General features: G+C 45.9%; 2 protein-coding genes across 3 annotated transcripts; one reads left to right on the plus strand and one right to left on the minus strand.

Annotated features, from left to right (window-relative positions):
• The first annotated feature begins 4,245 nt into the window (after positions 1-4,245).
• Trim45 (tripartite motif containing 45) lies at positions 4,246-13,147 on the plus strand. Its single transcript, XM_052730890.1, has 6 exons — positions 4,246-5,081; positions 6,695-7,428; positions 9,038-9,167; positions 9,743-9,857; positions 11,769-11,895; positions 12,875-13,147. Exons 1-6 carry the CDS (start codon positions 4,594-4,596, stop codon positions 13,021-13,023), a joined length of 1,743 nt encoding a protein of 580 aa, XP_052586850.1. The 5' UTR covers positions 4,246-4,593; the 3' UTR covers positions 13,024-13,147.
• Positions 13,148-19,695: 6,548 nt separating this feature from the next.
• Ttf2 (transcription termination factor 2) lies at positions 19,696-52,537 on the minus strand. 2 transcript variants are annotated; one of them, XM_052730889.1, is made up of 23 exons: positions 52,467-52,537; positions 52,279-52,381; positions 50,119-50,205; positions 47,020-47,086; positions 44,622-45,506; positions 43,771-43,885; positions 43,327-43,509; positions 41,460-41,587; positions 40,272-40,353; positions 38,226-38,345; positions 36,893-37,043; positions 34,671-34,776; positions 32,637-32,818; positions 31,822-31,975; positions 31,470-31,561; positions 30,507-30,589; positions 29,828-29,961; positions 29,093-29,263; positions 26,354-26,412; positions 25,152-25,302; positions 24,060-24,142; positions 23,181-23,255; positions 19,696-21,002 (listed from the first exon to the last, which is right to left on the minus strand). In XM_052730889.1, the coding sequence occupies exons 1-23, from the start codon at positions 52,492-52,494 to the stop codon at positions 20,858-20,860; spliced, it is 3,384 nt and encodes a 1,127-aa protein (XP_052586849.1). In that variant the 5' UTR covers positions 52,495-52,537; the 3' UTR covers positions 19,696-20,857. The 2 variants fall into 2 exon arrangements, 1 of the variants encoding a protein (XP_052586849.1); XR_008216428.1 differs by lacking the exons at positions 19,696-21,002; positions 23,181-23,255; positions 24,060-24,142 and having other exon boundaries at positions 25,249-25,302; positions 29,828-29,953.
• Between the last annotated feature and the right edge of the window lie 18,661 nt (positions 52,538-71,198).

Below are 71,198 nucleotides of genomic sequence, written 5' to 3' on the forward strand. Positions count from 1 at the left end.
TGCTTGAACCCACCAGCTATGAGCCTCTCGGTAAGCAGACGCCTCCTGGTCTGATTACTCTCCTTCCATCCACGAGTCCACATCATTCCTTCACCACCAAGTCTCTGAATTCAGAAGTCTCGTGAAGGGGTTAGGGGGACCAATAAAAGAACCCCCAGCCCACATGAAACAAGTAGACTGATGCTTTTTCTACACACCACCTGAAGTACCACTCCATAACAATCAAGGGAGAATGAGGAGGTTTTGGGGCGGCGGGGTGGGGGTGCAGGTGAGGGCTAAGAACTCAAGTAACATTTAAGAGATAAGCAGAAGAAACTGCACCGTGGGTTAAGAGAGGATGGCCAGGGAGCAAGGGAAGGGGAGGGGAAAGTCTCAGATAGTTGTGTTTTAATCGACAACAAAGTCAGTTAAATAAGAACTGAAAAGTAGCACACATTGGCATGCTGCCGGGGGCCTTTTGCAAATGCCGGACTGCAGGGTATTGGGGGTAAAATGAAGGAAAAGAATTCAAGAAGCAAGCGTAGACTATTTTTATGTGACTTTTCTCATGGTGGCAAGCACATGGGAAGGAAGCATTTGCTTTGGCTCAGATTGAGATACAGTTCATCGTGGTGGGGTAAAATGGCAGCCTAGTGGCTCTTAAGCACTGGTAGGGATATGTGTCTGCTTGCTCACATCTGGGCAAATCAAGAAGCAGAGAGCGTGGTGGAAGGAGGCCGGCTACAAACCTCACAGTGCCCTGCCCCACCATGGTGGGCCATTTCCTCCAGTGAAGATCTACCAACTAAAAGGTGCCAAACCTCCCCAAACTACACTACCAACTAGTACAGAAAGGAACCTATAGGAGACACTTCGTCCAAGCCACACTATTCTTCCCCAGACTCAGTGAGGAGGAAGAGAAAAGGGAAGCTGAGGAGCACAGACTGAAGGAGAAACTGAAGCTTGAGTGTGAGCCCATAGAAAGAGCTCCAGGAAGGAGGGGATGAAGGGAAGTGGATGGGGCTGGACTTCAGACTAGATGTCTCAGGAGAAATCAGGAGGTAAAGGATAGTGACTGATAGAGACAGATGTGATGGCGAAAGTAAGTCCGCCTGAACCTATGTTTTCCTTTCTATGTGTTCACTCAGTAGCTGTTGGATAAACCAAGCAGTGTCGATCAGACCCAGCATTCCTGATCTCCTGATAGGTCATCTTCCCTCCCTGGCCTTCCTGATCTCCTGATAGGTCATCTTTCCTCCCTGGCTTTCTAACTTCGGTACAATCAACATGGCTTAACATGGTTTTACAACTAACCTGGAAGATCAAATTAGCTATTTTAAAAAAGGAAGTCAAGAATGATTCAGAAACTAATGTGGTGCTGGAAGTGAGAGTGATACAGTCTTGTACCATCTTAAAAATCCTATGCAGTAAGGTGTTGGCAATGGGAATGGAAAGAAACTGATGCCTGCCTGGATCTGGAAAATGAGAAAGGAGGCCAAGAGGACTATACGATTTCAGGCTGGGAGAGCGAGCTTCCCCTCAGGAGAATGAAATGGGAAGATTCAGAGCACAGAATTTAATGACAAGAGAAGCCCAGAGACATTTAAGGTGGGGCTTACGTGATGGGAACATATTTTGCAGCGGAGTTATAATAGACACTTATGATAAAAACTTGGGGAAGAGGTCAGTCAGTACTGAAATTAAAGGTCTAGGACTCAACTCTTTCAGAGGAACTACAGATGGGAAAGATCCAGAACAAAATGGAGGAGTGGGGCTAACAAAGGAGGGTACGGAAGCAGTCCAACTACACAGCATGGCAAACACTGAAATGATTGAGTACTGCTAGAAGTCCGCCAATATTGTCACTCAGGATCTCCACATGAAAGAGGAAGAATAAATTGTTGGCGGTGAGAAATGCAGCGGTGAGAGCCACCAGTTAATTAGGCTGAGGGGAACTGGATCAAGGTAGGATTAATTTCCCCTCAGGACTCAATCACAGTCCTCGGAAGAAAGACCATGTAAAGGACTGATTGAAAAGTGTCAGTGAAATAAGGAGAGGCAGAAGAAGTTGGGATAAAAACAGCAATCAGTGTCATGAGAAAGGAGGAGATGCATAGACTTTTAAGTAGAAAGTGAGGACGTTCTCCAAGTAGTCCCATTTTCTCCCTCCATGGAAGGCAGGTAGGTGCTCCGTGTGTGAGAGATTTGGTTTGTAAGAAGCTGAGAATGGGAAGGGTAAAGCTGACTGCAGCAGAGTCTCAGACATGACATCACAAGACTGTTTCTGTCCCAGATGTTCGCTCAGGCCGACTGTTAGACCTCTTCCCGGCTGCTCTCTCCTAAGCTGTTAGATCAAATGAGATGATGCATTAAATTATAAAGCAGTTCTCCACGGAGACAGGTTAGAACACCCACTAAGGGGAATGTGATACGGTGTGAATAAGAGATGAAACACAGTATAGCTAAGCACCAAGGAGGGCAGAGTTCAGAGCAGGAATATACAGCAAAGCCAAGGCCAGTGGTTTTGTAATTTGCTTCAGCATACTGGAGTGAAGCCAGGGGATTCGGCCAGGGTAGTGCAGAGGACCAAAGGCTGGCAAGTCTAGGTAAGGACCACTTTCATTCCTAAGACCTTTGTAGGCATCTTACTTTGGGAAGTCACAAGACTTGTATATAAAGGCGGCTTTTGAGTAATTCACAGATATTTTACTTATTGTAAAGTTAGAACCAGATCTCAAGACCCTCACAATAAAGACTAAACCAGACCATTGTGTGTGTGTGTGTGTGTTCACACACATGTGCTAGAGACAGAATCCAGAGCCTCATACATAGTAAGCAAACACTCTATCAGTGAGCTACATCTCCAACCCAACATATTTAGAAATAGCCAGATGATTCTTTTTTTAATTTCGTATTTCCATAGTTTGGGGCCTTTTCTACCTAGAGTCCATACTTCATAAAAGCGTAGGCTCCAACTGTATGAATACAGTATGACATCTCTAACAAAGAGGTCCCTGAAACAGCTGTCCATGGATCGAAATCAAATAAGGGAGGTTCTAAACAAAAGAAAACAGTGAGACAGGCAGAGGCTGAAGCTACTGAAGAATGAGAACAGTAGTAGCTAAGGAGCCATGTTGTTACCATTTTTGGAATTCAGAGATCAAGGTCTCAGACCCCGCGTGTAGGAAGCAGCTTCCATATGAATGAATCTGAAATTCCTGGCAAAATTCTTCAAGGAGACAAAGAAATAATACTGCTTAGGGTACCAGATGTGCCCATCTTCCTAATTAGTTTTCGGGCCTACAGAGGACTTGTCCCGCACTGACATCCTCCACTGTCCCATTGTGACAGTCAGGAGCCCTCCTTGATTGTAAAAACAGCTGCCAAACTTGCTCTGCTTGTCGTCGTCCCAAACTCCTTCCGTTACTGTAGAATTCTGGTTGGGAAGTATCTAACTCTTAGGTCATATTCCCTCCCGCCTTCCCGGAAACTCAGCTGAGCTCCAAGGGGCAGCCTTTCTAAACTTTTTGGTTAGGTTCCTGGAACCAGAGCCGGAGGTAAACCTTTGCCCTGGAAAATGCCAGAAGCTAGCCAGCTGCGGGGGTTCTGGTACCCGGCACGCTAGACCTGAGGGATTCCAGAACAGAAAAATGCTCAGAAAACCGAGAAAGAGACCTGGCAAGGTAACCCCTGCTTCCCAGAGGCCTCTGAAGCTAAGGGGAAGCCGCCTACAAGTTCCAGCATGCCTCGGGCTACACCTCGGCCGACTGACAGTACCACGCACCAATGGGAGGACCCTATGTGAGTTTGGGGCGGATCCCCCCCTGCGGCACTCAGCGAGGCTTTTTCAAAGGTCCTGAGGCCTCGCTGGTGGCCAGAGCTCATCTTCGTGAAATAGTGACGCCGACGACACTACGCCGCTAAGCTCCCAGACTCCTCTTCCCTCCTTGGTCCCGGTCGTCCCGCCGCGCGAGTGGCCAGGCGAGGATGTGGAACGTGCTGGGCTTATTGGATGGCAGTGGTGTCACTCTGGAGGGCGGCGAGGCCCACCCCTCCCGGACGGTGATTGGACTCTTCGGAGCCTACCTGGGCTGGGATTGGTGCGAGGCGGGGCGACGGCTCTAGGGCCTTCTGGGCAGCCTAGGGAGGCGGCCGCCCCTGGCGCCGCACCCTGGGAGAGCCGGAGGGCCCACTACCTCATCGCCCGGGGAGAGGGCGCGCTTGTCGCGTGGGGCGGGGGTGGGGTGGGACCAGTGGGGCGGGAGGGGGGTAGCCGTGAAGGACACGAAATGCAGGGGTCAGGGTGGTGGTGGCAGGACTAGCTGGGGACTAGATCTAGAAGCTCTTGCGAAGAGGACGACTTGGGTGATAGAGGAGGGCGTGGACGTGTCTGGTATGGGATGCAGTGGAAAGGAAGGGCCCAGCCACAAATCCAGAGCAGATCTGTGGATGGTTCCTCAGAGGCACCCTCTTTCCTGTTGCCCTTTTATTTGGCAACACGAGAGCCCTCGTGGTCTCTGTTCAAATCCTGGGAACTCTGTCTTAGGGTGAATTTAACCTGCATTCTAAGACTACGCAGGGCCTTTTTTGATACTGGGTACAGAAGCGGGGAAGATGTCAGAAAACAGGAAGCTGTTTCTGGGTTTCGTGCACAAACTCCCCGATGCGAGCGCATCTGGGAACTCAGGCAAGACTCACTGCCCTTCCTGTCTAGGGCTTTTCAAAGCCCCCAGGCTCTTGCCTTGCTTGCACACGGTGTGCACGACGTGTCTGGAAAAGCTGGAGCCGTTCTCAGTAGTGGACATTCGTGGGGGTGACTCAGACACAAGCTCTGAGGGGTCACTATTCCAGGAACCCAAGTCATGCAGCTTGCAGCCACAGATTGGCATCCTCTGTCCGGTATGTGATGCTCAGGTGGACCTGCCCTTGGGTGGAGTGAAGGCTTTAACGATAGACCACCTGGCCATGAATGATGTGATGCTGGAGAGTCTGCGTGGGGAAGGTCAGGGCCTGGTGTGTGACCTGTGCAGCGACAGAGAAGTAGTGAAGAGGTGTCAGACCTGCAAAGCCAATCTCTGCCACTTCTGCTGCCAGGCTCATAGGTAAAGAGGGAATACCCCACCTGTTGTGGCTTAAGAGTGGAGTGCAAAGATATTAAGACACGGGGTTGGGGATTTAGCTCAGTGGTAGAGCGCTTGCAAGCGCAAGGCCCTGGGTTCGGTCCTCAGCTCTGGAAAAAAAAAAAAAAGATATTAAGACAGAAATCCCTTGCTGGGCAGGTTGGAAGGAAGGCATTCTCAGACACACCAAACGGCAAAGAACAACACACCATGCCATCACAAGCTCTAGAATGGAAGTTAATGCAGCCGGCCTGATACCTCCAGTAATAAAAGCGTGACAGGTTTTAGTTGACAGAGCACGTTGGGGTTCCTTCCATCACCAATCGCTATTGAATATGCACCAGGTGCTGGAGAGACCGGGTTTCTGTGCTAGCATAGACCCTGCCCTTGACCTCATCTGATCATTGTAACTTCTACAGAAAGACGAGTGCTTATCTCACCCCTATTTATTAAAATGGAAACTCAGCAATGTTTTGTGATTTGCCAAGTTCCCGTAGCTGGTAAGCGTGTAACTGATCTGTGTCCTCAGTTCAGACCTGCCTCTTCTGTGCTCTTTTTACTAAATGCATGCCGCCTTCTCGGCATGGGTATCGAGTGGCTATGCCGTACCTCATACCTCTGTACCTGGAGAGCAGGCTGGTAGATTCTAACTGGGTTATTTTGTCTTTTACCACACTCAGTGAAGTTCGTTATCATTTAGCCTTTGTCCTCTTTTCCCCTCCATCCCACTCTAGTGCACCAGAATAGAAAACGAAACACCAAGACTAGGCAAGGTTTTCAGATTAACCTAGAGCAGTTTTGTTTTCTGGCCTTACCAACAGAACAGTTGTCTTTGCTCCCTATTTTTAACCTGCGTGATCATCCCTCTGACTGTCGTGTTGCCAGCTCAACAGCTGACCCATTTTCTCCGCAGCCACACTTGGACCAGAATAGGCACATACACTTCAAGTTGGTGGGGATGTTACCAGGGAATGCCACAAGCAGTCACTGCATTTTCCTAGGGATTTCCCTGAGTCCCCTAGGAGGCTATAGAAAAGAGGAATTAAAGAGAGCTTTGATTTTAGTGCCCATTGATTTCACTTTCTACTAATGCTCACGACTCTTGAGGGAAATTCTGGCCTGCCAACGTGCATGATGTAGGCATTGGTCAAAGAAATTACTCTACTAAACTGTTACTTAAACGTGAGACAAGAGATTGTGAGAGCCAGCCAGCTGCTTTCATGGCTTCATAGATCCATCTGGCACGGTTGTATCCCTTGGTATTCATCTTCCACCATGCACTTGGAAGTGGGCTGTGACTCCTGTTTAAAGTCACCAGATTATCTCTTGAGCGAGAGTTTCTCGGAATGTAGTCTTAGCATTGCACCTTCTGAAGAAGTGTTCCAAGCCAAATCCAAGTATATATGTATTGTGTTCTACACAACAGCACTCAGATAGGCCTGGGTCTCACTATGTGGAAAAACAATCAAGCAGAGGATCCTATAGTTTGATATTAGAAGTTCTGAGGGGCGTGACTCAAATCCATTGAACTCCTAAAACCTCTTCACCAAACTGTCTCCCTCTAAGTTATTCCCTCACTTCCTGCTTCTTTCCAGGCGGCAGAAGAAGACGATGTATCATACCATGGTGGACCTGAAGGACCTGAAAGGCTACAGCCGGGTTGGAAAGCCCATCCTGTGTCCTGCCCACCCTGCAGAGGAGCTGAGGCTGTTCTGTGAACTGTGTGACCGGCCAGTGTGTCGGGACTGCGTAGTTGGGGAGCACCGAGAGCACCCCTACGACTTCACCAGCAACGTCATCCACAAGCATGGAGATTCTGTGCGGGAGCTCCTTAGAGGCACCCAGCCCCACGTGGAGGCCCTGGAGGAAGCCCTGGCTCAGATCAAAAGCATGAACAGTGGCCTCCAGGAGCGCGTGGAGGCAGTGGCCGCTGATGTCCGAACATTCTCTGAGGGCTACATCAAAGCGATCGAGGAACATCGGGACAAGCTGCTGAAGCAGCTGGATGACATACGGGTCCAGAAGGAGAACTCTTTGCAACTGCAGAAGGCACAGCTGGAACAGCTGCTGGCAGATATGCGGACTGGAGTGGAGTTCACCGAGCACCTGCTGACCAGTGGCTCAGACTTGGAAATCCTCATCACCAAGGGAGTGGTGGTCGAGCGGCTCAGGAAGCTGAACAAAGTGGAATACAGCGCCCGCCTGGGAGTGAATGATAAGATCAGCTTCTCTCCTCAGGAGAAGGCAGGCCAGTGCCGAGGCTATGAAGTGTACGGGGCCATTAACACCAAAGAAGTTGATCCAGCTAAATGTGTCCTTCAGGGAGAAGGTAGGGACTCATTTCCCACTGGCACTCAGAGGACAGGGCATGGGGATATGATATGTAGAAGCCTGTGAACTGTGTGGCTTGTTGTCTGGGGGCGTGGAGCTCAATCTGCAGAGTGCTTGCCTAGCTTGCACAAAGCCTGGGTTTGATTGCCAGCACCACGTACAACTGAGCATGACTACACATGCCTGTAATCCCAGCACTTGGCAGGTGGAGGCAGGGGGGTCAGAAGTTTGAGGACTGCTTTGGATGCATAGCAAGTTTGAGGCCTACCTGGGCTATAGGAGACCGTGTGTCAAAGGAATAAAGCCATGAGGCTTGTTCAGCTAGGCGTACTCCACGTCCGACCACCGACCAAGGGGAGAAGCGTCCTGACTTGAAAGGCAGCGACTCTTTGCCTTGCTCTTCCTTCTCGCTCGGTCTGGGCAGGCCACAGTTGATACTGGGGTGAAGCTTGAGCCTGTTCCGTTTCAGAAAAGCAGAAGCTCCCGAGAACCTTAAGGACCATGCTTTGGGGTGACAGAGCCTGGCCACACCCACAGGAGATAACAGCCCTGACCAGTCAAGGCACAGTCTGCCTGTGCAGAGATGCGCATGGCAGCTCCTGGTGCTTGGGCGCTATGTTGAGGGTTACAGAACAACAAGGAAGACAGAATCACAGCTTCCTTTCTTCCTTACCGTTCTGGGCCACACAAACTTCGTATCGTTGGTATTTCAAAGGATTTGGTAGATTGAGGTCTGTTTGTTTGTTTGTTTGAGACAGGGTCTCACTGGATAGCTCTGACTGACCTGGAACTAAGTGGAACAGGCTGGTCTCAAACTCACAGAAATCCACCTGCCTCCGAGTGCTGGATTTAAAGGGGTGCGTCACCAGGCCCAGCTAGAAATGGTTTCTTTATACCAGTGTTCTGTTCCTAAGGGAAGCATGTTATTTAGACATATTTCACAGATCAATCCTGATGGGAAATTTGTATTCAAGAGTTGCCTTTACTTTAGCACAGAATTTCTAACTCTCCGGAGGTCACAGATCACTCTGAGAATGATCTTTCCCAGAAGTACCCACTAAGTAGGACATACAATTTCAGGAGTTTCCTAGACCCTCCATAGGCCTCTCCGCAATGCCTGGTAGTTCACAACCCAGGGCTGAGAAACCTGGTTTCCTCTGCATGCTGGCCTCCAGGCTGCAGCCCGTGGGTAGTCCCCCAGCACCTTGGCAATAGCTTCTGAGTTGCAGAAGCTCTCACAACAGAGACATAGCACACTGGACTGCAGTATCCTCTTCCTGTTCTAGTAGGATCCAGGGCTTGCAGAAGGTGGTTTTGAGGATATCCGTCTACAGGTCCGAAGGCTTTCTTTGGACACCTAGATTAATCCTAAATATTTGCAGTTTCCTTACAGCTGAAATTAAGATGCAGAATCCCATGTGACCCAAATCATCTGCTGCTGAACCACTTACCCAGGCCTCCAGGATGGGTACCCGAGCAGTATGGCCTAGAAGACGAGAGGGAACAGGGTGGTTCAAATAACTAGGAAGCACAAGCTTTGTTTGGTCTGACTGGGGGTCATGGCATCTCCGTTTGCCTGTGGGGTGAGCACTCTTTGTCTTTTGCAGATCTCCACAGGGCTCGAGAGAAACAGACAGCTTCTTTCACCCTGCTTTGTAAGGATGCCTCGGGAGAGAGCATGGGCAGGGGAGGAGACAACGTCCAGGTCGCCGTTGTCCCCAAAGATAAGAAAGACAGGTGTGTGTTAAATGTATCATGTGTAGTAGGCAGTGAGGGAAAAACCAGGGCCTTCAAGTTACTGGAGATATAACTGGACTCCTTCATCGTATGGTTCCATAATGCCAGGAGAAAATGATTCCACACAATTAATGGAATGTGTCCCGAGTAGGTTTTATGGCTCAGCTTTAGTTTTCTCTCTCTATAGAGTCGCCCGCTGCCCCCGGATTGTCCTCATTTCAAACTTTGGAATGGGCAGACTTTTTTTTTTTTTGATGTGTAACAGAATTGCACCCTTTCTTAAACCTAGTCTCTTTTCCTATTAAATTGCTTCAGGATTGTGTTTATATTTTTCCTTCTGCAATTGGCCTAAGGAGAAGGGGCCACAGGGCAGGGAGTCCAACAGAGACCTGCAAAAATGAGCACAGGAACGTTCTCCTGGTTCTCAGGATGTTGGACTAAAGTAGAACTGATGGTATTTACCTTCAGTTTGAGGGACATTTATAATTCATATTAAACATAACTCAGGCCTCAAATGGGGGCAGCTGGAGCAGGCTTGTGAGAGGGAACGGCCTTCTGACCCTCCTTTCTTTCAGCCCAGTCAGAACGGTGGTCAAGGACAACAAGGATGGATCATACCATGTTTCCTACACCCCCAAAGAGCCTGGAGTCTACACTGTGTGGGTCTGCATCAGAGAGCAGCACGTGCAGGTGAGGGAGGCCCTATGCTTGCTGTCAGCTCAGAATCTCTCACAGGATCAGCTGCTTAAGAGAGGAAATAGACTGTCCTTTGCTCTTCATCGTGGACACAGCCCAGATTCTGTGACTCTTGTTCTTACTAGAGGGGTGCTCACGGTCCTGACCCCGCTGCCTCTCTCCCCGACTGGCAGTTACATTGCCTTTTATTCCTCTCCTGGCTAGTTTGTTGGGATTCTTAATCCAGGGAAGATGTCTTGACCACAGGGGAGTCCCTTAGCAGAGAAGTGCACACAGTTTTCAACCTTTCCACACCATGAGTGGGCCACAGTCGGCCAGGCTACGTCTCTTCTTGTTGTCAGTCATTTATCTGCCTAACCATCAGCGCATACATATGTGTACCTGTACCAGGTTCCAGTCCCCACAAGTAAGTATAACCATCAGCGCATACATATGTGTACCTGTACCAGGTTCCAATCTCCCACAAGTAAGTATAACGCTTCCTGGTTTAGGAAGTTTTAAAGTCTCTGCTGACATTGGAGCAACCATTCCCTCAGGCAGAAGGCAATGTTGATGGCCATAAGCTCCATTGTGGTCATATTAATCATGTGGCCTGTGCATTAGGAAGACTCATTCAGTGCCACTACTGATCTCTTCACAGTATGTCAGGAATGGTTGGATGTTTCTGTATAGTTAGTTTACTTCCATTTTCTTCAAAGCCTACGCAGACAGACCAGTCTTGACCCAATAGCCAGGAGCTCTGTAACCAAAATTGGAATTTGACCCTCTTACTTTAACTTCAGGTTGTTTTGTTCCATTTTCTTGTTGTATGAGATACGGGACAGAGTGTTGTTAACATCTGTAAGCTGGCCTACAAGTCACTATGTAGCTAGGCTGGCCTTGAACTCTTGATCCTTTTGCCCTGACCTCCTAAGTACAGGAATTACAGGATGTGCCAATCATATTTGCTGCCAGGTTCTTTTTTAGAAAAATCGTGTTTGCCAGCTTTCCATTACTGTGACAAAATACCAGAGCTATACACTTAAAGAAAGGAAGGTTGATTTTGGCTCTTAATTTTAGAGGTTCAGTCTCTGGATCTTCCCTTCAAAAGAGGGAGATTTTAACATTGGGAAGTCTGGGGTACCAGGTTCCACTTTGTCCTTATCTGATGTGGCTCCTACCTGGGGACAGGAAAAGTACAATACTTAATAAACATTTGTGTTAAACCCAGGAGAAAGTAAAATACAAGTTATCCTTGAAGGAAAAGTGGATAGGGTGACTGCCTTGAGACTCATTGGCCACACATACAGAACTTTCTCTCTCCCATGTATCTTTGGTCACCACTAAGAGGACGAGCAGATTTGTGGTGTCCAGGGTCAGAGGTGGGAGGAAAGGTGCCAGCTCTGTGAGAAGACACGTGACTGAGAAGCTGCACGTGTCCTAGCTTGTGTGGCAGCCCAGTAACTTCCCACGGCATGCCTCAAGAACTGACATAGAGACTCCTAAAGACAGCGGTCAGTCACACGAAAGCCAGTCGAGATGACTGTGGAGTGGCTTACACTCCCTCTTCATTCAAGGCTGGAGGGAGGCAGAGTCCATAAAGGGCTTGAGCCAAACCCCAGCTAATTCAGATGTCACTGAAAATGAAGCTGATCCTGTGGAACTGTCTTCAGTGCCCAGAGGCATGGTAGCTCCGAACAGTCAGTGCCCTGGCGAATGTGGTGACTCTGGTACGTGGCAGAAGGGCAACACACATCCCAGTCCAGTTTCACTGCGCTTCCATTCGCCCCATCTGGCCGAGAAGTCCCTAGCCAGAGATATTTCTGTCCCGCATCCTTGTCCCTCCTGTGACTTAGCGCCTGTTTATCACGCACTGATGCTCAGCACACCCCGTTGATACCTTTGCTCTTGGCCTGAACCCTTCAGGGCTCACCGTTCACAGTGACCGTGAGGAGAAAGCATCGCCCACATCCAGGTGTGTTTCACTGCTGCACCTTCTGCTCCAGCGGAGGCCAGAAAACTGCCCGCTGTGCTTGCGGAGGTACCATGCCAGGTAAGGACGGTCGGGGTCCTCAGGCCTGCTAGTCCGTGCAGCAGCAAGGGTCCTTCCCTCCTCTGTCTCACAGCTACTGGGTCAGGGTATTTGGACTGAGGCTGTACTTCTAGAATTCTAGCCTCATGTTTAGAGGCAGGACAGGGAGCTTACACAGTAAGCTTGAATTGAAAGGACAGGCTTCAAGGTTCTGAGTTCTTTCTTGATACAGTTCCCTGGTCCACCGGCCTCATGCTTCTCTGTGGGATTCTCAAATTCAGTCTGCACCCATTTTAGCAGTCTGAGCACTGTGAAATGCAGACCCACCCAAAATCACGAAGGAATCTCAAATGGGCAGACCAGGGGAGTGGATGATTGAGCAACGTCTGACTCTCTGGGAAGGCAGGATCTCCAGGCAAGAGATCCAAGTGTTTTTTTAAAGTTATTCTATCTTGGAGCTGGGGAGATGCAGTCATGTGGGTGTTGGCTACTCTTCCAGAAGACCCAAGTTCAATTCCTGTACCCACATGGGGGCTCACAACTGTTTATTACCCCAATTCAAGGAATTTGATGTTTTCTTCTGGCCTCTGGGTACCAGGCACAAAACACTCATATACATAAAATAATAATAAAAAGTTTCCATCATGTCTTTAATGGTGGCCCACAAAATGGGCTTCTGTACCCTTCTGTGCAACCAGTCCAGGATCTTTCTCTTTTCCCACTAATCTGCCCTCCTTTTTCATGTCACTCATCACATGTAGGTAAGATCCAAATCAGTTCCTTTAAGTTCAGATGCAAACTAGATCACCTTCAGGGTGTAGGTTAGACAGTCTTGAGAGCCTGGCCTGGCCATGACTGCCTCGGTAGTTCTGGTTACAGTGAGTCAAACAGGTAGTTCCTTCGGAGAAAGTTTCACTGCTTAAGTCTGAATGTTCCAGGTTTAATTCGTGGAGCAAGAGCTGGGCTCGCCTTTCAATTGTCCCCCCCTTTGTATATGCAGGTGGGTACCTTGGCTGTGGCCATGGACACAAAGGACACCCAGGTCGTCCGCACTGGTCCTGCTGTGGGAAGTTTATCGAGAAGTCTGAGTGCACGTACACCGGTGGGCAGAGCGCACCAAGGAGTCTTCTTAGGACCGTGGCCCTCTGATGGCTTCCTGGGTACAAGTTGAGCCAGGTAAACCTGAAGCTGGCATGACTTAAGGTGTGCAGAGGACCCGAGAGCTTTAGTTCCAAAGAGACTGACAGAATTAAAGACAAAGTGCTTTCTCTAACATCAGAGTTCAAGTGCTCTTTTGTGTATGTGAGCTGCTCGCCTACACCATGGCTGAGTGTGGGCCACCCCTACACCACTCAAGGCGGGCTGATGATCTCCTCCACAGGAGGCTCTTTTCTGTTCCATACAGGCATCAAGGTGTCTATGCCAGGGAACATTATGGAACAGGGAAGATGTTATCTCCTTTCTATTGTTTTACAACCTCTTCAGTTTATCCCTGAGCTAGAATTTAAGTGCTTCTCAGAGAATGAGAACCCTTTGTCTCATTCACATTTTGTTAGTATGCTTGCAGTAGTTTTTCCAGTGCATGGTTTATGACAGTTCTAAAGGGATTTTGTTGTTTAGCTGAGAGCCTGGGTGATGATTCATCTGTAGGGCATACAAGTAGACAGCTAATAAGGAGGAATGGCGTGGAAAGATCTCACCCGTCTGTTGCAGTTCTTACACCGGATGATGGAGAGGCCTCCGTCCTCCCAGCTCTGACTTAGCAGAGGCTTTCCGATGCGTCTCTGTACCCGGCAAGAGCAGAGAGCATTGACTCTGCAGGTACCCCCTAGGGGCTACAGGATTCTGGGAAGAGTTGGCACTGCCTCTGCCAGCCTGCCAAGATCTTCCCCAGATACACTCCGTGTGTTCTGGGATCCTTGGTTTCTTATACAGCAGTAAACTCAGCATATATTGAATACAGTTACTGAAACTTACATTATATGATTTCTTAGGAAGTGGTGACTCATCACAGTGGTGACCTGGGTAAAGCAAAGGAAGCGACACACTTAATTGACGGCTGTCAGGTCGCCACAGAATACCTTTCCTTCTTGGAGTTGCTACATTGTAGCTATAGACAAAAGATACTAAGTATCTTCCTTTTTTGGAAACACTCCCCTTTAGCCCTTTTCTGTAAGCAAAATCTGATGTTCCCAGAAGACACGGCTGCCCATTCCCCCTCAGGTTGTTTGTTGATTGTTCTTTATTCTTTATGTCTCTGGGCCTAGAGTCAGGTGTCCCGAGCTTATTACCATTGCTGCTTTGAGATCACTGGGTCTCAGCCAGCAGTGGTTTTGCCCCACACCTACCTCCCCGAGGAATGTCGGCAGAATCTTGGGGGTACAGGGCCTAGTAGCATCTAGTGGGGTTACAGGCCAGACTGTTCACAGTGCTTAGGACAGTTTCCGCAGCAAATGGAACAGGTTATGCCTCCCTGAAGTGTCATCTTCGTGTTTGGTGAGGCATCACTCCTGCATTCTGCTCCACTGTTCCTTCCCAGTCTCCTCTGCTCACCCTTGCATTTTCCTGTTCTCCGGACACCCAGGAGAGCTAAAGAGCAGTTCTTCCACTTCTTCCTGTTCCCAAGGTCTCATTCTGTCACTTAAACACCATTTATACACAGTGACTCCCAAGTGCCCTCCAGGTCTACTCTATAGATAATCGTATCCAGTGGCTTACATCCCATCTTCCCTGTGTGCACCTCCAATTTCAATGACTCCCAGTGTCCAGTTCTCACTTCCTCCTGCCTGCCATCACCAACTGCTTCCCTGTGGTCCTCTCCTGCACTTGAAAAGCACAGCTGTCCTTAGGTGGGGGAGCCTTGGAAACACGCTGCGTGTCACACACCATATCCAAACCACAGGGAACTCCATCAGCCTTACCTTTACTCAACTGACTACCGCTGCTGCATCCACTGCTACTGTCCTGGTCTGAGATGCCAAGACTTCCCACCTCAAAGTTTTGTCATTGTCTTCTAACCGGCCTGCTTGTGCCTTTCCCCCTACACTATAGCCCCCAGTAGAGAGAGAGCCTCTCAAAATGTCACATCATTCTGTACCCTCCCACCTCACTCAGAACAAGTCAGCATACATGCTTCACATTACCATGTATGACCAGCATGGTCTGATCCATGTTCTCTTCCTAACCCCACCTGCTGTCCTGTCCAGCCACGGTGGCCCCGCCAGTTCCTCAGTCAAAACAGTCTTCTCTTGGAGCCATTATAGTCACTGCCCTTCTCAAAGATGATTCGTGATTCACTCTGGTGTCTTCAAGTTTCTGCTCTAGTATCAACTACCACCCTATTAGTGAGCCCCCTAACTACCCTGTATAAGATAGCAGCATCCTACCCAGGAGAAGGCATCGCTCTGCATGGCTTCATCATCATCTGCCATATACAGTATCTTCTATCTGCTGGAGACTTCGAGCTCCCCGAGGGCCGGGACTTGACATTTAGTAACTGTTATCCCCATGCAGGGCAGATTTTGGCTTACGGTGGAAACAGTATGCTGAATGAATAAAAATCAAGATCTGTGGAATTTTCCACTTGGCTCTACTCAGTATGTTTTCATGACTTCACCAAACACCACTTGGGAAAATGTCTTAACCTTCTATCAAACTTGCTGGATAAGTTATGTGCACCCAAGGGACCAGCCCTGAATCTTCCAATTACCTCAAACATCTCGGGAGTCTTCTGCCATCAAGTCTCTGGAATTACATCATCTTTCCCAGGTGCCTATGAGTCAGTGCAGCAGGTAGTGCCAAAGCTCTCAAGTCTCCTGAGAGGCTACAACTGGACAACCTTCTGTAGGTGAAGCTGTATCAAATGTTCTGTGGGGCATCTAGGGCCTGGCTTACACCCAGGTCTTTAAGCAGTATTTCTTATAGTAACAATGTTAAAAATATCAGAAGCCTCCGGGGTGGCTCTTCCTTGGCTTGTACAATAACAGGGTTAGCTCAATGTACTCCAACTGCTCTGGCAGCTGAGCTGACAGATCCACGGGAAGTCAGAGCGGTCTGAAAAACCCCAAACTCCATGGCAAGGAAAAAGGAATTGGAGGCTCTAGGGACTGTCCTAGGATACAATGTGTTTCAGAACTTGAGCGATGCATACTGAAACATCAAGATGCAGCTCTATGATGTGATGCGGCTGGTGTTACAGCCCAGTAAAACACTGTCTGTCCTCTGGGATATTGTAACAGGGTAAACATTTTGGCTGTCTTGGAAAATAAACATCCACATACCTGCCAGCCCACCCATCCTCTAACCTCCCTGCAGTCATTGTTCAGCATTACTCCAGAGGATGTGTACCTGTGTCAGGATGGCTGGATGAAGAGAATGCCAATTAGAAGCAGAACAGAGGAAGAGGCGTCCCACTGTGTGTCAGCTCCTACATATTAAGAAGGCATTCCTTCATTACTTCCTCAAAGCTCTCACAGGTCAATTTCTGAGATGATCAGCTACGGGGCCTCTACCACAGCTCTTAATGCTCATCTCCCCTGCTGGATGCTAAGAAGGGAAGCTTATGTTTGGCTTTGCTTCACCTTACCAATGGAGTACTCAGCAGAGCCTTGCACAAGTAGGTGCTTGATATATATTTCAATTCACGTATAAGTAATTGAGCAACAGAAATATTCTCCATCTGTCTTAGTTAGGGTTTCTATTGATACGAAGAGACACTATGACCACGGCAGCTCTTATAAAGAAAACTTTTAATTGGGGTAGTTTGCTCAGGTTCGGAGGTTCAGTCCAATATCATCATGGTGGGACATGGTGGCGTGCAGGCAGATGTGGTGCTGGAGAAGCAGCTCAGAGCCCTATATCTTGCAAGCAACAGAAAGTGATCTCCGAGTTACACTGAGCGAAGCTTAAGCAAAGGAGACTTCAAGGCCTGCCCCCACAATGACACACTTCCTTCAACAAGGCCACCTCTCCCAATAGTGTCACTCACAATGAGCTTATAGGGGCCAATTACGTTCAAACCACCACAGCATCCTTTCTTCCTTACACATCTCCACCTATACTCAGATTTAGCTGTGGAAGGAACCCAGGTAGAGAGGACTCAAGACAGTAAGCACATCCCATGGCTGTTCCCTGCGCCCTCCTTATGGCAGGCTTTCTGCATTTCCTTTCCATCCCTCAAGCTGTGGACTCCTATAGTACATCGTTCCTAATTAGCCCTAACTTCGTTTTTACTGATGAAACACTTTAACGTAGGTGACATGTCTAAGAACTCAGGTGTCTATTATCTCTCTGTGCTTGCAGATAGGCTTTCTTCTCCTCCTCCTGTAGTTTTCTAGGGCTTGGAGCTGTGTGCTGCTTCGTTTGCCCACCTGATAGAAACCAGGGTCATCTGGGAAAATACTTCCATCAGGCCGGCCTGTGGGGCGTTTCCTTGATTAATACTAGATGCAGGTGGTGCCATCTGAGTTGGTGGTCCTGGGTTGTATAAGAAAGCAGGCTCAGCAAGCCATAGAGAGCAAGCCAGGAAGCAGCATTCCTCCATGGCCTCTGTCCTGCCCTTCCTCAGAGACAGTGCCCTGGGAGTTGTAAACTGAAATAAACCCCTGCCCCCAACTTGGTTTGGGCCATGTTTTACCAAAGAATAGAAACCTCACTAAGACAAGCTGTCTAATAGTATTATAGCATCCCATTCCATAAACTCAGCTCTCCAGGAAGTAAACATCAAGAATCCAGAGAATAGGAGGCCATACAGTACTGGTGGTCCCATGATTATCCTCCTGGTGTAGGAGAATCTGGCTTCCCCTGGAGTCCAGCAAAGAGCCATTTCACCGAGCATGAGATACCCACACAGAAATAACATTGTGCCAAGGGGCCACAATAAAGCATTAGAGGAGGACAAGGTGGTACATGTCTGTACTCCTAGCATATGGCCAACTCAGATGAAGCGGGCAGGCAAATGTGGAAAGAAACCTGGCAGAGGAGGCCCCTGCACAGGCTTGCTGACATTGGCAGAAGTCAGCACAGCACCTCAATTAGGTCACTACACTGTGATGTGCTGCCCACTGACTGGGTGCAACTCAATCTTACCAAGGCCACTCACAGCATTAACGAGGACTTAAGAACACATTTGGAGAACTCCATCCTATCAGGTAGTTCCACAATTTCTACACCCACAGACATGACTAGCATCTCATTTTGGTAGGAACACTTACCTACCTCAGACACAATTAGGAAGCTTTGCTGGCTTGCCATCAGAACAGGAAAAATGAAGGGAAGTCTTTAAGATCCCAGAAGTCTACCCTAGAGGCATTTGTCAATGGGCCTTCAATATAGCTTAGACTCTGTAGTCTCCAAATAAAGACTTCAATTTGAAGGTTAGGACTCTTTCTCAACAGTACTTGAAGTGGACATTCACAGTGTTCACTTCACAGGCGGACATCCCTGATCTGTCTGGCAAAAGGAGTTAACCCATGTGTTCGCAGGGCAGTGTGTGATACATGCCAATTCACACACCACACAGACAAAAGGCTGCGATGCCCAAGGGACCTGGAACTATGGCAAACAGTCAGCTCATGGCTGTCAAACTTGGACATGCTTGCTCAGGTGTCTCTATCGTTACTTTGATCATGTAACTTCAAAAGCTAATGTTACTGCCTTCATTTTATCAGGAATCTTATTGTAGCCGTTAAGTTCTGAAGCCAAGGTCCACCTTACAAATGAGGAGACCAAAACATACGTTTTAAAAACTCCTATTAACTAGCTATGCCTCCAGCTAAGGGGAGACCAGAATTAGAGCTCAGTGGAAGTTCCAGAGTTGATTTCTTCCCACCAGCACACATTATCTTTACTTGCTTTTACAAGGAGTCTTTCCTGAAACAGATCGCAGCGTCTCCTGCCACACTGACTGATGAATATTGGGTCCGTGCCTTTATCCAAGAAACAGTTCTTTCTAGGAAAGTGTTTTGGAAACTACTGTAACTAATTTCCTGACAAGTAAGTCTCACGTTGTATACCAGTCAGCACACTAACAACCCCGAATCGCAGTGACTTAAAGGATTTCTCCATCATGACACAGTCCAACGTAGGCGAGGTGGGTGAAGGAGACACCAGAGGAAGACCTAGTCCCCAGTCACTCCAAGACCAAGTGATCTATGGCCCAAATGAAGTTCAGAACCCCTGCTCTTTCTGCCTAGCATGACGATTCTTCTACAAATAGGGACCACTGAAACAAGGTTTTCTGTACATGACAGCTGCCACACACACAAACTCACAGTAGCTGTGACTTATGCATAAGATCAAGCCAGACAAATCTCAGCATGGATGGAGGAGGGCCTAATAAATTCCCAACCCATAGCTTAAGAGCTATGGGCAACTGAGGGCTGCTGGCAGGGACAGTGTCAGTTTGCTTCAGGGATGCAGGCTCTGTTGACTGCCAATGCTCCAGTGCATGGCCCTGTGTGCATCCTGTCAGCATGGAGTAGACTCAGTGGGTTTAAAAAGAGTACATGATGTTGGGAGGGAAAAGTGGGAGTGGAGGATACAGTATGAAATTCTCAAACAATGTTTTTTTAAAGGAAAAAGGAGAACCCTTGATCTAGTGGTATTTACCCTTCCTACGCCCACAACATCTTCCCTTCAGTTCCTATTTCCAGCAAGAAGAAACATTTGGAAAGTTGCACAGGATAGCCCATTTCCTTACATCACTTCTCTCCATGCTCTCCCAACTACAACTCAGTAATGTGGACCTTACCTGTAGCAAGTAATCTCTAGATGCTCCAAGGGAAGAAGATGGGGTTTGGAGACATAGCATTTCCTCCGTGACACTTTCGAACACATTTATTAGATTATATTAATGATATGACAATGTGGTGCAATGGTATAAACTAAATGACACAACAGTATTAAATGCTACCAGTAACTAAAATCGACATCAACATTAAATAATACAAATACTGCATGATAGAAATACTGATAGCAGATACAGTGATGAAACTGAGTGACACAGTCACACTCATGCTGATAAACTCCTAAACGAAACAATGACACACAGGCTAAGTGACAGAGGCTAGATGATACCACGATCAACACTCAGCAAATCCATGTCCATATGCAAAGCATCTTGACCCCAAGCCCGAGACACTGCCGACTCATCCAGCCACACAGGGATGGCTGTTTGCAGATCTTCCCTCTTCTCGGCTCACAAGGAGCAGCCTGCCAGCAAGGAGACAGGACAGAGCCTACATAGGGAAGGTAAGTCAGACCATCTCCCATCAGCCAAGGTAGCAACACAGGGCTTTGGGGCTGTTTGACAGACAGGCTGTTACCATGTAATTATTAAGGTTGCCAAAGAACTCGATATGTTACCCAGGCTAACCTCAGACTCAAGATCCTCTTGCCTTTGCCCCTAAAGTGCTGGGATTATAGGCATTTGTCACCATGCCTGTTGGGCTTTACCAAAGCATTTGTACAATTCTTCAAGACTTACTTCCCAGACCATCTAACACCAAAGATTTAATTGGATTAGTTTGGTTTTTCTAAGACTTGATCTTACTCTGTAGCCCAGCCTGGACTGAAATTTACCCTGTAGCATAAGCTGGCCTCTAACTCACAATCCTGTCTCGGCCTCTCTAGTGCTGGGATTATAATCATGGACTGTGACTGGCTTCCAAAGCACTTCTGTGCTGAGTAAGAGTCTCTTACTCAGGCTGGCCTGGAACTCTCCACCCTCTTCCTTCACAAGTGCTGGGATTACAGGCGTGCACCATCACGCCAGGCTCCAATCTGAAGTCACCAGCTGGTTTCTATGGTGCACATTAAACAAGTGGGCTATAAACAAGATGGATTAGCCAGTCTGTTAACATGGTGACCCACTCTCAATTCCTGGCGTAGGACTTTGTCTCCGTGAGTAAGATGAAATCGAAAGCTCTAGGATCACGGAACACACCACTCGAGCCCCTAGTACACACCAGCATGGCAGAGGAAGCTAGATGCCAAAGAGGACCTTGAGGTCAGCCAGTGTGAGCTTGGTGACAGATCCTCCAGATCCAGAAAGGACCTGTTTGGCCAAATCTTTCTTTTTTTCTTGGAGCTGTAAGATCTTCTCTTCCACTGTCCCCTCACAGACGAACCTAAGAGCAAATGACAGCAAACGTCAGAGCCCAAGCGGCTTACTGAAGCACGCGTTCAAACTTCTCTCCACCTCAGTTTTGAAGGAGATGTTTCCCTGGTATTAGATGAGAGCAGAGAATCCACACAACTCCCACTACACATGTCCGTTTAAAGTGATGCGCCGCAGACTCACTTTCTTCCTGAAGTGAGGGAAATTGCAGATGACATTTCTACCTAGAATAAATGTAGAGGCCCAGCTTTTACTCAAACTCTATTTTGACAAGGTCAGAAGGGCCTCAAAGGTCAAGTGTCTGTGTGTGTAGGTGAAGAATGTCTAATTTCTTAGCTAATGCATACCATAACCAAGCTTTTCAATTGAAGTCACTACTCACTCAAGTACCCACTAAGTATGTATGTATTTATATATGCATATACCATGTCCTATGGGAGGTGACAAAGAGTATAGTTTCTTCTCTGTAGGAGAAAACCAAGATACGAACATCCAATAATAATAATAAAAATTACAGTAAGACAGTGGGAGTGTATCCAGGGTACAAAAGGCAATCTGTGTAAGGCAGTCAAAGGGAGGCTCCATTAGAGTCAACTCTTGATGTGTGGTGTGCAGGATGACCAGGTGTTTGCTCGATGAGATGGTGGAGCAGGCACAGCATCCCAGGGAATTAGAACCCATGTAAACTGTGGCTGAGCTCTAGAACATGGTTGAATTAAAGATCATGCTGTCTAATCAAGTCCACTGGTAGCAAAAGTTCAGGAGCTGTGGGCCAGGTCCTCAGTGGTTATCCCCACCACACCAAGACCCTGACAGTAAATCTACAGGAAGTGAGCCCTTGAAGGCATGCCCTGTCCCATCAGACCATCAGTTGGAAAGAGCCCTCTGCTGGCAATGTGGAGCACAGGAATCAGCAGAGCTGTGTAGGGAGCTGGCAGTGGGGATGGAAGGAAAGGGTGGTTAACAGTCTAGAAAATACAACTGAAGGCCTGGGCATGGGACTAGGGAGAGGAAGGAGGCTGGTTTCTGGCTGTACGGCTAGAGAAACGGGCACTATCCACACAGATAATGCACGTGGATATACTGAGGCAGTAGGAAGCCAACATTTCAGATGGACATTTTTATCCCGGAGGCTGTAGTTATACTCGGCACATTCAGGTGCTCAGCAGCATTCATTTTGGTATCTGAATGCACACGCAGATGAATGAAGATGAATGAGCACTTGCATACTTAGGTTTACATGTTTAGCAGGGATCTGGGTACCCGGGTTGGAAGTTTAGGAGACAGTGGAACTAAAAATACAGATTGTACTTACTGGAGTGATATAATTAATGGAGGAAAATAAAGAATGAGCAGAGAAGAGAGCTAAAGTCAAGAAAACTAATTACACTGCATGTGGCAAATTTTGGAGCTCCCCAGTGACCCTCAACAAGAACAGCTTATATGAAATGAGGGAAGGCACTTTGCAAGACTGAGGAAGAAATGGAGGGAAGCTGTACTGACTGTGTCTTCTAAATTCTTCACTAGACCCTGTCAGCAAAGGAAGCAAAAACAGGGCCATAGGAAGAGTGGACTGTAGCAGTGAGGCACGTTCCGGTGGTCCCAAGGCCATGCAGGCCCCAAAGGAGCATTCTGCAAAGTAACCGGCTGTGCCCTTCAAAGGCAATGTCAAAATCAGAGGAGGAAGCACTGTGCCAGATTAGAGGATCCAAAGTCAGGACAACCAAATGCCACTCGGATACGAGATCTGCTGCTGCTGTGAAGGACAGCATCGGGAGAGATGAACCCGAGAGTGGATTGATCAGGCTATATTATACTGAAGTTAACATTATAACACTGATCCCTTCACACACACACACACAGGAACTTTCTGGTAATTCTTTTGCAACTTTTCTGTCTGACTGAGACTATGCCATACTAATAGTTAAAAAAGACAAGGGCAGGGAGCAAGCCCTTCACAGCTGCCTCCTTGATGAGCTGTGGCTTATCACCATACATGCTTGCGTTTTAACCATGACCAACAAGATTACCTCAGATTGCTTCTTCCCTTTCTGATCAGTGTCTCTGAGGTATGCCTGCAGAACATCATTAGCAAAGTAGTCACCAAACACTTCCTATCCTATAAAAATCTTCCCAGAGATGGTTTTCACAAAGTAAACACTGAGAAGGGCCTGGTTCCTCTGCTTACCTGTGTACGACGACATCCTTCTCCTGTCCTACTCTGTAGATCCGATCACAAGCTTGGTCTTCAAGTGAGGGATTCCTGTTAGAGAGGTGTAACTCAGAAACACCAACATCCTACACAGGGCTGACAAACCACCGCCTACAGCCAAGTCCAGACCACAGTCCATTTTTGTATGCTTCTCTGACTAAAAATAGTCATTACATTTTCAAAGGGGGTTAAGGAAACAACATAAAACAAAGAATATGCAACAGAGCTGGGCAGTCGTGGTGCACACCTTTAATCCCAGCACTCAGGAGGCAGAGGCAGTTGAATCTCTGTGAGTTCGAGGCCAGCCTGGTCTACAGAGTGAGTTCCAGGACAGCCAAGGCTACAAAGAGAAACCTTATCTTGAAAAACAAAACAACAACAACAAGAAGAATATGCAACAGAAAACTACGTGCCCTGCAAAGCCTAAAAGACCAGCTATCTTTCCACTCTCTATTGAGAGACTGGGAACAGGCTCCTATTAGCTATTAGCACTATCACAGTCAGTCCCTGTAAGAAACCTGTCTCTGCCCACCGAGTGCTGGGACTAAAGGCGTGCGTCACCACACCCAGCTTCTTTTTTTTTTTTTTTTCCTGTGCTCCTCATTTTTATGGGGAAAAAGATGTTAGATTTTTTTAAGAGGTTAGTGAACAATAAATTCATGAACTACTTGACGTAGTCGTGAAATGTTCAATCAGCAGTGCCGGAATGTCAGCCGGCCTTACAGTCCCCTTAGACGGGCTGTACAGACTGTCTCCACGACTCCCTGAAAGACACAACTAAGAGGTGAGACCTGCTGCCCTCTACCCACTGCTCTTCCTACCATGCTGCAGCAACTCAAGGAAAACCCTGGTTACCAGTGCATGTCCAAAAGGAAAAGGTGGTTCCCTCCAGTCAGATTGAGTCCGACACCGCCAGCCAAGAGGGAGATTAGCATAACCTGCAGAAGGAAACAGTCTATTAACTTCCGCACAGCTGGTCTTATAATCACCTGCCGAAGGCTGGGTCTTCAGCGCCCCAAAGGCCAGGTGGCAATGATGGTCCCCATCACGGTTCTAGATCAGAGATGGTGGAACTTGGTGAGGTCGGTTCTATTGATCTTAAAGTCATCAGGACCTTCCTTTGAAGGTCTAGTGAGACCTTGGCCCTTGACTCTTCCTCTGTCTTCTGTACTTCCTAGCTATGAGATGTGTGGTTCTTTCCTTTCACACACTCCTGCCATGATATGTTCCCTTATCCGAAGTCCAAAAGCATCAGGGTTCACTGACCATGAGCTACTGAAACCACCAAAAACGTCAGCCAAAAGCAGCCCCTTCTCTTTACACTAGGTATTTGAAGGGACAGAAAGAGCTACCAGAATCTTTCCATCTCTAGTTCAGGAAGGTCAAAACACAAGAAACACGTTCCTTTCAAATTCCCCCAGTGCAATGTTTTGAAACATTAAGAATGCCATTTCTTATACCTCGTCTTTGAAAAAATCTTCTCACATCCCACAGAGGGTCAACCTCAAACAGCAGTCTGCCAAAACATACAGACACTATAATTCAGATCCTCGGGGTCAACTGTGCATTAGCCAAATTATGACTAGTCTTAAGACCATGCCCCTCCAGCTAAATCATCCTTCCTTCCATTCAACTAGTGCTTCCTGATCCTTACCTATTCCATGGCCCTGTTTTCTTGCATCTCATGTCAAAAACCCACATACTCTTCAAAGCTTCCTCCTCTACAGAGATTTCTCTGATCCTAACCAGCTCTGCTGACTGTTCAGTTTAGTCCTCCTAAGTTATTCTTTTTAGAATGCTTGTGTACTTTGGTAAGGACCTCCAGTAAATTATAAACATCTGGAAGGATCAAAACAGTATTTTTAAGTTGAGGTGCTATATTATGTTGCTTTACAACTAAGAACAATTCGCTTCTCAATTACACAGGCCTGCTGTGCACATTCATACCTGAGGCCCCCGGGAGTGGTTAAATGCCTCCACCAGGTCCATTCTCTGTTTGGGGTTGACAGAGCCATCGATGGTGGCATAAGTCAGTCCATGCTTCCTGAGGTGCAGGGCTACCACTTGCAGCATGCTGGTCCACTGAGAGACAATGACACTAGAGAGGAGAAAACAAAAACCAGAAACCATCAAGAGACCATGCAGTCTCCTCGTAGGCTGCAACGCCACTAGTCTCAAGATTATTTATAAAATGCGCACAAGGAGAATCCCTGTTACCTAAAGGGCAAGTGTCTCCCAAAGAGCTGTGTGTGAAGGCTTGGACCCCGGGTGGCAGTGTTGGGGTGCTATGAATGGTTATGAGGCAGAGCCTAGGGGAAGCAGTTCTCTAAGCGGACTGCAGAACTCAGCTCTTCCTGCTTCCCAGCTCGACGTGTGACTGCTTCTTCTGACACGTACCCCTGCTAATGCCGTTCGCTCCCTCACCAACAGCTACGCCAATATGAGCTACACAAAACGTGTCTGCTGTCTAAGTGCTCCTGTGAGACCTTTCATGGTAGTGGCATGAGGCTAACTTGGGCACACATTAAGTCACACTGTAAGTCTATGGTTTTCCCACCTATTCCTCAGCTCCACTCTCACCTGGTGTCAGAGTCAGAAGAAAGGACTGCTTAGGCTAAAGTAATGATTCCAGCTGTCTTTTGTTTAGGGTCCTAGTGGTCATCCAAAAACCTGTTGTCCTGCGGCCAGTAAAACAGCTGATAGGTTGCTCGCCCCAAGCATATCTTAACCAGAGCTTTAAATTTTTAAAAGGAACTATTCCATATATATGCAATACAGTTATGTAATACAGGTGTGTGGGTGTGGGTGTGTGTGTGGGGGGGAGGGTGTTATTCTATACACGTGAAGGCACAGCAAACGACATAACCAACCCACTGGACTGTGAACCCAGCTTAAGCAGCTCAGCAGCTGCCCGCTAGGCCCCCCGCTCCCTCCCATGTTCTTCTACTGTTCCCGACACCTCCCTTACCAGATCCTCAGGGAGGGGGTAAGCCAGGGACCCCGTTCAACGCACACCACAAGATTTCAATTAGAAATCACAGAATTTATACCATACTACTCAATGCGTTCTGTAGGGCATGACTTAAGCTAAGACTTGAGAGCATCACAAACATCAACTTTCCTTGCACAAGCACTGAAATGACGCTCACCTCTTTTGGGACCCTGAGCCTTTTCGGATTGCCTCCAGTTCTGCCAGCAGAGAAGACACCTGGGAAAGGTCACATAACATTGCAGTTTAAGACATTCACTTTTCTCTCTTCTACTGAATTACAGAAGCAATTTCCCGGACAGCGTCTATGCTCCTGCCCTGGCTGTCCACCACTCTCCTGCAGCCAGAGGCTATTGCTTAAATGTAGGCAGTCTGCTGCCTCCTCTCCATGACTTCCCCTGAAGATAAAGCCCAAGCCCCTTCTGACCTGCTGGGTCCATGCTGCTCTGACCTCTGTTCATTCCTCACTAAGACCTCCTCAAAGGACAAATCAGACTGAAATTCTTTATCCAATAGGCCATATATACCTGGTCTCTATTTTAGAATATCATTTTCCATGTCAGCTTAATGTCATTTTTCTTTGCTTTAAAGATTTCTTTTTCTGATTTTTAATTAAAATATAATTACATCACTTTCCCTTTCTTCCCTTCAACCTCTCCCATGCACCCCCAACTTCCTCTCAAAATGATGGCCTCTCTTATTTGTTTTACACACACACACACACACACACACACACACACACACACACACACACACAAATATACAAATATAACCTACTTGGTCCATTTAGTACAGCTTGTGTATATATGATTTTAGGGCTGACCACTTCGACCTGGATAACAGGTAGGGGTCTCACCCTGGGAGACTGCTCTATCTCTCAGCAGCAGTCTTTAGCTGCCTATGGTTCTTTGTTACAGGTAGGACCCTATGAGATCTCCCTCTCCCACATTAATATGTCTGTTTGGTACTGTCATTGTTCAGGTCTTGTTTGGCCACATTGTTGGGGGATCATGGGTGTCACTTTGGGAACGCCTCCCCCCATTAAGTGTGGGTTAGGTGCTACCGCATAGGTTCCACTCTGTGTTTCTACTGCCATGGTTCTGATCATACTTCCCAATCACTGCTTAGTAATCATCCTTTGCTCTCAGGAACCTCAGTTGCTCCAAGGAGCTGAATGCTATGTGTCTGGCTCACTCCTGCACTCCTGGCCTCTAGAACTTTGCCGGAAGAGAGAAAGCTCTAGCCTAAAATTCACAGAAGAAAACAAAGGAGCTCTCCCAGCTTTAAGCCGCTTCCTGCCTACATGAAACCTAACATGATCTGAATCTACTAATGGACTCATGGTAAGAAGCTGAGTACTAGGCAAGGACCCAGCAGCTAACTCTAATGATGCTAGCTAGCGTATACAGTCTGGTCACAGCAGCTAACTCTAATGATGCTAGAGTATACAGTCTGGTCCATACAGGGCTCTTACTATCTTTCAGTTATTTTATGGTAAATGCTTATGCTGTAGAATATTATTTTAAGGTGTGTTACTTTTGTTTATGTTGCATTTTTTAACTCTGTGAAGCTGTGTTACTGTGCCTGTCTAAAACACATGATGGTCTAATAAAGAACTGAACAGGCAATAGCAAGGCAGGAGAAAGGATAGGCGAGGCTGGCAGGCAGAGAGGAAAAAATAGAAGAAGAAATCTGGGAAGAGGAGGAGAAGTAGCCAGAGAAGGAGGAGGACATCAGGGGCCAGCCACCCAGCTACACAGCAAGCCATAGAGTAAGAGTAGGATTTATAGAAGTAAGAGAACGGGAAAAGGCCAGAGGCAAAAGACAGGATAATTTTAAGTTAAGAAAAGCTGGCTAGAAACAAGTCAAGCTAAGGCTGGACATTCATAATGAAGAATAAGCCTCCATGTGTGATTTATTTGGGAGCTAGATCTCCCCCCACCCCAAAGAGAAAAGAGTAAAACCCCCCAACAACACACCTAGCTTCATGTTCTAAAATTTTAACTACCGGACAGCAAGATGCCTCAGCAGGTAAGGGTGCTTGCTGCCATGCCTGACAATTTGTTCAATCCCTGGACCTCATCTGGTGAGAAAAGAGAACTAGCTCCCACAGGTTATCCTGAGTTCCACAACTGACTAACGTACACAAAATAAAACATGCAAACCAACCAACCAACCAAACCTTTGAGATGGTAGTTAGGAGGCAGCATTCTGTTCCTCTGGTAGTGACTTTCCTTCTAGTTCCCATCTTTAACAAAGCTCTGGTAAGAATGGCTGAGGCTAGGAAAGGCAGTTTAGGTTCCAACAGAGAGAAAAGTCAGCCCTCCTTTGATGGCATGTGGGCTAATAAAGCACATCCTATGCCAACAGAGAGGCAGGACTCGAGTTACAGCATGGCACTGTCCTCCTGGAATAAAGTCCTCTAGCCTTCACATTCTTTTATGAACTAGAGCTGCCTGAATGACTGATGGAGACAGAGCTCTGGAGAAAACAAGACTCACAGATGGAAGCCTTCCAACAAGTCGAAGTAATTGTCACTGGCACACTACACAGTCTCCAGGGTCATGTCTCCAGGTTTCCTTCCAAGCTTTCCCTAAACAAACTGCTCACTTGCTCAGCCCCCACTCCTAGCATAAAACTGGCAGCCCTCCCTAGTAATCTGTGACAGAGAACCTTCCTTGATGACAGAGCTGTCCCAAATAATTTTCTGAAAGCCCATCATGAATGAAGGCTTTAGAGTTTTTTAACAAAGTGAGGCTTTAAGACTAGTGGGAGACTCTAGAATCTGGCAGTTCTAACTCTGCTCTCACACAGCTCTTCCCATGTGCACAAGTGAGGTACTCCAACACAGAAAAAGGTCATTCCATCTCTCCGTACAGCACAGAGGTGACAAAGGTACCTTGGTGCTCCTTCGTGTGTTGTCAAAAAGCTCCACCTTGAAGCACGTGCCGTTGAGACAAACAGTGGGTGACGGCTCTGAGACGTCGAGTTTGGACAAGGTCAGAGCGCTGAGCTGCTCTTCCAGGGACAGGACAAGGCCTTCGCTCTCCAGTTCGGTCGGGTCCAGGGCCTTGGAAGGACAGAGAGGGATGGGAACAGGGGACAGTGAAGTGGCACGCTTCCTTTCCAGCTGATTTCCAAAACTCCAGAGTAAAATATCTTTTACCTCTAGTGTTATGGAAAAGGCCCTGTCTAAAGTTTTGCACAGATAAACTACATGATGCGAGTTAAAAACTTGCCCGACAGATTACATAATCCTTCTATTTTCATAGTCGTTCAGCTGACAGTCAAACAACACTAAGCTTCTGAAACGAGACTCTAGACACGTCTAGAGTAAAGCTACTTTCCACTTTGTACTTGAGTTTCCATGAGCCTCAGGACTGAACAACAGTAACTACACAAGCTTTATGACATTCTGAGATACCAAACCATTCACAAATGGATTCCTGGTCTAAATAGTGTGTATCTAAAACAAAACAAATGATCAATCAATCATCAATCTGCTGCCGTGAGAACGAACAGACATCAACAGAACGTGTCAGAAGTCAGTCTTCCCCACCCGCTCTAGCCCTGCAGACCCCTTGCCCTTCTCTGGGCCCCCAGGCTGAAAAGCGCTGGGCTGCTGTGCTCTCACCGACTTGAGCAGGGAGAGGTGGCAGCAGCACTGGCGAAGCCGCAGCAGCTGGGACAGGACGTGGACGGTGCTGGGTCTCTGCGAGTTTGCTGCAGCAGAGCACTGGGGCACGCTGGACCCAAACTCCTGCGCCACTTCCAGAGAAGCCGAGCCCCAGGAAAGAGCACAGGGTTGAAACAGAGAAAGCTGGGGGGAGCTGGGAACTGAGGGAGGTCAGTTAAGCTTGTTTGATCTGAGATTCAATAATTCAGCTGTAGCATACTTTAAAAAAAGGATTTTGGGTGCTGTGTGTGCCAAGGTGTGCATGTGGGGGTTAGAAGAGGACCCGCAGAGGTCAGTTCCACCCTCCATCCACCACAGGGTCCCAGGGACTGAACGCAGGCCATCAGGCTGGGTGCCTCGCACCTCACCAGCTGAGCCTTCTTAACATCCTATAACATAAACATATAGCAGACATGTTTATGAAGTCAGACCAAGTACTAGGTTCTTCTGCTGGCCTGCCTTGCCTAGTTTAAATAATGCAGACTTAGAAAGAAGTCCTTGTGTTTCAAGATCAGTGTATTTTCTTCTGGCTTAACAAGCTTTTAGTTTCTGGTACCTGGGGCCCAGAAGCTGATACTGCTATTTTAACAGCTAGAGTCCCACTTTCAGTGGCTACGTTAGAGTGTCCCTGGCTTACCTCTACTGAACGGATTATCAGGGCTTCTTCCGGGCTGGCTGCCTCTACCTTCGTGTCTCTTTAGATAGGACTGGAGAGCTGACCTGTCTCAGATCAAGAAAGGAAATCACATATGACGGTCGCAAAGGTCGGACTGCTTATGGTGGTTGCTGCTTAACTTGGAGTGGTGGGGCCTGGGCAGGTTATAGAACGCACTGGCTAAATGATGCCCAGCTCACAGCAAACATGAGCCATGGACAAAGCAATAATCAAGTATTATTATTTACAAAACAAAACCTTTTGAATATTGGTAGTAAGTACAAAGTACAAGAAGACAAAAACCACATTCTTCTCGGAAACAAAAAATGCCATGCAGAAGGGAGCAAATGGAGAATTCCAAGAACAACAAGAATTGAGAGACAGTGCAAAGAAAACAATAGGAAAGATTACAAAGCTGTTTTTTATCTAAGCTCCAGTGAGATGCTGGGCAGTAGGTTAAGGGTCAAAGAGTCATTATCCATACAGCCCCCCAAAGAGCAGATGGATCACACACCCTCTGATTTCTATGTAAACAAGACGATTAAAAGTGGAGACAAACTTCTGCCTTCCAGGCTGGAGAGATGGCTCAGCGGTTAAGAGCACTGGCTCATCCAGAGGACCTGGGCTCAATTCCCAGCACCCACATGGCAGCTCACAACCGTCTATAACTCCTGTTGTAGTAGATCCAATACCCTCACACAGACATACATGCAAGCAAAACACCAATGCACATAAAACAAGAATCAATAAATCATTAAAAGAAAATTCTGCCTTCGATGTGTATGAGAGACAGATAATCCAGAAGGGAGGGAGGGCTCTCCGGAATATAAAGATGTAACATGTTAGAATCATACGTGACACTGAAGGACACCTGAGTCCAGACTCTTCCCCAAGCCAAGAAAGGAAAAACTAAAGCAGGAGAAGGTGCTTCTTCACGGCACACACCTCGACCTTGCCAGGAAGACGTCGTAAACAGCCTGCTCAGCCTCAGACAGCTTTAAGCGGTGCAGCTGAAGTCTGCGCTGGGGCAGTGGCACCTGGAAGATGAGGGGAGGGGTGGAGTGAAGCCCTGGGAACCAACCCAACACTCGAGCAAACCCGAGCACACCGGCTCTGGCCCCAGTCTCTGCACAGCCGCTCCCCCTTCCCTGGGAAGGACTGTGCCAACCCAGCACCAGGGGCGCTCTGAGGAGTCTCCTCAGAAGGAACAGAGGCTCCTGACACGGGGCTGGTCTACCTGAGGTCCTGGTCACCCTCCTTCCCTGGCTGTGCCGGGCGTAGGCAGAAATCTGGTTACCAAAGGTTTACCAGTGGAATCCAGTTGGTCTTTTGTTCTCCTCAGCAAAAGGCTCCTGGTTAAAATGCTCAACCGTTCTCCTCCTTTCAACGAACCATTGTCAACCTGACTCTTCCAAAGACTGAAGTCATCAAACGGGGAACAGCGGAGAAACCTTTTTAGGGCCAGGAAGGGCACAGAGCAGGGAGAGGATGGAATTAGTGTTCAAAGCAAAACACAATGAAAACAGACCAGAACTGTTATCTCTGTGACCCCATCCCATCCGAAAATAATTCCATACATTGTCTGCTAGACAGGCCCAAAAGACCCAAGCCAACCAGGAACTCCACATTGTAAAGATGTGCATTTGACATGAACAATGTGAACAGTCAAACAGGACATACACAGCTACAATTTATTACGAAAGCATCAATGCTAGCAAAGAAATGCCAAAGCCTTTTATGGGTATATTTGAAAAGAAAAAAATTTTGAAATCAGCATTCTTTTCTGTTTGCCTCAAATAAACGGCAATCCTGCCCTTAGGCCTGGTATTTTAAAGCAAAGTAGCCTAAAACAGCTACTGGACTGAAGAATGGTAACCCTAGCTTCCTTTAATTTAAGCTGCTCTAGATTTTTACATGAATATAGAATACTGTTCAGTCTGTGAATTAATAATACTTTCTCATGAATACCCATCCTTTGCCTTTAAAGCTTGCCACCTGCTACACAAGATAATCTGGACACACCAGAGCTTCATCACTACACATGCAATAATGATGAAGGGTTACAGGCTAGGGACAGGGGTTCACATTAACAACCCCAAAGAGGCCACTCACTTCATTAGTGAATACATATCCAATAGGTTGTTCTGAATGGGGGTCCCGGTGACAGCCCACCGGGCCCGAGCCTGCAGCTTACACACAGCAATGGATGTCTGTATTTGAGGATTCTTCACATTGTGAGCTTCATCCAGTATGATTCGAGCCCAGACTACCTGAAGCAAAGGTGCTGAGACGCCCTGGAAGAAACAAAGTGATAGCCAACACCAGTATGGGAACATGCATGTTCCTCCAGGAGATGAGGGGACATGACCAGTAAGTGCTGACTCTCTAATTTGCTTACACCCTTCCATTGAACTAAGTTCAGAAACCAAGGGCAGAACTTCTCAAAAAGTTCAAATAAATGGTCACTTCAGAGTCTGTCCCTGAACTTAAAATCCTAAGGGTAAAATGCTTTGTAATTTGAATTTTCATTTATTCTTTCAGTCTACATTCAGCAGCAGCATTAACAATGTTTGGCCAGGAATACACCAGGTGTAAATTCACTCACTCATTAAAATATTTACTAAATTTACAAGTCTATTTTTAGTTGTAAGATGCTAAGTCAAAAACATAAAGGCCAGCTCACACCCTCAAGGAGCTCAAACTCTAGCAAGAGAGACAAACGTAACCAGAGCATGAAGTCTATGCAGAAGTCACTCAGTACAGGACATAGAAAGTTTACTAAAGCATGACTTCTTCCATTTCCCAGCACAGCAGAGCCCAACCCCAGCTGAACAGCCACAACCAAGTGAGCACCAGATGCCGGGGGGACACTCATCCAAACGCTGAACAGGGAGCAGTACAGAAAGGCTTCCTTCCTGAAACCGCCTAAGACCAATGCACCTGAGAAAGACGGTGGCTAAGCACAGCATCCAGGGATAACCAGAGGGTGGCAGGTATGACGTGTGCAGAGAGTGCAGTGCCACAGGGGGGGAGCAGAGGAACAGAGATGAAGGATCGAGAGACGGCAAGATTATAAGGCACCGGAGACATTATGTAATGGAATTTGGGTTTTATCTCAAGAGCCACGGAAAAGCATTGAGGTTGGTCATGAGCTAGGGACATACTCTATGAATTGCCCAAAATACAGAAATCCTCACAAAATTATACAATAAAGCCTGTACATCAGCTAAGTGTTCTTCAATCTGCCTAGGAACAAAGAGTTTTTCAAGGTTATCGTCTGGTCTCTGACCCATCTACAGCGCTATTATTTGCAAGGCCCTTTCTGGGAGGCAGAGAAAAGGCAGGCAATCATAGGTTAACGCATACTAAACATAAAAATATATGAGAGTATACCCCACATAGATGCAAGCATTGACTAAGACTCTTCTGCATGGCGGGAGACATCGAGATCATGATGGGAAGACGTGCAGAGATGACCGGCCACACTAGTGGAAGCCCATGAACTGTGGACTGGTGGCTGTGGAGCCCCCATGGGACTGGACCAGGCCCTCTGGATACGGAAGACGGTTGTTTGGCTCGAACTGTTTTGGGGGGCACCCAGGCAGGGGAATTGGGATCCGTGCCTGGTCTATGGGCAGGCTTCTGGAACCCGGTGACTGTGGTGTGACACCTTGCACAGCCTTGGTGCAGTGGGGAGGGTCTTGGACCTGCCTAGGCTCAGTGTGCTGGGCTCTGATGACTCCCCATGGGAGACCTTGATTTGGGGGATGTGGGGATGCGGGATGGCTAGGGAGGGAGGACTGGAGGGTGGGAGGAGGGGGAATCTGTGGGTGGTATGTAGAGTGAGTAGAAAATTTCTTAATAAAGAAAAATGAAAAAAAAAAGACTCTTCTGCATTCATGTGTGATTATTACTACCACAACTACAGTGTATGGTTTCTTTAGTTCTAAAAACAGCCAAACTCTGTGCCAAGTACTAATTTATCACTGGGGTGCTTGTTCAGGATAAGAGCGGGCAGTGGGAAGGACTCATATCCACAGGTGGAGGAGTATCTGGAACATTCTTCTTGCAGGAAAATACCTTTGCAATCTCTCCTGTTAGGCTCTGTGTGCCTCTACCTCTACCTCTGGCATCCTGGAGCCTCACCTCCACACTGAGGTTTGCACCTGGAACCTCTCCCTCTTGCTTCGTTGTGGGAATCTCCTTGGCCAGAAGGCTATAAGTAGTAATCACGACGTCATATGTAGCGAGTCTGCATGGATACAAAACAAAGCAAAGAGTAAACAGTTCCTCCTGGAGCCTGACAGAGGCAGAGGTGACTTCGTTATAAAAAGGCCTAGCGGAGAAATAATAGCTCAGTGTTAGAGTGCTTGCCTAGTACGTTCAAGGCTCTGGGTTCAACTCCCAATAATGCAAAACTAAAACGTAGGGCAGGAAGGAACAACTGCAGAACTGACACCGAGTTTAATTATGCCCTTGGTATACACATGCACCCTGTCTCTGTCGTGTGTGTGTGTGTGTGTGTGTGTGTGTGTGTGTGTGTGAACTATGAGAGGCAGGTTTCTCTACCGGACTTCTCTACCTCTTACCAATGTGATCATTTCTACTACAGTGCTCACTGTAGCCAGAACAGCCTCTCTTCCCATCCAGTGAGTCAGAAAGGAAAATCTCTAGCTGAAGTCAGATTAAGTTTGCAATGACCTGGTCAGAAAAGAAGGTAGGACAGGGTTGGAAAATAATATTTAATGATCTGAGGTGGGTGATGCTGACGTCTCTAAGGAAAAAGAAACCTTCAAAGCACTGTCAACCCCATGCCAATGTTACTTTCTCATACCACTTTACAACAGATTTGTAAAAACCCATTGACTTAGTTTTAGATTTTAAAGCTTAACTTAGTAAGCTTTCAGCTCACCTTTCCTACATTATTTACACGCAAAGGTTCTTATTAAAGGCATGAATCTTATTCGAATAGATTTAATATCATATACCTGAGAGACAGCAATAAATTCTTTTGGTAAAATGATACACCTAATTCCAAATGGCAGTTCCAGCTATGAATCCTCAGCATCAAAAACAAGTGACTGGTGTCTTCTGAATAAGAAGCCCACTGTGCTCCAAGTGCACACCAAGTGAGCTCCAATCGTCTGAGGTCCAGAGACAGAGCAGGCAGCCGTGAAGACTGCAGTCCTGCCCTTAGTGCTGACTATGAGAACAGGTGTGCTGGCAGACTCAGGTCAGGCTCTAAAGGGCTCAGAGGTTAAGAGTTAAGAGCTGCTACCCAGCACATGGTGTGGCTCACAACTACCAGTAACTCCAGTTCCAGGGACTCTGGTGCCCTCTTCTGGCCTCTACAGGTACCTACATGCATGTGGTGCACATACATAACACATTAAACAAATAAATCTTTAAAAATTAAAAAATAAACCTTTAAAATTTAAAAAAATAAATACACAAATAAAAATAAATGTCACCAATCTGGTAACAGAGCTCCAGAAGACATCTGCACTGTTCTGTGGGACACAAAATATCCAGTAGCAAGGGTTGAAGAGCTTACTTGGGAGGAGGAACAACAGTGGTCTTGTCCTTGGTTAGACTGCAAATTGCCTGTCTCCCATCCCAGTTAGAAACAGAAAACAGTTCCTTTAAGTTAATGCAGGTCTAGCTGTAGCTCAGGTGTAGGTGTTTACCCAGAATGTTCAAAGTATTCAATCCCTAGCACTGGAAAGAAAACCCAAAAACAACTATCTCCAGAAACCAAAAACTAAAGATTACCATCTGAGGTGATCTTTTCTCCCTCCAAAGCATCCCCTTTTGGGAATTTTTAGGTAAGTCTAACAATTCAGTGTCTAAAACTCTTAAGTCTAAACTTTTTGAATAGGTTATGTATGAAAATACAGCCATAAAAACTTCCTGAATAGTTTATGAATGAAAATACAGCTATAAACTCTCACACATTCACACAGCCTACAGCAGGTAAATGACAGATGCTACCAAGATGGCAGGTAAGACCAGGTGCTTTCTTTCAGGCTCAGAGAAACTGAAGGTGAGTTCTAGACTCAGACCTCAGTGTCCAAGAGACCGTGACATTTCCTCATTCCCCAGGGTTTACCAGGGAATGTGGCTGCCACCTGGCAAGCAGCTCAGGCACTGCAGGCCCCTCACACTGCAGCTTTGGCTAGGGAGAGTGACCAGCAGGCCAAAAAGTAAAACCACTGAACAGTAGACGTAGCTGAGTGCAGGCTGTCTGATAATGAGACTGAGTATCGTCCACACAAGATTAGCCCTGACGAAGAGAAGAAACAGACAAGCAGAAAGGCAAAGGGGCTCCTTAGATGGGTTGCAGACGCATCCAAGCACTTCCAACTTACACTTTTGCATGCCGACTCCTGTTTGGCCCATGGTAGAGATAGACTCTGAGTTTGTTGCTGTTCACTCGTTTCTCTATTTCGTTCTTCCAGTGATGGATCAGGGAAGCGGGGCAGACAATTAGTGTTCCATTGGAAGTCAAAACAGAGGAGTCTCGAGGGGGAAAAGCAATACCTAGTTATATTCATTGAACAGCCTTGAGCATTTACTTTCTCCTGATTGACTTACTCCTTTAATCAATATTTTTTAACTACTGTTTTATTTCTACACAAAGCAAACAGAATAGGAAATGGAAGGGATTTTTAAACCAAAATACTTATTTATTTTCTCCTATGAAAGTGTAGATTCTGAGTGTAAAGACAGGAGGAAAGAAAGTGGGCAGTGTGTGACCATCTAAAAACCAATGTTTTCACAGTGGCCGGAATGGAAGCGGGCCCTTTCCTAAGGCCTCCTGAGATGATTCACAACAGGGAATTATTGTTTTGTTTTGTTTTTTCCAGGAAAATTGTAACTTAATGTACTTCTACATTAAAATATAAATACAAATTACTATGTGTTAAATAGAGCCTATATGTGTAAGTAGAAAAAGCCTCTTCTTTTTTTTTTTTTTTTTTGTTTTTTGAGACAGGGTTTCTTTGTGTAGCTTTGTGCCTTTCCTGGAACTCACTCTGTAGCCCAGGCTGGCCTCGAACTCACAGAGATCCACCTGGCTCTGCCTCCCGAGTGCTGGGATTAAAGGTGTGCACCACCACCACCCGCAAAAAAGCCTCTTCTAAGACAAGCTAATGTCATTTGGAACCATCTAGTGACACAGTATCATCATTCCTCATCCACGTGTGCTGCAACAGTGCTTACCATGGGCCCTGAGAGCCAGGCCACATGCTTCTACCCACACAGCAAAGCAGGACTTGTGCTCACATTCACAGTAATTTACACAGTATTTACAGATAATATATAGCATCTTAAAACATGTATGAAGTTGTATTTTTAAAACAAGAAACAAATCAAATATGCACCTTTTAAAAAGTACATTAGTTTGGCTCTACCCAGGAGTTTATTCCCAATATTAACAGAAAACAGCGATGACTGTGTCTGACCTGACTCTTCTAGAGCCTTGCCTACTTCCAGGGAACTTTTTCTAATCCCTGATCAACTAAGTTTAAATAAAAGGGGGAAGAATTCGTTTATAACTGGCATATTCCGCATTAGAATAACACAGGGAAGTAGCCAATGCTGGTTTTCTAACAGATTAATGAGATGTGACCTTTTGTAGCCGGAAACCTCCCTCTGCCGGCTCAAATAAGGTTGGAAATGGCAGAAGGTGCTGATATCTACCATCCTTGGAAAGCCACGTGATAGGCATGCTTTTGCCCTTGTCCTTGCTTTTCTCCTGGTTCTTCTTGGTTAGGATGAGTGCGATCATCGTCAGGGTTTTTCCTAAGCCCATATCATCCGCTGGAAAACAATACACACAGAGTCAACACGACTTGAGGAGAAGACTCCTCCTGTAGAAACTGACCCACTCGCTACACCAGTGGGGTCTTTGTTTTTGCAAAATGACGCACTATTTTGTATGGAGAGCTCAGTATACAAGAGTTAGATCTCACCCGTACCCCAGCTCTCTGTTACAGTGGCATTTTTCTAAGAGTGGATCAATTGACTTTTTCAGTTTCATGATACTGCTTGGTCCTTCTGCTATTTCCAAAAGAACAATGTCTAGCTAACATAGCCTATCACCTACTCTACTGACGGTGCCGCGGTTCCAACAGTCCTTCATTCACTTCTGTTATCCATTAGAGGCTATAACTGAACACTTCATTATATATGTATTTGTGTGTGTGTGCATGCACATATGCACGGACACACAAGCACCATATACCAAGACACATGTGTGGAGTCTGTTCTCTCCTTCTACTTTTACGTGAATTGCAAAGGTCAAACTCAGGTCACCAGGCTTTTACAAGTGTTTGCTTGCTGAGCCAACTCACTAGGCCTGCACTGCATTGGGCACTGGCCCCGCACCAGCCACTGAGTTTACCTAACTTCTCTGCACACCACATGCAACACTCGGGCTCACTCATCAGGTTGCTATATTCATTCAAAATAATCACTGTGAGCAAGCAGAAGTAACAAGTGAGCACATGGGCTATGATTCCAACTCTGCTTCTGCCACAGTCCAGGAGTCAATATGGGCAGCTTGTCTGTTCGGGTGGAACCTCCCACTCCTGCTTGATTCGGAAAGCCCCATTCCTCTCTCCCCAGACCCCACCCTCTCAGAGAATCTCCAACAAAGAAAAGGCGCCAAAAAGCCCAGTTTGCATTCTTAGCAGCTCCTCCCTGAAGCTGCCAGTAGCCAAGACCCGACCAAAGCAGTCAGTTTTTGACCATTCTTGGGCACAAACCCAGCTTGTGGAGGACACATCACCCCTTCCCTCTACAGGGTATATGAGGTCCCTGCTTTAGTTTGGGCATATGACTTCTCCGGCCCCGATCTCTGGGGCTGGAGGGCTCACCCAGGAGTTGCTTTGCTCAAATAAACCTGCTCTTTTGCTTTTTTAATTCAGCTTGATCTGGCTTTCGGCATTGGGGAGAAACCTATTATTTTGTTACAGAAAACCTATTACTGTCGACCAACCTCTGAGAGCCCTACTCTCAACATTAGGCCTTGGCTACCCTCTGTAAGTAACATGTACGGACAGCTCTCACATTTCAGAACTGATAGGAGCGACTCACTCTGCCCACACCATTTGTATACAATGTGATTCTGCGCCAAACAATGCCTATGTGATGCGCTCCTAGAAAACTTCCTGGGCACTGAGGTTCCCAAATGCTTCTCTAGTTGGAAACATCCTCCAACCTACTGCTAGGGTGTAAGTGTGAGCCATGTGGCCCCAATGAGAGAAGACTCCAGAAGACTACTCCCAGAATTTTGTCCTGTGAGCCTTCTGCTGATTTTGATCTGTGTAAGTTATAGTTGTGGGATGGACTAGATGTTGTGGGTTCTACTACCAATCTCTGAACCCAGGGCAGATGAAGCTGACACTGGGTGGCCTTAGCTTCCTTGAACACTCAGAGCAAAGTCATAGAAAAGTCTGTAATTGTGGCTATGGCCTAGAATACTGGCCCCTAGTCTCATGTTCCACAGCTTCTAGAGAATGTGGAGCCAGCAGAGAACAAACCCTCTGCTTGGTCAGAGTTGGCTGCCAACACTTCCTTTGGTAGGCCATGTATTTTTAACCAAGTCCTTACCATTTCTACACTTTAAGTTTCCCATCTGAAAAAAAAATGCATGTGACAACATCAAATGAAACAATACAGCAAGGTTAACATGGTGCCTAAGAATCCCATAACTGTTGGCTCTTATCACAATGCTAAACTTACCCAGAATCCCTCCATGTGGCTTCTGACTTTCCCGCCATAGTAACCAGGCTAATGCCTGCTTCTGGTGGAGTAACAAAGGGACCTGACAAAAACAAGACAAATGTCAGAAGGAACTCCTCATGAGGCTACAGGGGACCCTGGCTTCACTCTACTCCTCCTTTGTACAGGTGAGCCCTCTATAGTCTAGCTGCTGTCCTGGCTACTGGTTTCTCCTGTCTGCTACGCTGAAGCCTTCACCATGGCTAATGGTCAGCATCTCTATTAGGATGCTCCTGTCCATGTCTCCACATCCACTAAAAGCCTATGTTTGTCTTCTCAATTAGAAGTCAGGTTTTACTGCTTGCATCCAAACCCCTGATGTCACTTGACTTTTACTAGCCTTTCTGTCTTTTTTATGATCCTTATATTTGACTCTCCTCTCTGCCCAACAGCCCAGTTTGGACTGTTAGTCACAAGCTGTGGTAGCCCTTGAACTAGTGACTTCCTCCCAGTCCTGTGTCCCAGTTTCCCTCGTACTCTGGGAGAACAAACCTTCACAAAGCATTCACTGTCCTTCACAAAGTGACCACAACTGCAGAGTGCATCTTGAACCATTCAACCCTAAGTTCGTTTGCCAATGCCAGGCTCCACTGCAAGGGACTCTCCCTACTCAGCAGCATGGCCTGCTCCTCCCAGCTCAGGGAGGATGACAGCCATCCAACACTCACAAATACCAACCTCCATGTCTCCTCCCTCAACACCATCTCACTGTCCTATGTTGTTTTTATCTCTTTGCTCTCTAAACATCTGCAATTTTTTAGGTATAAAAGTACTCACTGACCCAGCTGATGTTTCCCTTACTCTGAGTTCCCTTTGTACTTTACACACACGGCCTAAGACACACTGCAAGTGCTCTTTCTCTGTGTCTATGGTCACATTTGTCTCATACATCTCTATCCCCAGTAGATCATTACAAGTAACAATTGGTTTATATCCTGTAGCATCTACGGACAACACATGGATCCTGTGCTGCTATAGAAATGTATAATCCTACAACTTAAAAAAAAAGGGTTTGCTACTATTTTCACTGTTCAACAAAATAGAAACTACGACAGGAGAAGACACTAAGGCATTTATCTGCAGGTTTCACAGCTGCAGCTCTCCTTGCAGGGTGCTGGACACTCTCCACTGCTAGTCTTCCTGGTTCACCTTCAAGCCAGCTGGGTCTTCTGCCACTGCTGTTTGACCAGGACAAGACTCCAGTGACCGATGCAGCTCATCAATGGCTTCACTCGTGATTTTCCATACACTATGAAGGCGATGTTGGTTCATACGGCCTGTGAACAGACAAGTGTTACCCAAAGATGTCACAAGTGCCATATCCTCAGGGCTGGAGATGCAGTGCAGTTGGTATAGTGCCTGCCTTGCATACATGGATTTGACCCCCAGCACCATACAAATCAGGATACACGAGACCCTGTCTCTCAAACAAAAAAACAGCAAGACAAGTACTATATTCTGTCTAGAGCCTCAAAATGTAATTATTTGCCAAACGATAGATCTGTATTGAGTAAAAAGTCCTACCTCAACACACTACTGACCTCCCAAGCTTCTCTACTCCCATTCTGTTTGTTTAACCACATGAACTATAATTTAAAACAAAACAATCTATAATTCTTTTCTAGAATTGAAGATCAAACTTGAGGCCTTGATCACAACAGGCAAGCACTAACTACCATTGAGTTTCATCTCCAGCTAGGCCCTTGGGAGTTTTGATCTTTTATTTTTCACTTGTGAAAAGCAGTGGACAAAAAGGTCAAAGGTCATGCTGTACAGAAGCAAAGGTCTCTGGATTCAAAGAAGAAAGGCCAATGAGAGTAAAAGCCATGCATGATGTCTTCTGTGCAGACAGAAAGCTGATCCCTGAGGTACAGGTCACCAGCTGACTGTGGATCATCCTGTCCCGTTTGCCCTCTCATCCCACAAGGACGAGTTACACAACCTGTTTGCAGTTCCAGGGGAAAAGCATTCTGGGTACAAGGTTTCTAGACAATGGGAAACTTTGTTTTAAAATGCCTTTAAACTGTCTTACTAGAACTCTTTCCAAGTCTTATCACATGCTCTTTTACCTCAATAACCACTATAATTTAATGTTTCTCTAGGTGACTTCGTCACTCTTAGGTAATGGAATAATGAGCAGCCAAACTGCTATGCTATGTGACCAAGTGTTTTCTCAATGCCCTTTAGAGTGGCCTAAGTTCAAATATCATCCCAGCTAGTAGACACTCCCTAGCTCTGCTGCCCTTCCTTTTTTTTTTTAAATACCTTTGTTAGTTCTCCCTGGGAGAGAACTGCTTTTGTTTTCCTGATTTCTGCCAGCCCACTTTAACTGCAAGCTCCTGACTGGTAAATCAAGTCAGATAGCACAGTGAAGACTCTATCTGGGAGCTGGGTGTGGAGGTGCACACCTTTAGTTCTAGCACTCAGGAGGCAGAGGCAGGTGCATCTCTGTGAACTCGAGGTCAACCTGGTCTACATAGCAAGTTCCAGGAAAGACAGGGATACATAGTGAGACCTTGTTTCAAAACATAAAAATAAAATAGTAAAAAACCCAACAAGACTACTTGGGACCTGCCAAGTTGCCTGGAGAGTTAGCAGTGGGAACTTAGCTAACAGGGAATTACTGCTTTCTATGTCTCCGTAAATCACGGTCACCACTCACATTATTCTTCTGCTCTGCCTCAGTGCAACCCACCTCTCATACAGGCAAAGAATAAACACGTCAGCGGCTGGTCCACCTGCCTCATAAGCTAGGTCTCACACACAACACTACATCCCATGTGCCGCCCGCCCTCTGAGTCGGTGGATGGGCACTCAGTGTAAGGTAGTAACCACTCCCTAGCCTCAGAGTCCTTCAACAACTGTTCCGAGCTCTACAGAGAATCGAGGTCTCTAACACACGTGCAACTTTCAATTCAAAAGTGGCTTTCCCTTCTGGTGGGCAAAGACACCTGCTAGGTAACACATAACTCACAGCATCAACTTGTCACAGCAGGGCTGAATTCTTGAATCTTACCTCCTGAGCACTGACTGGCTCCTTCAGGAGTTCCCTGGCGACCTGCCTTTAGTCCTAGAGAGCCTACAAGCTGGACCTCGTGACTGGGCAGGGGCTGGGGAGGCACGAGGTGTGGAGGGTCTGCAGCGGTTTTGGCGAAGCCACTCTGCTGGGGTTCCTGAGAGCTACAGTTCTCCTCGGCTCCTGCTCAACACACGAGGGAAGATGGGTTAAAGTGGGAGAAACAAGTAAAGACGGTGCAAATGCAGCCAGGAGACTGCAGGCTCCAGGTCAGCTGTGCCCAGACCACGGGAAGCAGGAATGCTGCTTTTATAAACAACAACAGATATCATCAGAAGAAAGCTCAGAAGCCAACAAGAAAAGGGAGAAAGATGAACACAATTTTTATCAAAATGTCTCTGTCAAGTCCACAAACACGGAGTGCTGGGGCAACTCCCATCTTACCTTGCTCTGGGGAGAGAGCCAGAGCACTGAGTGCGTCCTCCAATGCCTGGATTTGCTTAAGCAACTTCTCACCCTTGTCAGGGAGAGCCTGGATGTTCACTGCAGCCAGTGTGCCCTAAAAAACAGATCCTATTCAAACGGGACTGGCCTCTCAAGTTACTGAAGGACAACTTCAGATTAAAATGGCTTAGCATGCTGAAATTCTGAAACGATCTTTTAATTATGAATGTAAAATCCAGGATTAAAAAGCAAAACAAAACCAACTAGCTTACTAAGTCTAAGCATAAACATAGGAAAGGCAGGTATTAAACAGCCACCTCAGGAATTATAAATTATAAAGCCCTCTCAGGAATCTACTCAATTCTGTGAGGGTCTCCCAGGTGCCCCCAGAATACCCTGATCTTAGAGCAGTGGTTCTCAACCTTCCTAACACTGAGACCCTTTAATACAGTTCCTCATGTTGTGGTGACCCCCATCATAAAATTATTTTCATTGCTATTTCAGAACTGTAATTTGGTAGTTATGAATCGTAATGTAAGTATCTGTTTCCGGGGTCTTAGGCGACCACTGTGAAAGGATCCCTCATGACCCACAGGTTGAGAACAACCACTTTAGAGACAAAGCACAAGTCACGACTGGCCTGCCTTTTTTTTTTTTGGCTTTAATTATGTATATTTGTATGTGTCTGTGTGTAAGTATGTAAACATAAGTACAGGTTACCAAGGAGGCAAGAAGAGGGCATCAGGCGCCCTGGAGCTGAGGGTAGGCAGTTTGAGCCACTTGACGTGGGTGCTGGGAACCGAACCGGGGTCTTCTGCAAAGGCAGTATACTCTGCAGAGCCAACACTCACCTTCTTTTGTCTCAGCTGTGCTGTAAGGTTTGCACGCTGGGCTGCTGGGTCACATGACTCTCCCTTCTTGGAGACACCCACAGCAGCAGGTGGCTGTCTTTGCACAGGCTGATTGCAAAGTTGGAGGTTCCCCTTCTTCTGGGAGTCCACAGTGGAGTCAAAGAGAAGTGGGGAGCCTGGCCTACTGGAAACACCCTCATCATCCTCGCTGTCCTCACTGCTGGAGGCAGCATGGCGGGCCTCTCGCAAGCAAAGCCCAGGCGCTCCCTCCTGAGACGCCTGGGCACTGGGGGCATCTGTGCCTGTTCTGCCTTGGGCCTCCCCACTCCTGAGCTGCTCCCTGCTGAGGTGGCCCTCTTTCTGGGCTTTGCTTTCTGGGTTCTGACCACGGACATTCTGAGGCAAAAGCTGGGTTTCCTTTTCTCTCGGAGGTTCTGGCTTGTTTGGGACATCTCGACTCTCACTCTCTGACATCTGAGGAACCACAGATGTTCCTCGGAGCGCATCTCCACGGCCTTGTTTGGAAGCCAGTCCTTCAGTCTTCTTAGTTTGGGGCTGAAACTTCGTTTTCGCCCCTTGTTCTTCCCCGTCACCTCTAGACTGTGTTTCTGTCACCAGGTCAGGGGAGGGGTCTTTCTCCATCCTACAGTCAGACTTGGACTTGTGGGCTTTCTTTTGATCCAAGAGCTGGTCTTTGTTCTCTCTCAGTGTCTTATCAGCTGTCTTTCCCTCACCATCTCCTTCGACTAACTGTTTCCAGGGAGCTGCTTTTGGGTTAGTGTTAAGCACCTTGAATGGGTTTCTTGGCTGGCTGGGAGGATGAGGAAATAACTCAGATGCCTGTGGAGGCTTGCTGGTTACAGGATATTCTTTAGGATTAGGATCCTGTGGACAACGAAAACAGTATATGGTAAGGTAAAATAAGGCCACCCTTGTATCTAAAACGCCTTTTTTGGAGGAAATGGAAACAGCAAACGCGGTCCATGCCTAACTTCTGCATATACGAAGAAAGACGCCAAATTCACAATGACTGTTTCTTTCAGTGCCCGTTCCTCCTCTGTACCGGATCACTCCTCCCCAGGGCTCAAGAGAGGCGAAGTCTGACCCAGAGCATTTCTCTATTCTTTTTTTTTTTTTTTTTTGGTTTTTCGAGACAGGGTTTCTCTGTGTAGCTTTGCGCCTCTCCTGGAACTCACTTGGTAGTCCAGGCTGGCCTCGAACTCACAGAGATCCGCCTGGCTCTGCCTCCCGAGTGCTGGGATTAAAGGCGTGCGCCACCACCGCCCGGCCCGCATTTCTCTATTCTTTACGAGTACTGCACAGGAGTAGGGCCTCCTCCTCTCCTATATTGAGAATTTTTAGTTTTTTAATCTTTCTTTATTGTGAAGATACCTTTTTTAACTTCCCCCTCCCTTTCTCTATTGGGAAGATTCTTTTTTTTTTTTCCATCTTTTGTTTTAAGAGCCATTGTATTAGCTGTTGTTTTTGAGATGGAGAACTTAAATTCTCCACGTTTGTGACCTATCCTGGAGCCTCGCCTATTATGGGCATAATCTCCAGTCTTGGGGTATCGGGAGCCTTCTTTCTTCAAGCCCCGCATTAGGCACCAAATGTTGGGGTGTATTTTGTAGCATAGGTCAGTTGAAGATAGAAGGCATTCCAAGATGAAATTTTAAGGCCTACGTGGCAGCAGGAAGGTCCAGCCTCTCTAATGGACTGAACCCCGAACAGCCATACAAAAGCGTATTTATTGAACGTTACATAAAGTATTTTTTCATACCAAGGTCTCTAATCTAATTTACATGTTTTATTGAAGGAGAGCATCATATGTTCTGACTCTAGTCCTTTATTATGGATTATTTGTAATACACAATAATATAAGAGCCTCAGATGTGCCTGAGGTGTCTTATGACCAAAGTCATGGAATGGCTATAAAGCCCCTTTAGGAAAACAATCATTGTTTCCCACAAGGATTCTTTAAGGTCAAAGTACTTTAAAGAAAAGTTGTTCAATCTAGTATCTATCCCAGATAGTAACTCTGCTAAATTCCTACAACATTCATATTCTAGGAACCTTAGAGTTACATTTAGCTTATGTCAAAATCAGGTGACTGCTGGTCTGTAAAAAGATGGGAAAGCTAGCCTCTTTTTCCTAGGCGGGAGGACACTGACTACTTTTAGTTAACTTACTGGAAATGATCTGTGTGAAACAGGCGGTAAATGGTGGGGCTCCGACCACTGCCTTAGCTCTTTGAATGAGCAGTCACACGGCCCTTCAGGGCTCTCGGAGCCGGTGTGACGGACACTAGCAGTTCATGAGGACTTGGGGTGCTCTCAGTCAAAGTGACTCACCACACTGTCTTAACACGACACAAGGAAAACAGAAGGGTAACTCCTACCTGCCACGGAACGTTCCCACACCAGTGCTTCCCCTCTGCCTTACTTCTAGAGCATCGGAAGAACAACCTAATGGAGTATAAAAAACAAATAATTAAGGCTACGAAAAGTCTTTAAGAGTTTATTTTTTCATTTTTAAAAAGGGTTTTCGTTTATTTTTCATGTGTATGAGTATTTTGCCTACATGTGCAGATGTGTGCCGCACTCATGCAGTGCCTGTAGAGGCCAGAAGATGGCACCGAAGTCCCTGGACCAGTTACAAGGCTGCAATTGTTGTGAGCTGCCTGACATGGGTACTGGGAACAGAATCCATGTCTTCTGCGAGAGCAGCCCGTGCTCTGAATTCAGGCCTCCATGCTTGCACAGCCAGGAGTTCACCTACGGAGTCATCCCTTACAGAGGAAAGTCAAGAACAAAAATGATACAGCAACCAGAGAGTCTGCACAGGTTTATTCTTTTTATTCTGTAGGAAGACCAAATGAAATGGAGAAAGTGATCAGCAATGGCTGCTAAAATCAGAAAAAAAAAACAAAAAAACCAAACAAACAGATACTGTGCGTGCCAGAAGGGAGGCCACAAAACAGTCTAAAAAAGGAAGGTGGTAAACAAAGAAGATACTAGCAAACTGCACACTGTATCACACAGCTGATTCTTCACACCCCAGGGCCTTTCAAGGCCATCAGCATCACTCTTCTAGATGAGAAAGTGGAGAGAGATGCACACTGAAATGCACGACCAGGGAATGTCTTGCCATTCCAGTTCTCTTCAAGCAGCTTTTCTTAGGGGAACTGCACTCAGCTTCACCATCTCAATTCAAGCTGAAGTGGCTGGAGCTGGGTTTGAACCCCTGCAATACCACTTCACAATCGTGGGGACTCAGATTCCCTTCTTAACCTCTCTAACAGTAGTCTTACATCTACCTGTGAAACAGAGCTACTGTAACCAATCACAGCTAGCAGACGGCCATGGAAAACAAGGGGTAACACTCTAGCTATTATTTCAGCTGCCCTTCTCCTCCACTGTGTTCATTTCTGAATCTCCGTGGTTCTTTTAATGAATTAGAAATGCACTGGTTGCCTTCTACCACTATAGAGGTAGGTGTTTCTGGATCAAAAGGTAAGGGATTTTAAGTGTCAAGAGAACAAGACTGCACCTAATAAGACTTGCCAGCCCCACTCTACTAAAGGAAAACAATGTAAAAATAACTTTAAAAAAAATTCCATTTACAGGCTAAGGAGTCAGCTCAATAAATAAAGTGATTCCTTGCAAGTCTGAAAACTGAAGTTCTGACGCCCAGAACCCACATAAAACCCAGGTGGGTAAGGCAGACTTAACTATAGTCCCAGCATTCAGGAGGCAGGGACAGAGGGTCCCCCAAAACAAACTTTCTAGCTAGGCTTGCAGAACTGGTGAGTTCCAGGGTCAGTGAGGACCCTGCCTCAATATAGTAAAGTGCAGCGTGACCAAGAGTCACTCAGCATCAACCTCAGGCCTCTACATATCCACACACATGCACAAACACATACCCACATACATACATTTACACATACCCCCTCACATACATATAGAACAGCAACAAACACTCCATTTACAACAGAATTAAAAACAACCAGAGGAACACAGTCAGTAAAATGAGTATGAGAACTTTATAATAGAAATGATTTAAAAACAGAGAGAACAATTTAAAGTCATACTACACCACGCTCACAGACTGGAAAAGTCAATATTGATGTCTGCTCTCTCAAAACTGATCTGTGTAAATTATGCAACCTCAACAGGGTTTTCTGTAGAAATTTAAGAAGTTGAATCTATATTTGATATGCAAATACAAAGATCCCAAAAATGCCAGCACAATCTTGAAGAAGTTGGAAGACATACTATTTTACATCATTAACCATGCAAGAATATGTAAATGAACCAATGGACAAAAATTAACCGCCTCAGACACCGACCCAAACTTAGGGTCAACTGATTTTTTTAAACAAGGATGCCAAGCATTTCAATGTACTTGGGTTGGGGACAGAGACTCAGAACACACAAATTCTAAATCACATAGACTATTACACAAAAACTATCATGTATGATCCCTTCCTTCTCAACTAACCTTACATCCTGAAGTGTCCACTTAAGTGAGGGCCAGGGGTATAGTGCAGTGGTGGAGTATGCCCTGGGTTTGATCTCAACCAACTAAATAAATGATCTCAACCACCAAACTAAACATTTGCAATTCTCTGAAGTGGTCATGGTACTTCATGCCTTGGTACCCAATGCAATGTATTTATTTAAAAGAATATCAAGTGTCTGGTAAGTTTCTACTCACCTTTTGATACTCATGACAAATAATTTCTCCCATCTATACAGAGTTCCCTGCCCTTAAGGGAAGCTGTACTTTATTGAGTACTTAGCATGTCAGACCTTTGCCCTCTTTCTATTAGCAGAATTGAAAGTCAACAAGTTAGTGAGTTGATATTATTAGCGATGGGACAGTTAGAGAAGAATACCAACAGAGCTGGTAATCCAGAGATTAACCACCGACTTCTCTGGACAACCAGTTGCTCAGCATTTAGCACAGTGACCCTTTAACCCAGTTCCTCATGTTGTGGTGACCTCCAACCATAAAATTACTTTCATTGCAACTTCGTAAGTTTGCTACTGTTATAAATCCTAATGTAAATATCTGATACATGACCCCCGTGAAAGGGTCACTGACACCCCCAGGGGGTTGGGTGGAGACCCGCTGACTTAGGGAGTGACAAGGGAGACAGTGCCCAAGGTGTGCACGAACAGTGTGCTCCTCAGTAATGACTTTTAAAGAACAGCCGGGCGGTGGTGGAGCATGCCTTTAATCCTAGCACTCGGGAGGCAGAGCCAGGCGGATCTCTGTGAGTTCGAGGCCAGCATGGGCTACAGAGCAAGTTCCAGAACAGCCAGAGCTACACAGAGAAACCCTGTCTCAAAAAAAACAAAAACAAAAAAAATTAAAAATAAATAAAAATTTAAAAAGAACAATAAAAAGTATATCTAGCTGCAACTCTTTCAGGATTAAAAAAAAAAGAGAGAGAGAGAAGGAAATTCTTCTAGATGCTCCTATAGACACCCACCTCCATTCTTTCTTGCCCTGTGGTAGAAACAAGCCCTGAAGCTCTACCACAAAGTCCTCGTGCAATAAACAGCGAGAAACAGGAATACTAGAAGGGGGAAAGAAAAAAGAAATCATTTTTAGGAGACAAGGAATAGAAGCCAACAGTCTGAAGTCAAATCCAAGCTTGAATTCTTATTTTTATTTATTTATTTATTTGGAGACAAGGTCCCACTGTGTAGCCCTGGCTGGCCTGGAACTCGCTACTAAGACTAGTCTGGCCGCAAACTTATAGCAATCCGTCCTTGGCCTCTTGAGTCCTAGGATCACAAGCGTGTGTCACCACACCCACCCTAACTACAGATTTTTACACTAAGGATTTACATGTGGCTTGTAAATCCCATACATCATTATCCGTGGGGCCTCCAAAGGAAAGGAGCCAGAGTTTCTCTTTTCCTACTTCCTAAAACAAAGCATGACAATAGTTAGGAGTTTAAAATTGCATGTTATAGGACATCTACTCTGCAATACTCCCAGGGATGGCCTGTAGTTTAAGGCTGGCTATAAGGCAGGCTCACTGTGACTTCTCCTCAGGTTCACCCATCACCCTTTATCCATTAATACCCTATTAGCTGTCATTTACTGCTACTCACTCACCTACCTCTAACAAAAATTTACTATTTGCTTCTTTGCTTGGCATAATTTTTTAATGTCCCTCCTAGCTTACAGAAGGAAAATACGTACAGCACTGAGAGTGAACAGGTCTTAGTGAAGGTCTAAAGCATTCTCCTGTGACTCCCTGTTTTCAGCCTTCAGTCTGCTGTCAGACATACTTCAAGCCTCAAGTCAAAGTACTGTGTAGTCTGTATTGTAGTGCACCCATGTAAGTGGCACTCCATTTACGAATGCTATCACTTAAGGGCACACACCTTTGATCCCAGCACTTGGAGACCAAGGCAGGAGGATCTCTGTGAGTTCAAGGCCAGCCTGGGTTATAAAGTGAGTTCCAGGACAGCCAAGGCTACACAGAGAAATCCTGTCTCAAAAAAACAAAATAAAAAAATATTAACTCTCTTTTTAGAGGGCTTTTTTTTTTTTTTTTTAATTTTATGTTTAGGGGTATTTTGTCTGCATGTATGTCTGTACACCATGTACATGCTGTGCCTGCAGAGGCCAGAAGAGGGCATCAGATTCCCCCAGAACTGGAGTTACGGACATTTATTAGCCCCTATGTGGTTGCTGGAAATAGAACCTAGTACCTCTGGAAGAGCAGCCAGTGCTCTTAAATGCTGACCCACCTCTCCAATCCCCAAGAATATTTCTCTTAATCTTGAACCAAACCTGATAGTACCATTGATGTTTAATTCCTATAAACATGGGCAGGCTTGTGTCTCACAACATTTGAGCGGAGTACCAAATCTCAATATATTTAGAAACTGGAAATAAATAGTAAACCCTGATGCAACACAGGGACACAAACCATAAACTCATTCTAGTACTAAAGAACTAATATCCATTATAAAGCTATGATGCTGAAAAAAATAACTTTGCTTTACAAAGTTCAACAGAAAGAGAGCAGGAAGAAATGTTAAATGTTAATTCTACTTAGAGAATGTAGTAGACACCTGGTATATAAGATTGTCACAGGAGAGCAGTATTAACTTTCCTCACTTTGGAGAAGCGTGACATTTCCAGGTCTCAGCCTTAGCATCCATAGCACCTGAGCTGCGCATCGATCTCTGGGGTCTGACGTTTCTTTCTGTTTCTAAAGAAACTAGATCTCGCTGGAGAACTAACTACTCCCTAAAGAAACTGGATCTCGCTGGAGAACTGCTCCCTAAAGAAACTGGATTATTAACCTCACACCTCTTAGATTCAGGGGGAAAAAGCAGGTATCTAACTCCTAATGTTTTTAACCTCAAACATTAAAATAAAAAGGGCGACCTAAAATTGGTGTGAAACTAGCTAATTAATTCCCCACGTCCACTGTTTATCTACACTTTCTAGGGGGAGCGCAAAGGATGCTGGGACAGAGGGGAATGGCTAAGTAAGGCCAGACCCGTGACTAGAGACTTGAACCTGAGTCTGGAAGGCTCTGAACATGGGAGGAATCCGCGGCCCAGGGACGTAAAGTGCCCAGGCTGGGTCACTCCGCGGAATCGGCGCCGCGCTCGAGACTTACTCGGTGGACTGCACGAAGCCACATGTGTTCGACCGGCACACGTAGAAGCTCTTTCCCTTATTCGGGCCATCGCGGAGGCCGGTCTTTAAGAAGCAGACGGTCCCTGAGGAGATAAGAGGGTCAAGAGCGGCCACTCCAGGCCAGTCCCACAGGCGCCGTGAGGGAAATCCCGACCCGCGGAGCCTTACCGTGCTGCGGACACTTGACCACTTCCATGACGCTAACTGGAAGCCCCGCACGCCGGGTTTCCGTCCTTGACCCCGCCCCCACAACGCTCCGCCTAGCGTCCGAGCCCTGGATCCGGAGAACCAATCAGATGGGAGATCCGCTCACCCCCAACCAATGACAGCCGCCCTCAGGCTTGGCGCGCGCCGAAATCAAACTTGGGAGTCAGGGGGCGTGGCCGAGGTCCCGGGAGGACGCCGGAAGGTTCCCGGGCCTGCCAGAAAGCAAGACCTGGCGAGGCTGAGCATGGGTGACACCCGAGTAACCGCGAGCCCTTGAGGCAGCCTGAGGGAGCCTGGGCCGCTCGCTTACTCGGGAAGCAGGCGCTGTGGGCGGAGAGAGTTAAGTTTGAGGAGGCCGAGTCCTTATAACTGCGGGAATAAATTGTATTGTCTGTAAACAGAGCAGGCATAAAGACTTCCTTAGGGCCCCCCACAACCTTTGAGTGTAGTGTCCCCCGCCTCCCAAGGTCACCCGAGGTCGAAGAGGCTTGAGTGAACCTCATAACAGTTGCAGGGGGTCTCAGAACAGCTGCAAGGACTTCAGTTTCAGGCTCTACGCCCTTTGGACCTCACAGCTGCGTCGGTGTTGGTTGAGGTTCTGAGATGTGCAAGCCCGGAGTCTGAGAGAAGACCCGGAGGAAAAACGGGACCTGGCGTTCAGGCTCATTTTACTTGGTGTATTTTGCATTTGTATTTGTCAAGCCTTTTGAACTTATTTTGCATTTGTAAAATCAAGAGTGACGTTAAAAGAGTATTGCATTTGAAATTGTAATCAAGGGGCTAGAGACGTGGCTCAGAAGTTAAGAGTGCTTGCTGGTTGATCTTGCAGAGTTTGGTTCCTAGCACTCACTTCTGGCCTCTCACAACCACCTGTTTTGGATCCCCACACTTGTGCACACTCAGAAACACATGCACAGAATTAAAAATAAAGCAAATCTTTAGAAGTTGTAATCAACTCTATTAGTGAACAGAAGGGGAGGAATGACTGTCGGAGCCTGGTTGCAATAGAGATGGCTTCATATTTATGTCGCAGCCGTGCAGAGTGGCACACACAGTTGCTATGAAGCCAGTAAAGCTGCAATGTCTAAGAAGTCTGGGCTACATGGAGAATGTAGAATTTTAGGAGTCCAGAGGAGGGGAGACAGACTCGAGATATTATTTATGAATTAAGCAGTTCTTACTAAATAGCTTTTTTGGTGTCCCAAGAGGAGTAGGTGTTTGAGAAATACAAAGTTCATTTAATGCACATATTTAAAAACAGCTGTTCTAACCACAAGGGGTTTACTGAATAGAGAAAACTGAACGAGCCTATACCTAGTGCTTAAATAAATATGAACCTAGTGCTTAAATAAATATAGTATTTAAATGTCAGAATGAATGGAGTCAGCAGTAAACTCTGAAGAGCTGGAGGAAGACTTGAATTTCGAAGTGTATTCAGTATACCCACAGTTTGCCAATGTAATTTTATAGACGAATAGGTGAAGCATTTTCTTTATTCCCAGATTGCAATTCAAAGATGTGTATGTGCATGTGAAATACATACTGTGTGAGGAGATGGAGACCAGAAATGCTGGGTCTGCAGGAAGAGGACCATGGTGAGTCTTTCTTGAATAATATGATTTTGAAACAAGACAAGTCCAGGTCTCAGGTGTGGCATTCTAGACGAATCTTCCTCTGCAGCTGCCCATCCACAAAGGTCCAACTCAGCAAAAATGGACACAGAACACTTACAGCAGGGGAAACCGTGTCTTCAGTAAATTTAGGATCTGCTAAATGAAAATGTTTAGATTCCAGGTCATATTAACAAGAGTGGGGGTGGGGCAGTGAGACAGCCAAACTTATACAGGTTTTGTGTATATAAAACCTGAAAACCTCCGGAGAGACCTCGGAGAAAGAGCTTTATAAATCTCTACTTTGAGTTGAGAGTGTAAGTTTTGGTTTTCCTAATAGTGTGACGTACTCAGAATGAATGCTTTAAGTAGATCCTACATCTAGGTGTTTTAAATGCACAGGTTAACAATCCAATAAATGATTTAAGTGTGGGCCTGACTCAGACACAAAAGTTTATGTTGGAATTATTCTGTAGCTGGATTGTGACAATGATTGTACTAAAAAAAAAGCTATTCACTTATTTATTTAGAGATAAGAGTCTTAGGATTAGCTCAACCTGGTCTAGAACTGGATATGTCTCCTGCCTCAGCCTCCTGAGTGATGAGTTTATAGGCATGTATCCCCAGGCTTAGAATTGTACCCTGTAAATAAGTGAATCCTATGAGATCTAAATTAGGCCTCAAGAAAGCTGTTTTTAAGGTTGTGTAAGTGGTAAGTAAATGGCAGACATGTTAACATCCTTGGGAAATAGCCTAGGGGTTGAAGAACTGGGGAGTAGAAACCCTTTCATTTCAGATGGTGTTGATCCATTTCTCTAACCTGTGAAATAAAACCCAGGATGATCCACGCATTTTAATTCCTGAGGAAATGAAAACAAATCTGCCTAGCGCTATGTTGGCTGGCATATGTTAAACGTGTTGGGCATTTGTTAGATTCTGAAGGTGAGAGGAGCAGCCAAAACAGTACCCCCTTGATATCCCTGTCAGCATCATTTAAAAGCAGTCAGCGATTTAAATTTTCAAGTCATTTGTCAGACTCTATGGTCTGCCAATCTCGTGTATTATATATGTGCTCAAATGTGGTTTTCCAGCCAGCTGCCAGTTCTAAGTTCCCTATTTGGTGGGGGTAGGGGTGAGGAAGCAGTTCTGGGAGACCTAGAGCATGCTAAGTACTGAAACACTGAATCACTAGTACCACCCTGCCTGACACCTGGTTTGCTGAACCTCTGAGGCATTTGGATTGTTGTAGGCTGAGTGCCTCATTCTACCTGGCAGGGAACAGATCTTTGCTGTACAGCACATTCTGGGAAGGGAAGCTCTCAGATCTCAGCTTTCTCTGAGGTATGTTCTAAAATCAGGGCTTTTACCGAATACCTGTGCTTAGTGCTCCCTACTACCCAAGCAACACATATTCTTTACTCCCAGTTTTAAAGACTTAGGATAGCCAGGTCTGGTGGCTCACCCCTATAATCCCAGCATAAAGAAGGAGAGTTGTCCTGAGTTCAAGGCAAGCCTGGGCTACTCAGAGAGTACCAGGCTAGCCTGAATTATACAGCAAGACGTCTCAAAAGGAATGATTAGGATCTTGTCTCACACACACAAAATGATTAGGGTGCTAAACTAAACTTGAAAAATTTTAAATTTTCAAAGGCATTCAGTGACTCAGATATTTCACCTGCATTTCCTTAAACATTTGGGTGTTTGCTGTGGCGTGCAGATAGATGGCTTAACAAATCGAAGACCAAATAAAACAAAGACCTGCCATTTTAAAAATAATCACTAGGTGGCAGCATATTAACGTGAAAGCCACGTAGAAAGCTGCCCCACCTGTGCTTCATTCTTTTTGCTTAAAAATCTGTTCTTCGATTTCGTTTTGTTTGGTGCCTTCCTAATATATGAGAGTTTTAAACTTGTCCTTTGTCAAAGGCACAATCGAGATGTTACGGTGGGCAAAAATCTTTATAATCTAAACTGTCAATCAGTTTGACAAATGCTTTTGTTGGGCCCAAATTTTGCAGTATTAGATTCCAAATTTCACTGTTCTTAAAATATGATGCCGAGAGTTGTTCAAAGCAATTTCCTCTCCTTGTGTACAATTCTTTGTAGTGTTTTTTTTTAATGTATAGAGTTGCATGTTTGGGAACATTTTTTTGTGTATAGTATAATATGTATGTGCATATGTGTGTGTGTGTGTGTGTGTGTGTGTGTGTGTGTGTGTGTGTGTGTGCGTGTAGAGGCCAGAGATTGACATCAGCTATCTTCTAGTTGTTCTCCGCCTTGTTTTTTGAGGTAGGGTCTCACTGAACCTGAATCTTACTGGCTGACCAACAAGCTCCAGGGATCCCCCTGTCTCCAAGCACAACCTGGCTTCTAAGAGTGCTGGGGATCCAAACTCAGGTCCTCATGCCTCCATGACAGGAATTTCATCAGCTGGGCCCGCTCCATAGCCTCTCCCCACAGTTTTAGACCATTTTTAATCATCCTGAAGATTCCTTCAATCTAGTGGTCTCTGTCTTTTCATTTTTGCCTTCTGAACATCATCTGTAAATGTCGTTAAAACTGGGAGTAAAGAATATGTGTTGCTAGGGTAGGAGGGAGCACTGAATGTGGTCACTGGAGTCATGGAGCATGTCGATTGCTCGATTGCTCCTGTCTTCTCACAGGGTGCCTTTGAGGATCATCTGTGCTGTCTGGTGTATCAGCGTTCCACTCCTGTTTACTGGTGAATAACACTCCTTCGTATTCATTTGCCAGTGGACAGATATGTGGGTGCTTGTCCCTTTGGGGTCACTGGGAATACTGTTGGTTGACATACACGTCTCCAGATGGGCTTTGTTCTCATTCCTCTTGGGTAGATAATCGTGAGTGAAGCTTGGTCAAATGGTGGATTAACTTCCTAACAAATCTCCAAAGCACTTCCCAAGCTGGCTGCACCATGTTATTTTCCTATCAGCAGTACATGAGGTTCCCCTGCTCACCACATCCTCGCCGGCACTTGGTATTATCTGTCCTTTTTAATCATTGTCATCCTAACAGGCATAAAATGGTATCTCACTTTTCTTTTAATTTGTATTTCCCTGATGACTATTGATGTTAAATTCTTTTTCATGTGCTTTTGGGGCCACATTTTCTCCCTGTTTAAATGGTCTTGAAAAGGCTTTTTCCATTAAAGGTTTATATGAGAGTTAAACCAAAACCAAAGTAAGAGTGGCATTAATCCAAGGACATCAGAGAAACAATAATGGTTTGTATAATGTTACACATCAAAATTGTTTGTGTACACTGACTATAATCATGCCAATATTTGGAGACATCAAACTATAAACTTTTAAAGCTCTGTATTGCATGGCCCTGTTTCTATCCCCTGGGAAGTTGAGTTGGCAGATCTGTGCTGTTTTACTCTCTATAACTAGCATGCATTGCTCTTATGACTTAAAAAATCCAATAATGCCATTAAAAGCAAGTTCACAGGGAAATATGACAAAGAGAATGTACCAGAAAAATAATAATCATGATTATGGAAGATGGCAGGAGTTGAGATGCCCTCCCCCATTTTTCATTCCCATGTAATGTCATTACACTACCATGGAGTGGCCTTGGGATACGATCTCTGTGCCTCCCTCATAACCTTTATGCATGCTTACTTCTCAGCCTGGCTGGTGAACCCTGTCCTGTAGTTAACCCCTTCTTTTTTGATTCCCTTTATCTCCCCCACCCTCTTTTTGATACCTAATTTCATCCTTTGAACCAAGTCCTTTCTCCTTTTTGCTTATCTCCAGGCTAGTCATTTTGCTTAATTCTAACTATATTCTCAGTCCTAATTTTCAACGTTCCTAAGAAGCAGGAACACTCCTCACTGCTCCTCTAAGGCCCTAACCGTGCTACACACAAAGATGACCAGGACAAGAAGACCGCTGTGGCTGTGTACAAGTTGCCCTGAGTTGCCTTTCCTCTGGGTGGTGACACATGGCACTTGGACCCAGGCTAAGTTTTCCTGTTGAGCAGGAACATGCTACCCCGTGTTCTGAAGATTCACCACCTCTGAGCCTCCCCGGATGCTGGGATCTCAGTGGCTGGGAAAACGTGCACAGATCTGATGATGGTTTCCCACAGCTCCTTCACGGGTGCATGTAGGAGCTGGAATAGAGCGGTCTCTGCATTGCACTGCTATACTGCAGAGCAAAATGCTCTGAAATGGTCCACCCACCGCTGAGCACTTAGCCTTATTTATACTCAGCACTTTCACCACTTGTGAGTCTCTGTATTAACTGCTGCCCACTGCAAAAGGAAGCTTCTCAGACCAAAGTTGAGAGCAGCCTGAATCTATGGCGATAAACAAGCATTTACAGTGCAGTTTGACAACGGGACCATTCGGCAACACAACAGCAGTAGCTTCTCCTCTAGGACGTAGGATTGCCCCCAGCCATGGACTTTTGACCAGGTTTACAGTACCACACGTGAAGTCTTCCCTGTGGGTCAGGCCTCGTAACCAATCAGAAAGCAGTTGGCTATTCCCCAGAGAGTCATGCTACACTAGTTCACCAGTGGGCACATTTTTCCAGGCAGGTTGATTTGTAGAATGCAGGGTCTAGTGCGGGGCAAGACCATTGATGTTTTTCTCCCCCCAGCAGCCTACATAGCACCTTCGGGCACTATTGTAAGCTAGTCAGCAGGGAAAACCTTTCCTGGTTAGTTGAGATTGATTTCTCTGTGTCCTGCATTCAAAGGAATATTATCTTCAGCAATAGGGTCTTACCACGTAGGTATGATGGGCAACCGAGAGCAATGCTATTTTTTTTCTTGGGTTGGAAGAGCATAGGTTTCCACATAGCTTTTCATACACTGTTCGTGTTGGTTAACCCTTCCGCCAACGCCTCATTTCCCCACCCCCACCCGCCTCCATGCTGAGCCATCCCTCCCCCTCTCTACTTTCATTTTACCTGCCCCCCTCCCTTACTTCCTATCCCTCCTCCTTAAGATGTCCACCCTCCAGTGGCCTGTTTCTAGTTTCCTGGCGTCCGCATGTACCCCAAGTTAAAAATACAAAAGATTTGCAGCTAGAATCCACGCATGAGAGATCACATGCCACATTTGTCTTTCTGTGCCTGGGGAGCCTCAAAATGTTTCCAGTTCCATACATTTACCTGCAAATATCATGATTTCATTTTCCTTTACAACTGAATAATACTCCGTTGTGTATACGTACCACATTTTTTTCTTACCCATTTGTCAATTGATGGCATCTTGATTGATTCAATTGCCTAGCTATCATGACTATAAGGAACTAGCTATAAGGAGCATGAATATGTAGTTATCTCTATAGTAGATATAAGTCCTTTGGGTATATTCCCAGGTTCAGGAAATGTCATGGAAGAGGCAACAAATAGAGAGGAGAACCATGAAATGCAGAATTTTGCTCATGATATAACTGTTATTAATTCATAGAAGCCGTGGTTACCTATACATGTAACTAGAGTTTTCCTGCCTGGCCCACAGTCAGGACAAATCTCTGTCACCTGCCAGTCCCACAGCTGCTCAGACCCAACCAAGTAAACACAGAGACTTATATTGCTTACAAACTGTATGGCCGTGGCAGGCTTCTTGCTAACTGTTCTTATAGCTTAAATTAATCCATTTCCATAAATCTATACCTTGCCACGTGGCTTGTGGCTTACCGCCATCTTCACATGCTGCTTGTCATGACGGCGGCTGGCAGTGACTCCTTCCACCTTCCTGTTCTTTCTTTTCTCCTCTCTGTTAGTCCCGCCTATACTTCCTGCCTGGCCACTGGCCAATCAGTGTTTTATTTATTGACCAATCAGAGTAATTTGACATACAGACCATCCCACAGCATATACAAGATTGAGCCAGTCAAAAGTCTAACATAGATTGGGGGAGGAGGCTGAGACCCCACTGCCATCAGATGGGCTGTTGGCAGTTGATTGCTACTGTGGGAGAGAAAGTCACCGTCCTTTGAGGACCTGGCCACTGGTAGGTTGCTCATGCGCCCAGTGGATGATCCCACACCTGCATATGGGCAGTACTAGTTGCCCTTGGGGGAGAAGATATAATCTTCTCCTGGGTTCAGAGGATCTGGCCCAGCCCATGTTTCCTTCCTACCTACTGCAATCCTGCCCCTTGCTTGCCACATGCCCGTCCCACCTGCCTTCAGCTCCTCTAATGCCAAACCTCTTCTGCTCTTAGGCCTCTGTTCTTTCATTACCTATAGCTGGAGAGTTTCTCTCCAGTTCCTGCCAATCCCCGGCAGTCCTCAGCCCACTTATAAAATAAACACACAGACTCTTATATTATTTAAACTGTTTGGCCTAATGGCTCAGGCTTCTAGCTATCTAGTTCTTACATCTTAAATTAACCCATTTCTATAAATCTATACCTTGCAACATGGCTCGTGGCTTACCAGTATCTTATGTGTTGGTACTCATGGCAGTGGCTGGCAGCATCTCCTGACTCAGCCTTGCTGTTCCCAGAAATCTCTTCTCTGCTTGTCCTATCTATACTTCCTGCCTGGCTACTGGCCAATCAGCATTTTATTTATACAGAGCCATATCCACAATAATTACCATCAGCCCCCACTGCTTTTCCCAGTTCTTTAAAGGCCCAGCCTCTCACCCCGGAGGCCTCAGCCTAAGCAATGCCTCCGCCACGTTTGCCCTGTGTACATCTCCACAGAGCCCTTTCCCCGCTGTTCTCTCTGGAGAGTCCCATTAGTTTCTACACAGCACTATGCACATAGTTGTCTGCTTGTCTGTTCATTGTCCGTCTCTTCCATCAACTATACTTAAGGGCCAAGGTCAGACTCATTGTGCTCAACACTTTTTCTAAATTCCAGTCATAGAAATTTAGTATAGACCTGCTACATGGGTGAATGAAACCAGAGTGGAAGGATCCTTAACATCACTTAATGTGTCCTCCGGTCCCTTCCACAGCATTCCTAATGGATGTAGCACAGAAACTCCTGGTCACAACCAGTTCTCTATTATTATTATTATTACCACGTGTCAGTGACCTCTAATGCCTGCTGAGAAGGAATCGTTCTGTCTGCAATGTCCACCTTCTTTTCATTTGAACTTACACGGGGTACATCAAGTCTTTTCTTATGTAACTTTAAAACAGTCTAATGTGACCATTTTATCCTCTTCACATATCTCATGCATTTTTTTTTTCTCCAGAGAAACTGCTCCAACTCCACAGCTCTCTCCCCCGAGCCCCCACAGTAATGTTTTTCAAGGGCTATTTGCTCCATTTATTTCAGGCATCTCAAATGAGAGTACCGGGGGTGGTTATCTCCTTTATTTTGGCTCTGACCAGTTTATTATGTGGCTCCTCCTCTCCCATCTCTTTATAGCAAATATGCCATGCTAGTAATTTATATTGAATATGCAATCAACCCAGACCACAGCTTTTGTTTTTCACACATGGACTCCAGATACCCAGTGCATCTAATTTGCTCGAACTTCACCATGGATTCTGAATTTCATCTTGTTAGTTTGAGCTGTCCTTCCAGCTTGTCCATACCTCTTTGGATCGTATTTCTCAAGGCTGACTTATTAGTGCTCCCTCCTGACGGAGCACTCAACAAGCCTACCGTCTTTGCCTTCAGCCACACTGTCTATAAGAATGCCCAGCCAGGCAGAGCATTCCTCCAGGTAAGCATGACACCACAGTCATTCAGTCAAGAGCGGAGTTCCACAGCGTTCCCTCTGTTACCGTTCATGGATGCTGCCTTATCATTGTCCCCTGATTGGTCAGAATTATAACAGAAAAGAAAAGGAACCTAATTTGGCCTGGCTTTTATTTTATTATTTTTATTATTTATTTTTGGTGAGTGGCACAGGACAGGCCCAGAGGCATATGGCTCTTGGGGACATAGCTCTTGCCTATACTAGGCTGGTAATTCATTCAGCCACCTCATCTCCTGTCTCATTGATTTGCCTCACGTCTATCACGTCTTACCTCTCCCTTTTGGTCTTCTCTCAAGGTCTGTGTGCGTTTATGAAGGCTAGGAAGAGACTGATTAAGGGATTTGCTACATGAGCTCACAGTGAGAAGAGTTGGCTATTTTCATGCGATCTGAGGCCACCTCCTTAGGGACCACAGAGCAGAAGTCCTGCGGAACCACACAGTCCAGCTTCCCTCCTCAGTTCCCCTTCAACACTTCCTCACCCAGTTTCCCGGGCTGACCTTATGTCTTTCTAACCAGAAACCAACAGTTTTGTGTCCATCCACAACAGACACTGTCTACTACTCCAGCGAGGCAGTAAGGCCACCTCAGCTCTGTGAACACTTGCTGCCTCTTCCTCTCAGGCTATCTGAAGGACTTCTTCCTAAAAGCTTGTGGTGTACTTCTCACCACAAGGCCCATCCAGAGCTACCCATGCTGCTGGGTGGGAATCAGAGAGCCTGAGAGGGGACAGGGGAAGAGTGGTTCTTCCCTCTGTGGGCTGTGGGCTGTGATTTCCGCTTTCTCGCCCTTCTGGACTAGCTGTCCTTGTTTCTTCTCTTCCATTCCGTCCACTCCTGCTTGTTTGTCTACCCCTCCCCGACCCACGACACTTCTCCTTCAGCGCAGAGCAGATGAAAGCAGCCAGCATTGCTGAATGGCTGTGGTGGGAGCCGTTGCATCCTGGTTCTCTGTGTCCCTACCCAGAGCTTTGCATGCCTCCTTAAGCAATCCCTCTGCATCCTTAAACTTTTTCATGATGACACCATTCCTGCCACTTCAGTAATTGCTTATTTCTCATGGAAGAGCTGGAGCATGGCTAAGTGGCAGGTGGGGAAATTTTGCTCACTTCATTTGACTGATTTTGCTTTTAGGTTGTACACGATATGCGTGTGTGTGTGTGTGTGTGTGTGTGTGTGTGTGTGTGTGTGTGTATGTGTACTCAGACAATAAAACATACCAAGCCTATAGCACGGAAATAGCTTACTTCCACTGAAAACTGTTATCAGACTTGAGGAACATTCACCTAGGGTAAATACAAGACAAACAGCTCATTGATTATCCTGACAATTCTGCTATCACATTATGTTCCCCACAGTTCACACGCCGAAGCCGATATATTGGTATTTAGAGACGGGGCTTTAGGGAAGTAGTTAGATCTAGGTGCGTTTCTGAAGGTGAGACTCCGTGGCGATTATTGATGCCCTCCCCCACAAGACACAATAGGGCTGAGGAGAGTGCGCAGTGGGTAAAGTAGTCCCCATGCAAGGGTGACGACCTGAGTTTGGGTCCCAGAACCTAGGGAAAAGCTAGAGGCAGTAGCACACTGTAATACTGCATCTGTAACACCAGTACTCCTCCAGTGAGATGGGAGTCTGAGGTGGGAGACTCCCTGGAAGCTTGTGGACCAGCTGGTCTGGCATATGGGACTGCAAACAAGATACCCTCCTCAAACATGACAGGAGGCAGAATTCAACACCCCAGCGCTATCCTCTGACATCCACAAGTATGCCATGGCATACACGTGCCTGCATGAGAGAGACAGAGACAGAGAGAACAGAAAGATTGTTCTTTGGCCAGAGAGTACCCTGAGGAGGAAGGTAGCTCAGCTACAGGCCAGGAAGAGGCCTCAGCTGACAGTGGATCAGCACTGATCTAGGATTCAGGCTTGAGAACTGTGAGAAAATAAATTTCTGTTATGTCAGTCAAAACGCCTCTGGTGTTTTGCTCTGGGCCCAAGCACACCGATACAAATTCCCAAACTAACTGTTCACTACCTACCCCAGCATATGCTTCTACATACAGTGTTTTCCAAATGTGCCATTTGCACTCAAATCTACATGTAAATTGAATTAGCTAATTAATACAGGTATAAAGTATCCCAGGATAGGAGTCTCCAGCGACTCCATTTCTCATTATTTTCCAGGTATTTATATCTTGGCTTTGAACTCCTGAACTAAAGCACACTGGCTTGCTGTTTAACTGAAAAGCGCCCAGACCACATTATCTCATTGTTCCTCCATTTCCCCTTGCCCTGGTAGCTAGATTCTTTCCTGAACCCTTCCCTCCATTCGCCTCCATGGCTGAGAACGGGCAGCAATCCTGTTTTGTGACCGCGTCTACACTTGTGTTCAGATCCCACGTCTTGCTCTCTCCAGTAGTATGCTAAGAACTAAAACACAGGTAGCTAGTGTTTCTCTTTCGGGCATAGAAAGCATTAAAGCAGAAGCCGGTCAGTGATGACGACATTGCCCAGAGACATGAATGCCGACTCCATCTCATTTTAAGCCTCACACTGAGCTCTGGCAAGTCAGGGACATTAACTTCATTTCGTGGATCTTAAAGGGGCCGAAGATCAAAGGGGTTGGTGAGAAGAAGTAGCAGTTAGTAGCTTCAGTCTGCCTTCTTGAAGCTTGCTTCTTTGTGAGAGCTCCTGTGTTTACCAAGTCTTTTGTGAGGAAGGACAAACTACTAAATGGGGCAGGTGCCATCATCTAGTCTTGGGCTGACACATGGGCAGCATGGTGATGAATGGTGCGCATGTCATGCTTTGCTGAATGCCTTTCCTCACTCAAGCACCACAGGTAGACTTCTAAGCACCTACGTGCCAGGACCTGGCTCTGGGCAGACCTTACTCACATTGGAAACTAAGCCCCGCTGTTTCAGATGCTTGTGGCTCCACGCACGTTTTTCCCCTCAGTAGAGCTGTTCTCTGCGCACAGAATTGCTATTTGTCAGCTTTAGGGCTTGGAAGGCATTTGACCTGTGCTTAAGGGAACGCTGGCCATTCTGATGTCAGCACCCTTTTATGGAGCAGGTGGTATCTTGAGCAGTGACAGCCAGGGACCCCTCAGTTTTCTGCAGCCAGCAGGGTGGTACAAATAGCTGCTGCCAGACAGGCCATGAAACGATGTGAAGACTCCCTAAAGACAGACTTGAGAACTTGTAGCGTCCGCCTTCAGTGACAGGAGACCATCACAGAACTCACTCTCCTGGATCTGTTTAAACTGCTTCATAAGGCAACACAGAGTGGCCGTGGACTCAACATATGTTGGGCTGATAGGAAGTATGTGGAAGTCAGGGCTGAGTACAAAGGGCTCCCCTGCTCCCCCAGGCCAAATTCTTTTCTCTCTTCAGAGCAAGCTGGCACTTAGAGGGTCCTGGGACCTATCATGGCTGTTCTCCCGGTGTTCTTCTTGTTACTCTAGTAGTACATATGTGTCTCTGTTCATGGGAGGGTGGAGTCCCTGCAGATGGCCGAAGCACACTGTAATAGAGGGAGCACTGCTTTTGGAGTCATAATCCTTAGTGATCATAAAACGGAACTGTGTTTCCCTCTTTTTATACTTGTGATGGATAATTGTATGTCTCAACTTGATCGGGCTAAGGAATGCCCAGGTAGCTAATACAGTGTTGTTCCTGGGTATGTCTGGGAGGATGTTGCAGGAAGAAATGAGCAAGTAAGCCACATAAAGATCAGCCCTGTGGGCTGGAGAGTTGGGTCAGTGGGTAAGAGCACCTGTTGCTCTTGCAGAGGACCCAGGGTCAATTCCCAATACTCACATGGTGGTTCACAACCATCTACAACTCCAGTTCGAAGGGTTCTGACACCCTCTTCGGACATCCATGATCACCATGCACACCAGGGTTGTACATAAATACATGAAGGTAAAACATTCAGTACACAAATAATAAAATAAACTAATCTAAAAAAAAAAATAAAAAGATCAGCCCCCAGGTTTGTAGCTACAAACTATTACCTGCACAAATGGAACAAGAAGCCTGAGAGAGGGCAAATCCTCCCTTCTTGAGGTGGGCTATCAATCTTCTGTCCTTGAACAGCCGAGCTTTCGGTCCTTGGGGCTGCAAAGCCTACATGTCTTTGCCCTTCAGTTCTCAGGCCTTAGGCCTCAGTGTGGGAATCACCGCATCAGCTCCCCTAGTTTCTCAGGCCCCTGGACCCTGATTAAACCACACCATTAGCTTCACTGAGCCTCTGGCCTGCAAATATTGTACTAGGGCCTCGCTGCCTCTGCGACGGTGTGAAACAATTCCCAGAATAAAATTCCTCTTCCATCTCTGTCCGGGTCCCGTTGTTTGTGTTTCTCTGGAGAGCTCTGACTAGAGCCGTTTTCTTCCCAGTGTTGTTACAGAAATTTAATCCTTCTAAACACACAATAGCTGCTCAGTGAAGTAAGCGTTCACTGCATTTTCCTCTTGACTGAGAGAAGGAGCCTGGTCAGCAACTCCTGCGGGCTTGACTCTGAGTGTAAGCCTTGTCACCCAGTCAGTACTACAAGATGCTTAGGACATGTGTGTACTTCATCATTTCTCTTCTATACTAAGATTCTACAAGGTTGGTGATCTCTTTGATTCTCAAATTTTAATTTTAATGATATTTAATTTATCATTTTATCATATGAAATGTGAGATGATTTTTTAACAGATTATTTCTAATTACTCAAACATAATTCACTAGAAGCATTCTCTCCTCAGTACAGTAGCAGCAATAGTAGAAATTAGGTAAATGTATATGTGTCGATTTATTTCTGGTCTCCAGTTCTGCTCTATTGTGTTCCTTCTTTACATGGACATATTTCAGATGGTCTTAATTACTGTAGTTTACAGAATTTCCTGGAATCTGATAATGTAGTTGCTTCAACTTTTTATTTTTAATATGGTCTTCTTGACCCCAAATAATTTGTACTTTTATTTAGTACGAGAATGTTCGTGTTGATGCCTAAAAATAGCCTGGAATTTGAGTCAGGATGCCATTAAGTGTGACACTAATGAAGTTTGGGGCTTGAAAGTATCTATTATGAAGGGGGGCTTCTCTGAGCATTGCAGGGTGTTCAGAGAATACCTGCTCTCTTATTCACCAGCACTGTGACTCCAAAAATGTCCCCGTGTACTGCCAGACAGTCTCTAGGGAGCAAATTTGCCCCCTTCCTGCATTGCTAACAGCTCCTTTACATCAGTAGATCAACTCAAATATAACTGACATGTTAATGATACTGAGCCTTTTAACTATGAAAATAGACTCTATAATAGGTCTTTTTCAGCCCAGCAACATCTTACTTATAGTTTCAAATGTAGACTTCTACATATTTTCTTAAATTTATTCCAAGGCATTCGATATTTTATTCTATTATAAATATAATTTCTAAATTATTTGGTTTCAAACTACAGTTCATTTTTTTTTATATTGCTCTAGTACCTGATTTGAGTTTTCTGCAAATGTAATCAAGTCACCTGAAAATAAAGACACTTTGCTTTCTGTTTCAACTGTTTTGTTTTTTATTTCTTTGCCCTGTTGTCTTGTTGTGAAGTAAGCCCACCAGAGACCACCGTATGGACACTCGTAAAGAGGAAAGGAAAGTCTTTACTGCCAGCCGGCAACTGCATGGGGAACTTGCCCAAATCATGCAGCCCCAAGCTTTATAGGTCTTTGTTTTTTTATGCACAAAAACTACATCCTGGTGGGCACACTTCCAGTAGCACAAAGCGCAACTTCAGAACCAAAAAAACAAGGTTAGTTACTACATTGAGGGACTTTCCTGGGATGATGGTCTAGGGCTTTGTTCTGATTTTGCCAGGTGTTGGGGCCTATGTGATGGGTTTTAAGGTCAGAATGGTGCCTCCAGCGTGGCATCAGTAGTTAGTGCTAAGACCTGGGGACCTGTTACAGTATTGCATTTCGAGAACTTTCAGTCTGGTATTGAAGAGGCATAGTGCAAGTTGGCATCCCATCGCATTCCTGACAGGCAAGAAGCACTCAGTGCTCTGTAACTGAATCTGACACCCTTTGTTAATTTGAGAAAGCTCCCCTCCATTGTCTGTTTTCTGAGAAACGTGTTGGACATGAGCCCTAGAAACCACTCAATCTTTCCTTGCACCTTCTGGGATGATGAAGAATTTTCTCTATATTCTGTTAACACAGTGATTTACATAAATTGAATTGTGCATGGTAAGCCAGTTTTGCATTTCTTAATAAAACAGGCACAGTGGTAAATTGTGATTAGATCATGGTTGATTATAATTTGATGTATCATTGAAGTCTATAGAGCATAGTCAAAGTTGTTTTTAATGCTTTTTTGTTTTGTTTTGTTTTTGAGACAAGGTCTTATCATGATCTCCTTATAGTCCAAGCTGGCCTCGAACTTGAAATCTTCCTGCCTCCACCTCCTGAGTCTGGAACTAGAGGCATGTACTACCATGCTTGCCTTTTTTTTCCTTTCTTTCTTTGAAACAGGGTCTCCCTATGTAGCTGAGACTGACCTCGAACTCATGGTCCTCCTGCCTCCGTTTCCCAAGAGCTGAAATTACAAGCATGTACCTTGACACCTGGCCTAAGCAATGATTTCCTAAATAGCGTATAAAATACAGCATTTGTGTCATTTTTTTTGTTGTTATTGTTCTCAAAGCTACTGCATGAGGAAAGAGATACTCTTTAGGAATATGACACCAGAGTAACAGGATAAGAGTCAACTTTGGTGTTTTATCTTATACTTTTCAGCACATGTGTATGTGTGTGTGTGTGTGTGTTTCTGTGCATGTGTGTGGTCATATACAGGTGGAGGTCAGAGGTCAAGTTCAGATGTCTTTCATCAGCAGCTGTCCACCTTGAATTTTGAGACAGGGTCTCTCACTGATTCAGCCAGTCTGGATGGCCAGTGAGTGCCAGGGATCTACCTGTTTCTGCCTCCCCAGTTGTGGAATTACAGGCACATGCCACCAAACCAGGTCTTTTTTTTTTTTTCTTTTTTATGTGGGTTCTGAGGCTGCAGCTCATATCCTCAAGCTTATCCAGAGAAACCTTTACCATTTCAGCTATCTCTCAGCCTCCCCACCACACTTTCTAATGTGCTAAAATCAACATACACTTTACTGTTCTTCCCATGTAAGTGCAGGCTTCAGGGGTATTAAGTCCAAGCACATGGTTCAGTCACCACCATCCAGCTCTACTGAGTTTTTCATCTTCCCAAATCAAGGCCCTCTAACCAGTTAAACAAGTATCCCGTACTGTCCCATCACTTAGTCCTGGGAAACACTGCTCTGCTAATGAATCCTATACATTTGTCCATTTATGATCGAGATGCTTCACTTACAAGGTCTCCAAGTTTCATCCACATTGTAGCATGTGTCATAATGTTCCTCCTTTTAAAAGAATAACTAATATTCTATGCTATAAATATATATATATATGTAATATCCTAATTTATTCATCTATCCACGGACATTAGATTGCCTCAGACTTTTGACTATCGTGAATGCTGCTGCTATGAGCATGGGTGTACAAAATCTCTTCATGTCCTTGCTTTCAGTGATTTGGGTATACACTCAGAAGCAAAGTTACTGGATTATAGGGTAATTGCATTCCTACTTTTGCAGTAAGAGAATGTAAATAAGGTAGGGAAAATAAATGAAAGGCATTGCCCTGTTGCTTGTTCACAGCAGCTACGCTGTTTCACATTCCCAACAATGGCGCTCAAGCTTTCTGTCTCGTGTGTTATACAAAAATTCATTTGTGATCTGTGATAGACCTGCTTTTGAGTGATAAAATAGCAAAATAGCCGGGCATGTAGCCTTGTGATCAGTGAATGTCGTCATGACCTTGAGATGCTGTTTTGATGGTGGAATTTTGGTATCTGTTGATAGCCTCGGGATGTGATGCAAGATTGCAAAGGATTGAATCCATCCTCTAACACCTTTTAATTCTTTGCACAATTATCTCATATATTACCTTGGCTCTGAGTGCCTTTAAATAGAAATGCACGTTCCAAATACCTCTGTCTGCACTACTCCCTAAGGACTCTCCTCAGACAAATTGTTTTTCTTTTAATTTACCTGCTTAAATCTAAGTTGATGATCCTTGGTCTATAGTATTATCGTACCAAGAGCTATTAGTGGTATGTGTTTCAATTAGGGACTCATTGCACACGCACGCGTGTGTGTGTTATCAGAGGACATACCTTGCTAGTGTCATAGTGTATATCTGTTTTATGTGCCCGGGACTTTCAATGATTAGTTTCTGTTTGTGAAATTTCATGAAGTACGAACTGTCCTTGACCTCATCCCGCAGATGAGGAACTCCTGATCCTCCTGCCTCCACCTCCCATGTGCTGGGACTACAGTGTGAGCCCCAATGTCCTGTGTTCACAGTGATCAGTGTTGTAACTAATAACCAAAGTGTTGAAAGTCCCTCACATTGAAGAATGGCTTATTCTGTTCAGGGTAAAAGGGAAGATCTTCAGTGGCAGATTCACACCAGTGATAAGGGGCAGGTTCTGTGTTATCAGGTCTCTCCATGTAGTGCTATGCATGACATCAGGCCACAAAGAAATGCTTCCTGACAGCAGTCCCATGTGGGAAGATGACCCAAGAAAAGAGCAGGGGCACTCACAATCTCGGTTTCCAAAGAGTTTGCAGGGGGAGTAGGGAGCTCTCTGAGATTCTGGCTTGTATCACACACAACTCTATCTGAATATCATCCAGTTTAGAACATGCAAACTGTGGTAGTCTGAAAGAAAATGGTTCCCCAAAGGGAGTGGTATTGTTAGGAGGTGTGGCTTTCTTGGAGTAGGTGTGGTCTTATTGGAGGAAGTGTGTCACTGTGGAGGCAGGCTTTGAGGTCTCATACTTGCTCAAGATACTGCCAAGTGTCCCAGACCACTTCCTGTTGCCTGCAAGATGTAGGATTCTCAGCTACTTCTTCAGCAACCTGTCTGCCAACCTGTGTGCCACCATGTTGCACCATGATGATAATGGATTAAACCTCTAAAAATGTAAGCCACCCCAATTAAGTGTTTTCCTTTATAAGAGTTGCCATGGTCATGGTGTCTCTTTACAGCAATAGAACCCTAGCTAAGACACAAAAGAATAAAGAGTACAGCTTTCTCCTAAGACTTTGTGTGGGCCTCAAAAATATTGAGGTCAGTTCAAGGAATGAGTCAGGATCACAGAAAAGGAAAAGGTTTTCACAGTAAAAGACACACAACTAGAAACACAGTTGGGACTCGGTGAGTAATTTGTTATAGATGGAGCACAGAGTACCAAGGAGGGACCAGAGTGAGATGAGTTATCCAAGGATCCTATTATTACATGTGCACAGCAGAGTAGGAA

Source organism: Peromyscus californicus, unplaced genomic scaffold, assembly GCF_007827085.1.
Source record: "Peromyscus californicus insignis strain IS unplaced genomic scaffold, ASM782708v3 Scaffold_9__1_contigs__length_137607984, whole genome shotgun sequence".
NCBI classification, from domain to species: domain Eukaryota; kingdom Metazoa; phylum Chordata; class Mammalia; order Rodentia; family Cricetidae; genus Peromyscus; species Peromyscus californicus.

Excerpts from the sequence above, each read along its gene's own strand:
- Trim45 (XM_052730890.1), top strand. The coding sequence starts at position 4,594 with ATGTCAGAAAACAGGAAGCTGTTTCTGGGTTTCGTGCACAAACTCCCC. Across the intron at positions 9,168-9,742 it reads CCCAAAGATAAGAAAGACAG|CCCAGTCAGAACGGTGGTCA; the intron begins GTGTGTGTTAAA and ends CCTTTCTTTCAG. Across the intron at positions 9,858-11,768 it reads TCAGAGAGCAGCACGTGCAG|GGCTCACCGTTCACAGTGAC; the intron begins GTGAGGGAGGCC and ends TGAACCCTTCAG.
- Ttf2 (XM_052730889.1), bottom strand. The coding sequence starts at position 52,494 with ATGGAAGTGGTCAAGTGTCCGCAGCACG. Across the intron at positions 40,354-41,459 it reads AAGACCCAGCTGGCTTGAAG|GTCCCTTTGTTACTCCACCA; the intron begins GTGAACCAGGAA and ends TGTTTTTGTCAG. Across the intron at positions 26,413-29,092 it reads ACACACGAAGGAGCACCAAG|GTGTCTTCTCTGCTGGCAGA; the intron begins GTACCTTTGTCA and ends GACCTTTCCCAG.